Source organism: Vicugna pacos, chromosome 4 (assembly GCF_048564905.1).
Source record: "Vicugna pacos chromosome 4, VicPac4, whole genome shotgun sequence".
Lineage (NCBI taxonomy): Eukaryota > Metazoa > Chordata > Mammalia > Artiodactyla > Camelidae > Vicugna > Vicugna pacos.
Genome location: NC_132990.1, coordinates 30,310,008 through 30,382,096, shown reverse-complemented (window position 1 = coordinate 30,382,096; position 72,089 = coordinate 30,310,008). Strand labels below are relative to the sequence as shown.

The window sequence follows — 72,089 nt, the reverse complement described above, 5'->3', positions numbered from 1 at the left end:
CAGCAGAGAGTTTTAGAAAGATAACCACTTGCGTCAGTCTATATTTAGCAACAAGGAGGCTATTGGCAGCCTTCAAAAACTCAGCTTCAGTGGAGTGATGGGAAGAAAAGCTAGACTGCTATGGGTTGAAGAGTGAGTGGGAAGAAAGGAAATGGTGACTATGACAGTCCTTCAACAAAAACCCTGGCCGAGAAAGAAAAGAGGAAGACTCAGTTTAAAGGGAAGATTATAATTTTTAGTGTTGGGGAGACTTGAGCATGTTTATAGGCTGTGTGAAAAGAGCCACACTGATGGACAGGTAAGTGTTGTAGGATGGAGAGGAGATCACTGCTGTAGCATGGCAGGTTCCAGAGGAGACAGGAATGAACCAGTTCAAGGGTTTGACCCTGAGTAGACATCTCATTATCTGTGGCTAGAGCAAAGGGAGAGCTTGATTATAAAAATAAGTGTGCATGTGGATGGGGAAGCCCAAAACTGAAAAACTGTATGTTGATAGCCTCAGCTTTTCAAAATAATAAGAGCTGAGGTTATTATCAGAATACAAGTCAGTTGGAAGTTAGTGTGGTTTGAGGCAACTGCTGAAGCTTTGAGATTGCAAGTAAAGGGAATAAGAGAAGAAACTGCCAAGGAGCTCAACTCAAGTTAGAGACTATGAATTCACAAGGCATCCATAGTTAACTATTTTGTGATAACTGAGGTTGTTAGAGCCAAAGGGGAAGGCCCAAAAGAGGTAAGAGTAATGATATATTGATCAAGAAGTGCTTTCAATGAACAATACTTTAATTCTTCGGACTTCTTTTCTTTTGCTTTAGAATTGTATTATAGACAAATCTCTAAAAACATTACTATGTTGTATCTCCTAAAAATCTGCTATCCGATCCTCTTAGTTTTATAACATCCTTGACTATCTCAGCTTAATGTGAAAAGGAGGAATAATTAAAGTTTTCTAATGATAGAAAATTATCCTTTCCAAATCCACAGTTCCTAAACTACTAGATAAGTAACAATAGTCTCTTAGTGCATTTAAATAGAGCATTTTTTCCAGCAAACCCCCAGAAATCTGAATAGAGAGTTTTAAAGATATACATATGCATACAGGTGCATATATTTGACACAGTGCAGCCCTTTCATTGGAAAACTATAAATACTATTCATGTTGTGTAGTTTTCATAATTATTTCCTTTTTGTATTATTGAAAGAGAAGCAAATTTATTTCCTCTGTATTCACAGGAGTGGAAATTAGTATAGGAAATAAGCAACTAAAATCCCTAAGAAAACTACATTAAAGATGAAATACAATACATTAAAAATACCATATGGAGAGGGAAAAATCTGGTATTGAGCCAGGAAGAAAATGGTCATAAAGGTCCAGGATTCAAGGACAAGCTTTCCCTGCTCCTTCACTCTCTGCAAGGTGCAGGATTTCCACACATATGGTGTTAGAATCTTTCACTCTTCTACAACCCCTGGTGCAAGACCATATGTGCTGCAGTCCACAAGCACAACAGGATGGGATGGGAATTATCTGCCAATTTTTCCTTGGATTTCCCTTGTGTTAAGGAGTTTTATACCTTGCCCCTATTGTTATAATTCATTGAATTAATTACAGGAGCTTTTAAATATTTGAAATCTCCCCACTGCCCCAGCCTCATATTTGACTGATGGTTGTTCAAACTATGCTCAAGATCACCACTGTAATCCATTTGAGCTTTAAACCAAATCTCATGGAAAATTCAATCAGCTAGTTGATTAGGCACTAAATTATACTTTTTTTCTGGCTGTCTATGCTCTTGTTTCTAATTCAGAAATGCTGTAATTACTGTATCCTTCCACCACCACCCTTCTCCCATTTTGATTAGTTTTAAAAACTCGAGTAGTATCTTCATTTGCCAGATTTCCAGTTCTAGGTTTTTCTTCTTTTTTTGTTCATCTATTTTTTAAAAATACAGCAATAACATAAAAGATTAGAGGTAGCTTTTACAGTATTGCTGTAATTTAGCCAACTTTATAAAGAGTGGATATGTAGGGCAATATTTCTCAGCCTTGGCACTACTGACATTTTGGACCAGATAGTTTGTTGTGGGAGCCTGTCCTGTGTAGTGTATAATGCTTACCAATATCCCTAGCCTCTATTGACTAGATGCCAGTGATCACCCATCTCTAATTGTGATAATCATAAATGTCCCCAGATACTGCCAAATATCCCTTGGGTAGCACGATTGTTTCTAGCTTAAAACCACTGGTCTAGGAATGGAGTAGCTTTGGGAACCTCAAAGTATGCACCCACACTGATCAAATTCTCTTTGAAGAGCAGATAGCATTAGAAGGAGCAAAGTATTAATCCTTATCACAATATTATACAAGTGAATATGAAATACTATTAAATCCTGAGAAAATGTTTGTGTATGTGTGTGTATTTGAGAAAGCTGAAGATTTCTTGAAGTTAGAAACTAAAGGAAACTATAGGAATAATTACCACTGAGTAGGAACAAAGAGCAGAAAGGAGTGACCACAAACATTGAAAATAAAATTCTCAGAATTTTCTCAGTTCTGTCTTAATTGAACTAGTCAGTAAAAAGTGATCACCACTTATCCTCTCCTCCCCAACACCTGTCCATTACCAAATTCTATTGATTTATCTCTTAGATCTCTCTTAATCTCACCCACCGATTTCCATTTTTATTACTACCTCCCTAGTCCAAATTATCACCATCCCTTATCTAATAAACCACTCCAATATTGCCTAATTGTCCTCTGAACTCAATCTAGCCCTACTTAAATTCCTTCTGTATAGTGCAGTCAACATGATATTTTCGAAACCCCAAATCCAGTCATGGACCCCCACTGCTTTACACCCTTCATTGTGTTCCATTACCCTTAAGATAAAAACAAAACTCCTTACTGTGGCCACAAGTCGCTGTATGGTCTCTCATCTTCATTCTTCTGTAACTTGTGTCCTAACATATTCCTAGTTACCTTATTAAGTTCTCTCTTTTCCTGGATATCTGCACATTCTATTCCTTCTGTCCTGAATGCACTTCCCTCTCCTTGTCTTACTCATTCTTCAAATCTCAGTTATAACTGAGCATCAACTTTATTACTATTGATCTCTTCTCATTAGAATGCTTTCTCCATGCTATGGCGATGTAATGTACAGCATAGCAACTGTAGGTAACAGTACTGTAGTGTGTATGTGATAGTTGCTGAGAATAAATCTTAAAAGATTTACTCAAGAGTTTCACAAGAAAAGAAATCTATAGCTAGGTATGATGACAGATGTTAACTAGACCTATTGTGATGATCATTTTGCAATATATGTAAATACCTGAAACTAATATAATGTTATAAGTCAATTATATCTCAATAAAATACAAACATATATATAAAGAATGTTTGCTTCATGTTGGCAGGGAGGGATCTGGTCTGTTTGGGTCAACCTTGTATCTCCAAAGACCAGCAGCACAATGCCAGCATATAGTAGGTTTCCAATAAATAGTCATTTCATCATTGAATGAAGAAATAGATAAATAAATTATGTTGCAAGGAAATCTACGTAGCTTTAATGGGGCCACATCTTCTTAAGGTATCATGCTGTTCCATTAAGTAAACAAATGTTACTCATTCAATTTGATTGCATCATGATCAGTTCATATGTCAACTATGCTATGAGCTTAGTGGGCAAACACTCTGTACTAAATATTTTTGTTTTTCCTCAGAAGCCTCACTAAGTGCTAAGAGCTGACTAAATGCATATGAAAATGAACAAATGAATGAATAAATAAAAATTTTATGAGTTAACTCCAGGAAGGCAAGGTCCAAGTCTAAATTTTTATTTGTATCTTAGCATTAGAGAGTTACAGCGTCTTTCAACATTAATTTATTAAGCTTCTCTGTTCCTTATGTTCTCCCTTATTGTACATGTCTTAGAATTGTTCCTGAACAAAAGTTGGATTCAAGGTAAGGGGAATGGATTCAAGGTAGCTGGGACTTGAATAAGCTGATAAATTGGAGAATTTACCGAAAGCTGCTTCCCACAGACAGAATTTCAAAGTACTTGTTTGGCAGGTCTTAACATGATGAAGACAATGTGAATTTCATCTTTGTTAGCCTGCCTATAGGCTCAGATTCCCAAATAAAAATAAAAAAGGAAAAAGGAAATCTCAGGATGCCCTGAAGATGTGAGTGGCCCATGGCAAAAGATTTACAAATACAGTGGAATTTGGGCTCCAGTCCAGGAAACTTTTATTCTTTTATCTTTGCATCGTCATGATACAAATGATGATGATAGTGATGAAAATTGACATTTTAGTGGACACTTAACTAAATTCTAAACTAGGCAGCTGGCCACTTTTATATACATTATCTTACTTACTATTCATGACTACTCTAGAAGGTATCATTAGTAGGGGTCAGGAAATGAGGCTCAGAGAGATTAATTCCTAGTCAAGGTACATATTCTGTTTCTGTCTCTCTACACTGGAGCATGAGAGGAAAGAGAGAGTGATCACAGAGGAAAAGTTTCCAAGTTTATGCAGTATGTTTTTAAGATTACACTAAAAACTATAATTCACCTTGATTAGGTATACCCATGGCTAATATCTGTTGGCAGAGTGTGTGTGAGTTAATGCTAATGCTGCCCAAACATGAAAAGTGTTTCACTTTTACACATCTGTTTCAAGTGCATTTTCTCATTTGATCGTTAAACAATCTAGAAGTGTATCCTCATTTTAAAGGTGAGGATGCAAATACTTAATCCAGGGCATGTAGCCAGCCAGTAGTTTTGCCAGACATTCAACAGAAGTCTTGAGACTATGTGTTAAATGCTCTGTTTACAATAGTGTTCAAGAATTTTCTTTACCAAGATGAGGAAAGAAGAAAGCAAATGCTGCCTGGCCAGGAGACGGATCTGTCATGAAGCAAGCCTTTAGTAGTATGTGGGATTTTTAGGGTTGTGGGATGGGTTATGTTGAGTGAAGAGGATGTTGGCTTTGAGATGGGAACTCGTGCAGAGCTGAAGACAAGCTAGAGGAAAAGTAGCTTGTTAGCACGATTAGTTTCCTGAAAAAGCTTTAGACTCAGGGAAGGTATTTTCAAATTAGTTGTGGCTTAAAGACTTGAGCCAAATGGTTTAAGATTGAGGTAGAAAAATCAGACAAGAATGTATCAACGTATATTAGGAAGGGAAATAAATTCCAAATGATCTAACACTAAATTTCTCTTACAAAGTGTATCAATTCAACAGAATTTTGAAAGTAGAATACTAACTCATAATAGATAACATTTAAATGTTTAGAATTTTTCAGGCAAAATTCCAAACATAACACAAATATCAGGTTATTTAGTCCTTGCAACGACTACATAATATTTGCTGTGGTGGTTTTGAAGCAGTATTTCTTGGGTGTGAGCCCTGGTTCTGCCTCTTATTTGCTGTGTGATCTTGGACAAGTTAGTAAATCAAGTCAGTTCCTTGATTTCCATATCTGTAAAGTAAGAATAATAAGAAAAACCATGTTTGAAGGTTGTTTTGATCAATAAAGAATAAATGTAGATAAAACGATCTAGAACAATGCCTCATATATGGTTAATACTATGTAAGTGTTTGCTCTTATTACTCTCACTTTCCTCATTTACAGATGGGGAAATAGAGGCATACAGAAGTAATTGGTTCCAGGTCACACTGCTAGAAAGTACTAGAGCTGGAATTTGAACCCAGCTGTAGGAACCACACTCTTAATCAGAATGTTTTTCTGCAGTGTCCCATACTTTTGCAGTGCATGGTGATGTGTGATGTGATCAACTTCTAGAGTTGATCAGTGGTATCTAAGATACAGCCTTTTCCCATGGAGAGCTATGTAAGCAGAATAATGCCCCACCAAATATGTTTACCTCCTAATCCCTGGAATCTGTGAATATGTCATATTACATGACAAAGGGGAATTAAGGTTGTTATCAGTTGACTTTAAAATAGGGATATTATCCTGAATTATTTGGATGGGGCTAATGTAATCATCCAAGTTCTTAAGTTTGGAAGAGGAGGCAGAAGCGTCAGTATCAGAATGATAAGATGTGAACAAGGCTCCACCAGACATTGGTGGCTTTTAAGATGGAAAAAGGGGCCATGAGCCAAAAAATGTGAGCAACTTCTAAAAGCTGGAAAGACAAGAAAATAGGTTCTCCCCTCCAGGAAGGAACACAGCCCTGCCAACTCCTTGAGTCTATCTCAGAAAGACCCATCTTGGACTTCTAAACTCTAGAATTGTAAGGTAAGAAATTTGTGTTATCTTAAGCTACTGTCTTGTAGGAATTTGTTACAACAGCAATAGGAAACCAAGATAGGAGCCTGAAGTGTGATTAGGAAGAAAAGGACACAGGGACTTGATTGCGTGCTGAAGGCTAACCATGGCTTCCTTATAGTAGGGAAACAAATACAACTGAGAGATAAACGAACAAATCTATTGATTGTCAAACTTGAGTCATAATAATAAACATAGCCATCTATAAAGTATTCTTTTACTACTGCATATCATCCTTGTGGCTCTAGGTCATCAAGGTAGGTAGTATCCAATACACTGTGAAAGAGTGAGAGATAATGGAATTGGGGGATAATAGACTCCGGTTCAAATCCTGTCTCCACCCCATGGTAGATGCTATCTGGGATGCAACGGAACCTCTGTGAGCTGCAGTTTCTTCATCAGTAACATACTAATGCCTCTCCTTTGAGATGACTAAAGGAGGTACCACCTGTGAGGGTGCCTGCCATTCACTAAGATATCCTGTAAGTGACAGTTTTATTTTCTATCTACATTTCACAGATGGGGAGACTAAGGACAAAAAGAGTAATGACTTGGGTGAGTTAGTCTTCTAATTGATTACAAAGAGATGACTTGATCTATATTCTTATTATATAGCCCTTTTCCATTAAATCCAGTTGTTTTCCTTAGTTACTTTTAAAAATGCATTGCTATAATCACTAACTTGCCAAACTAATAGGATTGTGTTAATCAGTTTATTTGTAATTTATACCCTGCCTGCTTCTGACAAGGATTAGAAGTGACTTGATCCAATTTAATGCCTGCGGAAGGTACCTTTGTCAGTATCTTTAGCAATACTGCCAATAGGCTTCCCATCCTGGGAAGGGATAGAGCAGTCTTGTTGTCTGATAGGCCATTCCAGCCCAACAGGTGCTGCTGGTTATGTGAGGTCACTCAATCCAGGGGTGGATTCATGGAGTCTCTGACTTCACCATTTAGCATTTGTGATGTTTGCTAATGGAACATATTCTGGAGAAATATGCTAGCAGAAATCCACTAAGAAAAGCTACCTATTTTGACAGTTCAAGATAATGGCAAAACAGGGACACTGTGAATAAGACCACAGTTGGAAGAGTGAAAATGGCTAGTAAATAGTAAGGCTACCTCCCTGCCTCAGGAAATGTATTTTGAAAAATATCTTACAGACCACTCTTAACATTCTGTTGAGTTTAATAATACCCAAGTATTCACAAGGCTTAGAAAAATAAATTTTTAAGTCAGTAACTTGCCAAGTTATTCCTCACAGTGAGTTCAGATGGAGTAGGGCCTCCTGTTGGCCAAATAAGCAATTAGGGGTTGGGGAACAAGAAGTTCAATTTGGATATTATAACTTTAAACCTGTTTAATTCAGATCTTGGCCTGAAGTAGTCTGAAGTGTAAATATAAGCACACTCCTTTGTTTAGTTTTTTAACAATTACATTTTGAGTGATAGAGATGGTATAAGATACTAATTAGTGCTTAACCTCATAGGCACATATGGGCTATATGCCATTTCCATGTGTAATTGTAATAAATGTGGAAAAAAAGTAAGTATAGTAAGAATGGCACAGAAAAGGCTACAGGAATTGAAGGCTATAACACATTTAGTTAGAGAAATGAGGAAAGGCATTTTGGAAGAGTTGTTTTTGAGTTAAGCTTTGAGGAATAAATAAGAATTCTATTTGAGGTGATAGGATAAAGGGAGAGCCAAACTGTGTGTGTGTGTGAGTGAGAGAGAGAGAGAGAGAGAAAGAGAATGAGAGAGAGAGAGTGAATAAATAGAGTGGGACTTTTAAAGTGGGAAGAGCATGGAATAAATTTTAATTTGTTTATTTAGTCAAAAATATTTATGAAGTAACTCCTGTGTGTTATGCTCATTGTGGGGGGGGGGGGGGAGCAGAGAGATGAATAAGACAGCTGGGATCTCTACCTTCACAGAAAGTAGTAAAAGTTGTCCATGGATACAGTTGATTAAAAGAAAAGAGCCATGGAAGATATCAGTATCAGGAAAAGCATAAATAGCCTCTAGGAATGAAATAATCATTCTTTTAAATTTACCTCACTATATGAACAGGCTATATTTATGGCTGACTGTTCCAAGTAAACATTTCACCTCCAGGTAGATTCCACTATTACAGACTATCGTTTATCTTATATTCTTGGCAAGAAGCAGAAGACACTTTCATCCTTCTCTTTTTTTTTTTTTAAGTAAAAAGAGACATTAGAAAGTTCTCAGTAATTGCAAGGATAAATGCCTTCATTTCTATAAAGAAAATAAGAGTATTTAGTATTCATATTGGGTTTATTTTGTGGGGTTTTTTTTGTATCTTTAGTTATTTAATATTTGCAAAATATACAGTTATCATTGTTATCATGCCCATTTTGCAGATAAAGGAATTAAGGCATTGAAGGATTAGGCAATTCACCCAAGGCCAGTGGTTTTATATCTAGTCAGCAGCAGAGTCAAAAGATGGATACAGATGGACTAGCTCCAGAGTTTATATTTTCAACTAGTTTATGCTGCTTCTAGTGCCATGTTGCTCATTCCTAGAAATTTCCTGTTTAAGCTTAAGATTGATATGGTGTTAGAAGCAACTTGTGCTCCTCTCTGTCTAACGTTTCTACTGAAATCCTCTTAAACAGTAGCATTTATTTTTGGATACATTCCAGGGACCTGCACAGATGTGTGTGAGAATGTGGCACCCACATCTGAAGACAGAGCAACGTTGGTCCTTACAGTATCACAAGGCTTCCAAACTTAGTGAGTGTTGCTTGACCATCTAGGGCTTTCTGATTCCTTTAGTGGGGGTTCAGCAGGTCAAACCTCCAGTACCAAGTAAGACCCATACACTCACAAAGTGTACACTCAGCCGTCCCATGGCAGGCAAATAGAAATTCCCTGCTGGGTTTAACATTCTTGCTTTGTTCTCTAATCAGCAAAAATCCTGTTTTTCCCCAAGTCAGTATTTGTTCATGCATTTCCAGAGGCCTGGAAGGAAGGATATTATGCAGAGAACACGCCCAAGCATATAACTGGATAGATTAAAAGATCCAGATGGACACCCAGTGTACTCACATAAATACATAAAAAGCCGAACCAGAGCACTTGGTAGCACTTGTAAAATGACACTGAATACTACTGTTTCTTCTATTTCTAAACCAATTTAGATTTCAGGGCTCATTTGCAGCACTGCCTTTGTTGCCATCCGTAACCCATGGGACTTTCACAATCTCTTCTTCACATGTATTAGTCTTTTCCTGGTCTTTTTAAAGGCATAAACCTTTTAAAGTAACTAATTCTCAAATCTTTCCTACACTAAGCCATTTCCTGAGCCTCTCAATGCAAAGCCAGGGGAATGCAAGAAGCCCCAAACTGAATCCAATCTATCCTGAAAAATGACCTTGGGGCATGTATTCATGAACACCTGGAAGTGTCTAGGCATTGTGAGCCTCACTAATCGAAGCTGCCCCACATCTCAAGACAAACACCAAAAATAACGAGGGAAAAGAGAGAAGCTTAAGAGTTCAATGACCACCAGCTTGGAGCCAGATATCTTTACCAGGGTGATGACAATCGTGGGTTTGTCACAATCTTGATATCAGTTCTTTCCACAAAATTAGGGCATTTGAAAAATGTCAAAAATAATTATTTCAGCAACGAACAGAAGATTGTATCTAAGTGCCAGTTCTCATTATGAGCTGAGACAAAAGATTTTGAGATTCATTCTAAACCGTCAGACCCCTGATCTCTGTGCTTGTACAGAGGTCTGTGTGGAACAATTTCTCAAATACATAACCCAGAAGATTTAGAGGAGATTTTATAGAGAAATATATTTTAAAATATTTTCTATACTGTTAAATATCTTTAAATGAGAAAATCAAGTGCACTTTTATAGGAAATCACTAAATATGTGCTAAATTATTCCACATTATGTTTTAAGATTGGATGGTGAGGAGGTAGGATAGGGAGGGAGGGAACACCATTGTTTTCATCATTTAATAGAAAAACAAGAATCCTCAGTGCCCCAAGATGAATTGGAATGTAATGCTATAATTGGAATATTATTCATAAGAGGCTGACATGATTAAATCTGAAACTAACACATAGCGAAATTCCAATAGTCCAGTTTGTATTCACAGATGCTTTGATATCTTTGTGGAGTATCTTGTATATAGTAGCCACTGAATAAATGCTCTTTGAAAGTTTATTGAATTAAAATCGAACAACAAAACAAAGACTGACAAATTTACACATTGCCAAGCACATGAGGAACCATTTGGATGTGCAAACAGGCTGCAAATATGATGTGACAGAGAAGAGGTAACTGTACTCAAACAAGGAAGCCTTGCATTTGCTATGTTACCTGAGATGAGACATTTAGCTATGCCATTGTCCTCATCTGTAAACGGGGTCACTTCTTTCAGGCAATAACTGCTGAAAGAGTTGTTGAGATTTTGAAATAATCTGCATCATAATTCTTGATAAAGTTTTTGGTCCTAAACAAATATAATAGATGTATTACTGGTTAAATAAGTGTTTTTTATAATTTCCCAATGGAGCTATATTCTGTTGAGTGGTGCTTTAAAAGATACCAGCTTGGGGGTGAGAAAAGGGTAGGGAAGAAGCTGATCTAGAAGTCTGTCCCGAGACACAAAAAGATTAAGTAACTTTCTTAGAATTATGCTACAGATAAAAGTGAGGGAGCTGGAATAGGGACACAGGCAGCCTGGCTCCCACTTCTTAGTAACAGAGTGGGTCAAGACAAGTTCCCTAATTAAGCAGACAGAATGCATCCACTTTTAGGTCTAAGTTCTCTTTGAGAACCCTAGCCTACAGCTAGATACCCTTACTGTTGTGTCTTTTCTGACATATTTTGCAGATTTTTTTAAACTTATCATCTCAATTGGATAGATTTTCCCCAGTGATACTATCAGATATTAATTGGTCATGACTATGTAATGAAGCTTCCCTAAAAACTCAGAAGGACTAGGCTCAAAGAACCCAGGGAACACATGAAATTTAGGGAGAGTGGCATACTCAGAGGGAACATGAAAGTTCCTCACTCTCTCCACATACCTTTCCCTATGTATCTCTTCCATCTGACTGTTCCTGAGTTATATCTTTTGTATAATAAATAAGTTATATCTTTTTATAATGACCTAGTAAGTAAAATGTTTCTCTGAGTTCTATAAGCCACTCTAGCAAATTAATTGAACCCAAGGAGAAGGTTGTGGGAACCTCTGATTTATAGCCAGTTAGACAGAAGCACAGGTAACAAACTGGGCATATGACTGGAATCTGAAGTGTGTGTGGAGGAGGGGTGGCAGTCTTGTAAGGCTGAATCCTCAATCCTCAACCTGTAAATTCTGACATCATCTCTGGGTAAAAGAGTGTCAGAATTGAGTTGAATTGTAGGAACACCTTGCTAGTGTTGAAGAATTGCTTGTTGGTCTGGCAAACCACTCCAACTCCTGATATTGAAATTTGGTCCAGAACCTCCTTTTTAGAGCCATCTCCCACAAACCCAATCTTCTCACGGGTACACTGTTGGTATCACTGCTTCATTTCTTTCCTGAGTAGATTAATCATCTCTGAGAAAAGACTTTAAAGATGAATCCACTCTCTTCACTCTGACACTAAGTTCACTTTTCTCTCAAAACTCCAGGCTACACATGATCTTTGAGATAAATTTTGCATCAGTTTATCTTTACAAATGAACATTCCACTGCACAATATTTAATGTCACTGGGCTGCCTCCTACCCACACAGTTGCCAGCAAATTCTAACCAAGCTGGTGTCAGAATGTGAAAGTAGTGACTAATAAAATGAAACAGACAAAAGGAGAATGCTGAGTTATAGAAGGGATGAGCATGATATATGAATATCATTAACTGTTCCTTAAAGAACATTTATGTGATTACATGAATTTGAAAACGCAATGCAGTATTTTAGAATTTCACTAGTCACTGGAATGCTCTGAAGCAGATGGACTGTGTGACTGATGATTCAATAATTGCACTCATTAAAATTGTTCACGCTTTTAATTTCTTCAGACTCCACTCCCCCATATCATTCTGTGAAGAGCTGAAGAATGAAATGTTTTTTTCATTGTCAGCAGATAGATAATCATTGGTTTGCTTTGATTTCCTGGGGTGTCCCCATCCCACCTCTGGCCTCCTGATCGACAGCTCATAAGCCTGGTAAAATGTTGGAACCAGCCCCACCTATCTCAAAGGCTGATATCACAGGATGATCTTCCTTCTAACCTTCATCATCTCACACAAGAACTTACTTCACACATAGACAGAATGTGTGCTTGTGTCTCCCAAAATTGCTGTACCACATATCCCAGGCATGGGAAATTAAGCTGACCAACTCTGAATTCAAGTTTTGAAAGTCTGTCTATACCTAGTTATAGCCAAGAACAGATTAGAATGAATGGGAGGTAGGTGGGGCAGGTGAGAGGAGTCTACAGCTGTAGTAGTGATGGTAAGAAGGGCATCAGAGTTCAAATTCAATAGCAAGGTTATTATGTGTGTGTCTGTAGAAACCACAGCATCTGCACATCAATAGGATGGCATCTGACTAGAAAAGGTTTAGCACTAGATGGACCAACTCAAAAAGAGTAGAACTTTTTTTTTTCCTATTTATATTCATTTATTTATTGCATTTATTCATCAGTAAAAATAACATTATCCACTAGCAGGAGATCTAGGTTCTGCTCTGAATCATGCCTCTAACTAGCTGTGTATCTGTGGGTGGCCACTTTACCTATGTGGGCTCATTATACTCAGGCCCCAGCTCTACAGCTCTGTGATAATATGAACTACTGACTATCTACAAAGAAACACTGACTGTAGCACTAGACCTTCTAAAGAAGTCCATGGTCTCTTTGGGAGAGATAAGGCATAGATGTGTGCACAGAAAAATAATATAACAGAATCCAGCGGGATGCCCTCATCTAGAGGCTGGGTATGACAATGAGTGCCTTGAGTTCATGGAAAGAAGAGAAAGCCCTCGGGGTCAGGGAGGGTTCTGAGTGGTGTTCTTTGAGAAATAGAGCAGAGGAAAAACGCATGCTGTGGGGACAAATAGAACAAATGTTCAAGGGGTGGAATGAGTGAGGTATCTTAGGACAGATAATTCATAGGCAAGTTGGCTTTTGCAAAAGTTTCATGAGGCTAAGAGGGCTTATTATAGAGCATTGCCAAACTCCCAACATTGGGAGGACCCTAAACCTCTTCCCCAGCTTCCCCAGGATCTCTGTCCAGTATTGGATGGGGCTGGGTTCACAAGAAGGAAAGTCCGTATTGCCACATGAAAAAGCAGAGTCTGTAAGCATCAGAATGCTACTGAGAACTCATGAGAGGAGAGTAACAGGATAAGCAGAGATAGAGGCGTTTAACCAGGCAGTAGCCTGCAGAATGGATCAGAGGAAGTCAGACTGAAGGCAGAGAGGCTCTCTCATGAAGGTGGTAGGATGAGAACCAGTCAGAGCAGACCAGAGACGGTGAACACATCGGGATGGATTTGATTCTCCAGTAGCACATTCCTCTTTGAAACCTTTGCTTTCTCTTTTATGTGGAGTCACATTTGTAATTCTGTGCTCAGTGTCTGTTTTTCCTACCAGACTATAATATAAGCTCCTCAAAAGAACATAATTGTATCTGCCTTTTTAGAACTATGTATCTCTAGTACCCAGCATGGTGGATAGCCAGGAGAATAAATGAATGCAGGTAAGACCCACAGTGAAGAAAAGAGCAACAAAATTTAGTGAGCCAGAAATTCTTAGCTTGGTAAATGGAAGCATGATGACAGGAACTGGAAAAAGTAGAAATAGCAATGTTGAAAGAAAAAGGATACTGGAGATGAATTTAAAATGATGCTAAGATATCCACATAGAAATGTTCAGAAGGTCATTGGATATTGGTTTATATGCTAAGAAAATGGCCAGAGTGTCCTTTTTAATACAGAAAATTGAGCTGGTTGGCTGAAGTTCTTTGATTTCCAAATTCCATTTGGCAGAATACATTTGAGGTCATGGATCCACTTTTTTTTTTTAACGTATAAAAACTAAGAAGCATAGTTACCTTTTTCATCCCCATCCTAGCCCTGTATTAGAAATGTAATATCTACTTTCATGCCAGTTTTATTTTTAAAAGACTTTTTGTAAATAAAAAACCTGGCTTTTCCTTTTAATATACTAAACTGCATTGAAAAGATCTGTGGTAGCAGAAGTTTAAAAGAAAATGTATTAGATTAGAGAGTGATTTTTATTAGAGATATTAGTAACATCTTTTGTTGAAAGGTATTCATATCTTGTGACACCTCTAGATGTCACAAGGAAGCTTCATAGTGAAAGACCTAAGCTTTGATGTCATACTGACCTAAACTTGAATTTTGGGTCCATCACTTTTTACTGAGCTTCTTAACTATTCTGGACCTCAGTTTTCTCATTTGTAAATTGGATTTTCTGTTACCTACCCGAGAGGTTTGTGAATGTTAAATACACACTGCTTAGGTTAACAGTGGTCCCCAAAACATTTGTCCATGTCTCAGAACCTTTGAATATGACCTTATTTGGAAGAAGATCTTGCAGATATAAGAATCTCAAGATGAGTTCATCCTGAATTTTCTGGGTGAGCCCTAAATCCAACAGCAATTGTCCTTGTAACAGACACACAGTCACAGAGAGAAGAGGAGAAGCCTCTGTAAAGATGGAGGCAGAGACTGCAGTGATGCAGTTACCAAGAATGATGTCAGCCATCAGAAGCTGGAAGAGACAAGAAAGGATTCTTCCCTAGAGCCTCCAAGGGGGAATGTGGCACTGCCTATACCTTGATTTCAGACTTGCCTCCATCACTGTGAGAGATTAAATTTCAGCTGTTTTAAGCCACCACTTTGTGGTAATTTTTTATAGTAATCCTGAGAAACTAATAGACAGACTTACTAGTCACTCCATAAATGCTAGCTCTGTTCCCTCTTTCTCATTTAAACCACCACATTCCAAGCCCTCTTGTATAAAAATAAAATAAAATGACTTCTGGGAGCATTCCACTGGAGGAAGAAGGAGAGGCACTATAAGAATATCTGTGTGTGATACTGGTAATTAAATATGAGGGAGTGGTGATGAGACACACAAGTAGAACAAAGAAAAAGATGATAGCAGAGGGAGGAAGGCAATCAAAAAGTAAAGAAGAAATGAGAATATGAAAGAAGGAAAAGCAATACTTTCCCCTACCCTGCCACCCCCCAGCTTGTGTTCTGTGTTGGTCGCGCAATGGGAACTAGGAGGAAATAGGAGGAGATATATTAAGGTCAGGAGAGCCTCAGATGTTTCAAACTTGCCCTCATGACATTTCAGAGCTGCTGTGTCATTAATCTTCCCAGGTTGGACAGACTGAGATATGGAGCTATCATCAAGTGAAACTGTCACCAGAACCAAGGCCTGCTGGCTCCTAATTTTCAATCCACAAGATTGTACAGTTTCTGCTTGAGAACCAACATTTATCACTCATTCTTCCCTCTTTTGCTCAGCTATCAAGTGGAAAGTTTAAAGAAATATTAAGTATAATGTAAGATACTGCAGTAATCACAACAGTCATAATTCTTGCTGTAACATATTTTTCTAAGTACATTAGTGACTTGTCATTTCTAAAGAGCATTTATTTAACAGTAAAGTTATTTTCTCTACATCAGTGGCCCACATTAAAACCTAAAAATGAAAAACTCATGCTTCCATGTATAAGCCACTTAAGAATATTATAAATAATCATATGGCATGGGCACACATTGGGAATGGAAGGAATAATCTCTTCTTGCAGTCCAAACAAATATATTAATACAACTGAAATAATGAAATCTACCAAATACCAAGTAATTATAGATACTCCTGTAACTTCTCCAGAAAACGAAATTTTCTGGAGCCCTTGATAATCACATCACAGACTCTCTCAGATCCTCATCTCCTCAGTCCCAGCTGTGGTCCAAATAGTTCCAGGACAATTATATAAAATCCTGAGAGAAAGGAAATGGTCACTTGCTACTTGGCCAATGGCCATCCAGATAAGGTGACATGAAAAGCTGCTACATATGTGTGATTTATTGAAATAATTGAGTCAAAGTCTTGTTTTATTTGTTTGTTTGAATCCAGAAAATATCTTTTTCCCCCTACTTCCCCTTAATGCCTCTACTGCAGAAAAAAGAGACTAGCATTGTTTCTAAAGACATTGGAAAGTGATTACGCACTAAGTTCCAGGACCTCAGAAGTCCTTAGTACAGAACGGATGACCATCCTACCTTTGAAGGAACATTGGATTTTTGCATTGGCCCCAACAGCCTTAGGCCAGGACTGTCTCCAATATCTTGGGACATACAAGCCTCTGGGACTTTTCTAAATGTAATTGTGAGGGAGACATCTTTGAAAACAAGATGCAATTCATGGCAAATGGAAAGTTTAAATGGAATTCACTGGAATTTGGAAAATAAAGAACTGTGAAATGTCCCAGGCTGTTGTGAACAAAATGTGTAGCTTTAATACTAGCCTCAGTGATGGAAGTGAATGAGTGAAAACTAATTTCAGTGTTGTTCCATATACTGCTATGCAGTTATACCAGATTCTGTTCGTGAGAAATTTCCAATTAAGTCAACACATTGTTCCCCGATGGAATAGATCACCTAGATAGTCATACTGTCCCACAATACCTCAAGGAAAGTCCTGCCAGCTCCACCCTCTTCCTGCCATTCCGGTGTCTAGGATTAATCACTGCTCATGTGGCATGCATGGAATAACAGAGGTTAAAGGGTTATCGAGGCATGCCGTGCATCTGAGCTGACTGCCAGTGCTTTGTGGGGAGAGTGACGGTGTGCTGGCCACTCCTGGGCAGCTGGTAAGGGAGCCTCCTGCATTGGACAGGGAACAGCGGATGCCCCTCTGGAAGTGTTTTTCTGGGAAGAGAAAACGTTATGATGCAAAGAAGAAAAGGTAGTACATTTCCATCCCAGAAGAGTAGGCATTTGCCACGAATGCCTCTCCCATGCAGGAGTCCTTAAGCTCCCTTTGAAACACCATGGAGGGTTTCTGGGAGTCCAAGGACTCCCTAACATTGTGGGCAAAAAAATGTACATTCTTCTCAGGAAAGTATTTATAAATTTATGATGCAAAGAGTTTAAGAACCACTTTGCAGCTTCCAAAACCTGCGTTAGTTCTAGTACTAGTCCACATTTCTTTGAGCTCTTGGGTAGTAGTTGCACAGGCTCCCCCATTCCTGCTCAGGTAGTTTTCAGATTCCTCCCATGGAGGGGTTCATGGGCATATATTGAATATTTCTGTATTTTTCAATATGTCCTGCTGATTTAGAATTCAGAAAGGAAAGATATTCTGGTTAGTGGCAGAAGGAGTGATTGTAACTATTCATTCTCACTTCAGCTCAGCTTCAAAGAGGGTATAACTGTGTCTAAAGGGTGCACAGGGTGGGGGTTCCTTTGACAGCTCAGGTGCTTGAATGCCAGCTCTAGCTCAGTCACTGTCTGGTGCTATGTTTTTGGCATGGCATCTTTCCTGTTACCATGCCATCATCTGTCAAATAGGGGCAGTGATGTACCTCCCAAGGCAATGGTGAGGATCAAATGGGATTATTAGGTTGAGAAGTAATCTGGCTATAGCACTGAAGATAAAATATGTGAACATTTTACACAAGGCACCTAACAGGGTATTTCTGTTATTTAATTTCAAACCAGTCAGCTCCTTAAAGTCAAAATCCCTGGCTGAATTAATGTTTGTCTTCATTATGCCTTGAATCTCATAAGAGTTTAGTAAGTATGAACTGAGGAAACAATGTACTCATATCTTTCATGAGGTTATAATGCCATCAAATATGCAATATGTGTATATGTATAGGGGTCAAAATGTAATATTTATGCTGTAGAAGAATAATTAGAAAATCACATGAATAAATAAATGATGTTTCTGTATAACTATTGTTAAAACGTGCAGTTTAATTAAGGGCTATGTCTTGATCAGGAATATTAGCATGAAAAGTATTTGTTGTTACTTGTGAGATTCAAGGCTTGTTGCAAAGCAAACAATTTAATAGTAGTCATAATCAAAGTAGAAGTTTTTACTTAAAAGGAGTTTCTCTTAAAATGTGTTCAGCAGAATTCTAATCCCAAGAGGTGTGCAGGCAGATAATTTTGGAACACATATACTATGCTCTTTTTATAGAGATTTAGCACATTAAGACTTTGATAAGTCTTTAAAGAAAGAACACTATTTAACTGTGTTTAAACCAAGATTATTTGGCCCTAGAGTTCTACTTTTCTTCCCCTACATCTCCCCTTTTAAAATTCATATATACTACATTTTGAGAAATGGTGATTTGGTGTTACATAAATTAGCAAAAATAAGCCATGTTTTAGTTAATTACTGTTATATAACTATGGACATTGAAACTTAGGTAGTAGAATTTCATTATAACCTAGTACTTTGTGAGGAAACAAAAATGCTTATCAATATTAAGTATTGTAAAGCTGAAGATACTCTGTACAAAAATGTACTTGTAGTACACATGACATTGGGCTCATTTAATTAGTATGTAAAGAGCCCCAATAAATAAATAGGAGAATGATGAAAAAAATCATAAACCATGAATTAATTCAAGAAAATAAACATAAATATTATTTAAATCTATATAAATTAAGACTACAGTGAGATAACAGTGAGATATCATGACTTATTGGATTGTCAAAGTGAAAAACTATGATGATACATGTATTGGTAGGAATGCAGGGAAAATGATACCGCCATTTGTTGTTTAGGGGAATATAAATTAATACAATTCCTATAGAGGACAATGGGGCAATAATTATGAAAATGAAAAATGTGTTATCTCTCTTGACACAGCAATTCCCCTTTTGGGAGTTTAGTCTACATTTATACATGAACATATGTACAAAGAAATCTGTACAAGGAAATTTACTGTGGTATTGCTCATGAAAACAAAGCATTAGTAAAAAAAAAAAACCCTAAATATCCTAAATTTAGTTAAATAAATAATGTTATAGCCATTTAATGGAATGCCATACAGAGATGAAATAAGGCACCTTCATGTACATGACTATGAAATAGTATGCTGTTAAGTGACAAGATGCAGAATGCAGAATATATGTGTACCATTTTTTTGTTTAATGTATGCTTATTTAAAGATAGAATGTCTTTAGAAAGTTACATGGGATTCTGATAAAAATTATTGCCTGAGGAGACAAGGAACTGGAGGACAGGGGTGGGAAGGAGACTTGTTTTTTTATTATTTACCCATTTGAACTTTTAATTAATTAATTTATTTATATTAAGGTATAGTTGATTTACAATATTATATGTTTAGGTGTACAATCTAGTGACTCATAGTTTTTAAAGATGATATTCCATTTACAGTTATAACATACTGGCTATATTCCCAGTACTGCACAATATATCCTTGTAGCTTATTTTATACATAATAGTTTGTACCTCTTAATCCCCTATCCCCTATTTTGTCCCTCCCCTTTTCCCTCTCACCAGTGGTAACCACTAGTTTGTTCTGTATATCTGTGAGTCTGTCTGTTTTGTTTTATTCAATAGTTTTATTTTTCAGATTTCACATGTAAGTGACAACACCATATTTGTCTTTCTCTGTCTGACTTATTTCACTAAGCATAATACCGTGCAAGTTCATCCATGTTGTTGCAAATGGCAAAATTTCATTCTTTTTTATGACTAAGTAGTATTTCATTATTTCATTTTTTTAAATATATATATATATACACACACACATACACACCACATCTCCTTTATCTATTAATCTGTTGATGGACACTTAGGTTGCTTCTATTTGAACTTTTAAGTTGACTTTTGGTCATATATGTTTATTATCTACAAATAAAAAGCATTAATTCAACTTAGAAAATAAAATAAACACAGATACACACGTATGTGCTATTCATGGACATATAATTGACTTTAAAGCCAACAGAAGGATAGTTTTTTAATGAGGTTCCATTTTGTATAATATATATAGGAGGATACTTATAGTATAGGAACAAAAAAACTCCCCTTTAGTATTTGTAAAATAAGAAAGTTGGCTACAAAAGTTGTGCACTTTTGTTTCCGTGGAATGATGATCTCAAATAGGATGTTTTCCTTTGTCAGATTCAGGCGCATACAAGTCAGTGACATCACTATCACTCTTAGCCTCTTAATTGGATGTTAGTAATGAATCATTTGGGAGGTCTGACAATAATGGTGAACCATCTTCACTCTAATGTGGGGTTAAAAATTTTTCAGCAGAGGAAGTACCAAAATAACCAGACCAAAAAGAAAAGAAAAGAAACCATTGCATTGAAGCCTTTCTTTTCCTGGGGTTTAAAAGGGTAAAGGGAATTTTTGTTGAATTTTTATCAAATGCCTTTTCTACATCTGTTGAGATGATCATGTGGTTTTTGTCCTTTCTCTTGTTGATGTGATGTATGTCATTGATTGATTTGCATATGTTGAACCACCCTTTTGTCCCTGGGATGAACCCCTCTTGATCATGATGTATAACCTTTTTTATGTGCTGTTGGATTCTATTTGCTAATATTTTGGTAAGGATTTTTGCATCTGTGTTCTTCAGTGATATTGGTCTATAATTCTCTTTTTTGGTGGTATCTTTACCTGGTTTTGGTATAGGGATTTTTGTTGTTGTTGTTGTTGTTACATCTTTCCACTTGTTTAGTATGAGTAAACAAACATTAGTTTTTTAAAACTGTCTGAACTGAAAATCACAGTCACCAAGTATGGGAGAGATTATGATATCATTAGCCCTGGATACCTGAGGGGAGAATGCTCTCTCTTTCTCTATAGAACTGTTGACTGCAGAAGGGAATCCAATGTAACTTCCTAGTAGCCAAATAATATAATTTAAGGCAGAAGTGTTTTCTTTAGGAAGTCTTACTTTTTTGAAAACAGAGACAGAGACAAAGAAATTCAATAAGGAACAGATACCCAGTGGGCTTTGGGGTGTGTAATCTTTCAAGGCTGGCAGATTTGCTTGTGTTCGAAAACCAACCTAATGGGCATAAATAAGTGTCAATTTGGTCAGATAGCTATAATTAATGAAGAGTAGTGATTGTGTTTGATCACATGGAAATAGTTGGGCTTTGCAAGATTTCCTTTTATTCTGTCTGTGTAATTCCCTCTCTCAAGGCAAAAGACAATAATGAGTATATGGACAATATGTGTGCAGCAGTGTTTCTATCCCTAACATTGATCTCATTTAGAGACAAACTAAACCTTATTGGAAATGAGTTAATTCAGTCTAGTCCAGGTAAATTCCAGCCATATCTTGAATGAAATAGTACAGCATTCAGTAGCTCTGCCTGTGAGCTCTTCTCTCTGATGGACAGTTGTGTGTTTATTGTTATTTGAAGTGATTGGGTGAAGCTTATACAGACAGAGAGGGTGAATTTATAATTTAGCATTATAAATTCATTACTAGGCTAAAGCAGATACTAATGTAACTCATTTATAAGCCCAATGATATGACTTAATGAATAATGAGTTAAAAAGTTAAATACTCTTTTTCCCCTCTATCTGAAATACTTGGAGTTTGGTAAAGCCAAGATAATGTGGTTTAGTGGAAATAGTGTTGGATTGGAGCCCATGAGACTGGATTATCATCCCAATTCTGACATTTGGTAGCTGAATGACCCTGGGCAATAATTGGGTTTTGCTGGCTTCCATTTGTTCATGACCTGAAAGAGTTGGACCGGATGATCCTTAAAGTTTGTTCCAGCTATAAAATTCTAAGATTCTAATTAAAATTAGCCAGTGAGGATTGCATGCCAGCAAATCATGGCAAGAAAATGGACATCCTGTTAAAGACTCTTATTTGAAGTTGCAGCATCAGAGAAGTTGTACAGCAGCTACTGGTATATTAATCCTTTGATTCCAAAGTTCTTAGCATTAAGAGAGCTAAACCAAAAGTTTAGCAAAATCATATTTATAATATTTGTAGTTTAAAGTGTTAGGAAACACCAAAATGTATGTGTTGAATTATTTTTTTAAACCTGGTCCTTTAGTGAGAAGAAATTCAATTATTCGTTCATTCTGCATCATTCTCCTCTTATGAATTACCTCAGAGCCTTGTAGTCTCACCTGTCTCTAAGCCTGTCTTAGGTCAGTCTTGCAGAAGCAGAGCCTGAGGCAGAGATTCTTGCCAAATGATTTATGGAGGGAATATTTTGGGGTTAAACCTATAATGTAGTGAAGGAAGCAGAGTCAGGAAAGCAGAAAAAGCAGGTCTGATTCTTGAAGAACCCAAGCTAACATTATTCCTCATCAAGATTTTTTAAAAATATTATTAAAATATATTTATATATTAAAGTCAGTGCTTTCTATCAGGTTCTGAATTATCCATTCCAGGAAGAATTCTCAACCTTTTGATTTCACAGTATAACCCAGAGCACTTCCTAGTAGCTACAAGAGTTAGATATAGGCCTGGAAGAAACAGAGAAGTTTCATGCTTTCTCTGCTACTAATCAAACTCTACTAAGAAATGTGAGCCCTCAAGCTGAATCCAAGACCCCACTTTATAGACAGAAGGGACTAGATAATAACAAGTTACTTTTAATTAAGCTAAGACTGTTCTGAGGTTTAACGTTAAAGCCTTTACATGATAATTCACAGAAAAATGGGCATTTGCGGAGGAGCATTGGAACTCATTTTGCCTCTCTGGAAAATGAAGGTTGTAAAAATTCAAAATAGAGGAAGAGTGACTCACAACCACTGAAATATTATTACAAGGTTATAGGAATGTGAGAAGGAGGCTAGGTACCTCTCAATAGGTGTTAGACGGTACTATTCTATGTAATAGCATCTTGGCACAGTCTGGAGGCCTGTCCCAGTCTTGCTGGCCCAGAAACATAAGTTGTCAACATTCTGGAAGTGAATATATATCTCAGGAACAGATATGTTGACTAAGCTCCCACAGCCAGTATAAAAGACGAATATCTGTTGATTTCTATCCACTGAAAGCCATCAGTGACAGGGCTAGAGGCCTCAGAACAGCACTACTCTCTGCAACATTAAGAAGCAGTGTGATAATCACAAGGTGGCTTTGTGAGCATAGAAGCAAAGCAAAAGACCTAGTAAAGAGAAACTCTAGTTGACTCTTTTGATGCCCTGTCCCATGTCGCTAAAGCTCACTTAGGAATGTCCCCTGTACCCATGGTGGACAGTTTTAGGTTTACCATGGATAGCTTCCCATTTTAAATGCCTGCTTCTCTGCTTGAGTTCTTCCTCCATGCTTAGGAGTTTGCTCAGCCACAAGCCAGAGCAACACAAAAGTGCCAAGGAGTTAATGCTGCCCTCAGGGCAATCTTCAACAGAGGCTGAATGGGAGTCCAGGGATAATGCCCCAGGCTTCCTGTTTGCTGTAGCTCTGTTCTGAGGGGTATTTTATATGGTTTCTCAGAAGACCCCCAGCAAGATTTGGAACCTGTTATCCACACTGATTACTTGCTTATTATTGTACCCTTTGTTGACTTTTCTCCTCTCTAAGATTGCCAGGTAAAATCCAGGTGACCCAGTTCAATTTGAATTTCATATAAACAGTGAATGAAATGTGTATATATATATATATATATATATATATATATATATATATATATATGTATGTATATACACACACACGTATATATGTATATGTACCTTGACATATATGTATATATAGAGATTGATATAGCTAGATACCTCTATATCTCTATATTTTTTTCTCTATATATGCACATAGATAAATAACTCTCTCTCTGTCTCTCTATACAGAGAGAGAGAGGGAGAGAGCAGCAATGACAAAGCAGATAGGACAAAATGTTAACTATGGGTGAAACTATGTGAAGGATAATGAGTGTTCTTTATATCTGTCTTGCAGTTTTTCTTTAAATTTGAAATTGCTTCCAAATACAAAGTTAAGCTAATAATTTAAGAACCACTGATCTATCTAGTTCGGCCCCTCATTTACAAATGAGGAATCTGATGCCCAGAGGACCAGCAGCCATATTTGAATGGTTCTTATCCAATATTCAGCCTTAACCCTGTTAAAAAACAAAATTCAGCTGAGTAAATTTAAAGATCTAATTGACTTTATTCAGTGATTTATAAATCAGGCAGCATCCCACCAAGCAAGTAGAAAGGGACTCTATGGAGTGGTGCAAAAAAGATGGTTTTTTATAGGCAAAAAGAGGATGGAACAAGCAAGTTAAAGTAGATTATTTGAGGCAACTGTTGCCTTCCTTTAGGGGGAAGGCAGAGGGTCTTAGGCAGACTACCTTATCAGTTTTGATCAGGAAGTTCCACACCGATTGGTTTAAAATTCCACTCCTTGGAGAAGCCGAAACTGTGGTCAGTTTTAGGCCTGTTGTTTCTTTTTAACAATTCCATTTTGATCAAATCAAACTCTAAGCCTGAGAGATGGATGAAAATTTAAGGCATTTACCCTACTCTCAGCTACCACTCTATAGTTCTTGCAGCTTTCACTGATTCTTTTTTTTTTCTTTTTTTCTTTTTCCTGAATCTGTGTGATATTCACAGATCACAATTTCAGGCTCAAAATAGTTTAGTTGGTCAATCTCTTCATTTCTTTTCTGATGTTCCAGCTTTAGGGAGGTCTTTTGCTGCAATCGAGCATTTAAAGCTTTTGAGAGAATGCAACTCGCCAGGGAGATTATTATGATAGCTATATGCAGGATAATTCCCAGTGCTTGGAGTAGACTTTATAGCCATGATCCCCAAGAACCAAACCAACCAAAGAAAGACCCTTTTGAAGGAGTCACTCTTTTACGCCAAGTGGCTTGCTTAGTGATCTTATGTAACTGAGTTTCAACTTCCCCAGAAGTGTTAATCCAGGTACAGCAGATAGTGTTGGCCACAGCATAGACACCTCTTTGCCAGCTAAACAATAATCCTGTCATCAAGAACAACTTTGGACAGAGTGTCCAGAATTTTTTGTTGGGCAGCTATTGCTTTAGCTGCAGATTCTGCAGTACTTTCCAGGTTTAAAAAGAGGTTTCTCATCATAGTCTCATTTGTAGTCACTTTGAACCATGAAAGTAAAGCCCTGCTAAGAGAAGTAAATCCTGAATCCTGAATGCCTCCTGGTAGGTTCTTCTAACTCGATCACTTAAATTCAGGAGAGTTGACCGATGAGGTGTCTCAGTGTTTTTGTGGACATTTAGGGGCACAGTTAGAAAACCTAAGGCACATTGCCCAGTTATATGCCAGCCATCTAGGCATTCATAGGCTCAAAGAGAATGATAACTACCACAAACAGAGACAAGTCCTGTCAGGGCACAAACCACTTTCACTAAGGTGGCACTGTTACTGAATTCATTTACAGGGGTTGTTGCATTTGCCTGTTCAAGCTGGAAGTCAGTTACATCTTTTCCTAGCCTAAAATAGGGAGTTGTTCTAAATTCCATAAGTTATCCCCACTTAGAGGTGGCCTGGGATATATGGGTGATAGTATTATCTTTCTCAGCGAACGCTGGTGTAAAGAAAAGAAAAAGAAGAAGGGTTTTATGTTTAGTTAAAGGAAGAAGTCTTGATCCGGTATCTTGAGTGGAAGCAGTCTGCATCTATGTCAGCTACTTCTCTTCCTAGTCTATTTGATCTTGAGGTCTTCAGCATGTGTGCAGGTCCTAGAGTCTGAAGAAGAACTTTTTTTTTGGAAAATGTGGGCCCAAGGTTCAAGTCCCTGAAGTTTGAGTGCCATCTCAGTAGTGAGGAGTACCTAGTATAGTCCCTTCCACAGAGATTCTCTGTTCTCAGTCATTCCAAATAAGAAGAGTGGGAGAAAACTGGAAACGTTTGAGGAACTAGAATTCAGGATCTAGTCCAGTTTACAGGTTTATAACAAAACCTCAAGAACAATTAACAGGACTAGAATCCAGCATCTGTGAAGGTGAAAACATAATTTCTCTCTCTATAATTACCCCTACCCTTTTCCGAAGATAACCACAGTAAAACTAATTTATTTGCATTAATTGGCCTGATTATTTACTTATGTGTGGCAAGAATAGTAATTAACCATATAAGATATTTTTAAGATTGCTTTGCTGAAACCTTGTAAGCAAGGTACCAGGTTGATTTTTTTTTCCCCAAGAAGCTTTTTTGGCTTCATAAAGTCAATCTTAGTTCCTCAAACCTGTCCGTTCACATTTGAGTCTATGCATCTCTCTCTCCAGTATGACATTCCAGTCAAAGCTTTGGTAATACAAGCACTGTTTCCAATTGTGTCATATTACAAGGAGAACATATTTTTACTGAATTTATACAAATAAGTAACTATATTTCCACAAAAAAAAGATACTCAAGAGGTTCCAAATTTTGTAGGGATTAGATGGGGGAAAAAGCGCACATTTTCATCTTTGTTTACAAAGATGTACTTTACTAAATTGATTTAAATCATACATAGCTTAAGAGAAAAGGTTTCTTTAAATCTGGAAAAACATTAAGGAACCAGCAATGTTTCAGACAAAAAGTCATAAAAATTATAATCATCCTCCTCACTTTATTCAGTCCCATGTTATTACTTCTTGTTCTGTTTGAATCCAGCTTTTCCATTAGTTCTGGAAATTCTTACCCAGTTCAGTTTTATGATCAGAAACTTGTACTTGTTAAAGCTCTTCCCATGAATCTCCTTGAAGATGAAACAGTTTTCCTGGAACATTCTTGAAAAAGCATCTGAGTAAAACAATAGTTGTCTGTAAATGACAAAAGATTTTATAAAACGCCAATTGTTAAAGATCTGATGAAAATTCACTATAAAGAAATTGAGAAGAAAATTAGGTTATTTCTGTGACACATGACATTTTAAAATGATAATTTGAATTATGATGTTAACATTATACCAGGACATATCAGACTTTAGGAATTTCAGGAACACTTATAACATATACTTATACAAATACAGCATCGAGAAGGCTTAGTATTACTTTTTATTTGGCAATACTTACCATGTAATTTAATATATCAAATAAGCCTAGTTAGTTGAACATTTCTCTCTTTTTATAAAGACAGAGAACAAATCTTTTGAGATACTCCAGTGACCCTTTGGAAAAATCCCAAAGTTGGTTCCAGGTCAAAAAGACTTCATTTAGACTTTGATTTTTGAGAAGTTTATCACTATTAGCAAAATGTTTTAAAAACATGTTGACAAATACAATCACAAATAACTATAGAACAATTCTTACCTGTTTGACCAAAGTGATAGTAAAAATTTTCAAAGGCAAATACAAAAGGTTACATATTTGTTAGCAAAACCAAAGACCTGATAAAGCACAAAAAGTTATTTTATAAAACACAAGATCTTTGCTCCTAGGAAGATATTCCTTAAAAGGAAAAGAAAAATCTTTCATAATAGCTTATTCTTACTAGCAGACTGATAGTACAATAAAACTTTCTCCTTTAAGCAGGTGAAAAAACAATTTTAGTTTTACACAAGTACATTACTGATATTAGACATTATTTTAAATACTCTTGTACTATTAACTCAATTTTAGCCAACCTGATTACACAAGAAAAAATTTTCTCTTTTTCTCTCTTCCCAATCTCCTATGTAGTTTGTCTTCTCTCTCTTTCAACTTTGAAATAACCAGTTTTTACTTTGGGACAAGTTTACTTTCCTTTCTCCCCCCAAAAAATGCATTTTTGTATCTCATACCTTTTCTTAGCCAAAAACCCACATCCTCCTTTTCTAGCATATGGAGCTGTTTTTTCCCTTATCATTTTTTATTAATTTTAATTACATATATTAATTTGAATTACTAACCCTTAAAACTTTACTTTCTAATGAAACCTAAGTAAGCAATTGTGAATTGTATCTGTTACACAAGCATTCTTTAGATTGGCAAATTTATTAATACATTTCATAATTTCTAGAAATTATGTGCTTCTTCATAGTACAATCTTTCAGTAAGTCACAAGACAAGTTTATTAAGAGATCTCAAATATCATTTGTTTCCCTGTAATAAGAAGCCCAAAGTAGATAAAACTATATTTAGTAATTAATGTTTTACTACTTCATCCTATGTTGAAATGGCCTAGATATTCAATGAATTTCTATCATTTAGCTTAACTTAGCAAAAGTCTAAAGTTTCCAGTTACCAAAAAGATTTTGAAAGCTATTTTTAAGTACATATAACATAAAATATAATTATTGCTAAAAAGTTTATATATAAACTCTGTAACATTTACATCTATCTGAATCACTCGCTCCCAACAATTACATTTAGATTACCCATGAAAAGTTTGTGAGGCATTAGACAAAATCAACCATCCTTCTAAGTTACTTTTTTGCTGACAGATTTTGCAACAGAGATCACATGAATTTGACTAGCAAACCCAGGTAGAATAAAAGTTGTTTATCTGCATTATATTGAATGTTGATAACTCTAAAGACATACCTGTTTTAATCAAACCAATGAATGTAAACTAGCTCTAATACTAAATATTTTTTCCAGATCACGTGAACTTGAAAAAAGCATTTAGATTAGTTTAAATTATATTTCTGAGAGTTTTTAGAATATCCAACCCTTAATTTATATAAGTGCTTGTTTCTTTCTAAACCAATTGAGTAGAGCTCTTTTACAAATTAATTTTAGCAGTACCATCAAGGGTAGAAATTAATCACACATCTACAACACACACGTATAGACATACATGAACATACAGATGCAAATGGAGACCTCATAGCTTTGTTTTAAAACTTTAGCTACAAGACAGGTATCATAATGTAAAATTCACTAGTTATAAAATAACAGTTGAAATAAGATAACTGTATTGCTCAGATGGCTAAAGATTTATTAAAGAGACATGATTTTTTTCATTAATCTAAATTCAAATGACCTTTTTCCCCTTTTCATTCTCCTGATAAAAGTTAACTCCCTGAAGTTTGTACTTTAATGAGACAGATGGCATAAATGAGAATTGACAGTTATGTCTCAAAGACACAGAGTAAAAATGCAAGCTCTTCTAAGGACTTTGGTTTCCAATATTTACAAGCCTTTTGCAATGAATAGGGGAAGTTTGTGGATTGGTAAAAAAGATTAGTGGATTTTTTTTTTTGGGGGGAGTCACACCTCTGGTTCTGTATTAAGACTAGAATTGTAAAATAAGGACAGCTGTTTTTAATTCCTCAAAGAATTCTGTTGCTGTCTAAATGATCTCAAAGGACTGACGCACCCAGCCACCTATGTTGCAATGTTTTTCTTTCACCTTCTGGGTACATTTTATAAGGCTTTTGAGGACAATCCTTTCTGCAGTGTGTCAGTTGATTACAATTGAGACATTTACCCCTGGGCCAGCGTTTTGATGACGGACCTTTAGGAGGGTATAATAGGGGAGTCCTAGGTGTTGTTTTAGGTGCCTTTTTCCTTTAAATTTTCAGTAGCCTTTTGCAACAAATCTTGCAATGAAGCTATTTTCGAATCTTGAAGCCTTTTTAAAAGTGTCTGCATACCAAATAAAATAGGTATCCCCTTTGATCTGTTTGATGTGAGAACTCTTACTTTCCAGTGCAGTTCTTAAATAAACAATCTTATCTAATTGGAACATTCTCTATAATGGCCATTGTCATTCTGTGTTGTCTTTGGTAAGATTTTGCTATTTTTGTAGGCATCTACAGCTGCCCGGACTTAAGTTCTTAGACATAAAATAAGCAGGTATGCCAAAGGGTTGTGCGCTCCACTCTTTGGATGTAAAGAATCCCATTTCTTTTAGCTAAGCCTCTGGGTTTCTTGGAGCCAAACTAATATCTAAGAGGGATATGCTGTGGGTTGGGAACTACAATGTACCTTGTTGAGTGGAAATTTCCTTGCGGCTGGTGAGCTACCTATTGTCAATCTGACCCATTCCATAACCAATTTATCCTATTGTGGGAGTCTTCTTGAGATGGCAAGAACTCTAACAACTTTTAAATGCCCTACCTGTGCCCACTAATTTTTGTGGCTTTCTGGTTTTCAAGCTTCCTGTTGGTAATAGCTTTTACTGGACCCAGTCCAACTCAAGTTAAACCCCGTCCAACCCCAAACCCAGTCTGGTTTTTAAATTGGATCAGTCTAATCCCAGCTGGTAACCACCAAAAATTCCTGTGGAACTTCAAGCTGGGGAAAAGGACTGAATCAGCAGACTTCAACAAATGGGAACTGTGGACCGATTCCAAACAAATGGAGAACTACAGCCACCACTAGTGGTTTCCAGTGTGGAATTGGAAGACAGAATCAAGGGCTGGAGTTTTACACTTAAAAACCTGAAATTCCTGTCTGAAAAGCTAGGGGCTTGGCTCTGGGCAGAACCATCAAGCAGAACTTTCTACCAGCTCAAGCTGCCCTGCCCTGTAAAGAAAAGTTAAGTAATGGGAAGCTCCATGCAAACAGAGTGGTGCTCTTAACCAAGAGGAACTTACTCATGGCCTTTGAAAACTGGAAAGACTGAATTGAAGGTTCATGGGGTGCCACCCCTGTGTTTCTCATTGTCCTCTAAGCCCTAAGAAGTTGACTTTAGATCTTATAACTGCCACCAAATCTGTAAAATAGAAACTTTTGTGTAAATTTGAAAGTCTAATTTATTTTACTCAGTAATTCATGAATTGGGCAGCATCCTGTATAGTAAATAGAAAGGTGCTCTAAGGAGTTGTACAAAATGGAAGTTTTTTATAGACAGAAAGAGGGTGGGACAAGAAAGTTGCAAGAGTGGACTGCTTCAGGTTATCTTCCCTTCGGGGAAGACAGGATGTCTTAAGGAGATTACCTCACTAGTGTTGAAAGGAAACTTTGGACTGATTGGTTTAAAATTCCACTCCTGGGAGAGGCTGGAACTGCAATTAGGTTAAGTATTAAATCTTGGTGGGGCTTAGATTAGGTGACTCCACTTTGGGCCTGTTTTTTTCTTTTTAATAGCACAATTATATTTTGCATTTCAAAATAAAATATGTTAAGTTTATGTCAAAGATAAACCATAATGTCTGCAATGCTGTTCTATTTATGCAAATAACTAGCATTAATTCTAGATTTTATAAAATATCAAATATTATTTTGTTCAGAACCTTTAGACTTATTTGGATCTTCCCTATATTTTTCACCTCAAAAAAAGTTTCCCTTTTTCTGTTCTGTACCAGTTATTTATTTTAGATAAATTAGAATTGTAATATCATCTTGACTTAGGATATGTTTGTGTTCCCTTGAGGAGGATGAGGGAGGGCAGGAATTCTCTGTCTCCTGCAGCTGTTTGAAGGAGTAGGTGGAGAGAGAGTGGAAACGGGTAGGGTGGGAGCCAGCCTTCCACTCTTTTGCAGGGTTTCTGTCTATGCTAAAGAGATTTTCTTTCTCTCTTTTCTGTTTTCTGTTTGCTTTTTTAAAAATAGCTTTGAAGGAATGGAAAATTTCTGTGGTAGCTGATAGCAAATACAGAAAGACTCATTTGCATATAGATGTTTCAGCCTGCAAATGCATAATCCCCTGAGAGAGGCCTTGTTTAAATGGGCGGGCAGGCTGGCACAGGGCTGCCAGGCTCCTAATGAAAACTAAATTGAAACTTGGGAAACATTTGCCTTGGAGGTGGCCAGGCTTTTTAGAGTATCAATTTAAATCTGCGAGTTGCAGGCAGGCACCTGCCAAATTGCCCTTCACTCTTTAAAAGCCCTAAGACAGAGAGTAGAGGGGCAATGGAGAGAAAACAATAAATGATTGGGTAAAACCTAGGTTAACCAATGTGCGTCTTTTACTTAGAATTTTGCCCTGAAGATTTCAAAACAGGAAGCTAGTGGGATAGTGGGGAAGAGCAGAGAAGAAGAGTGTGGAGGTGCCATCTATTCTAGAAAGGCCTTAGAAAAAAGAAGAGCCCTTTTCCAGGTTACCTGGGTGAGCCAAGCCTTTTGAGACAACTGGTAATCCATTTATAGGCTAAAGACTTCAGATTGAATGTTCCCGCTGAACTTGACCATGGGCTAAGCAGATAAGGACAACTCTGAAAACAAGATAATGTGGAAAGAAAAGAGATTACAAAAAGGTCAAAAGATTAGCTGGCGGATAAGTGGAAGTCAGAGGAAAATAAGGGAAAAGGTTAGAAACTGATACCAGGCAAGGAAGATAAATCAAGTTAGCAAGTGGAGGAAGTGAACATAGGAGGAAAATAAGAAATGAAATCAGAGGAACTGGCCACAGGATAGGAGAGGAATGCAAAAATGATTAAAAGTAGAAATGCAAAAAAAAAAATGAACTAACAGTGTGGATGAAGAAAATAAAATAAAAACATCAAACTTAATACCTCTAAGGCTTCAGTGTCTGAATCTCATGAGAACTGGTATGTCAAAATTTTTCTATATTCCTTTCCCAGAACTAGTATTTCTTTGTTGTTGCTACCCAAAACATTGTTTTATACACTTTAATTTGTAATCTTTTCAATTCAACAACTAGCATTGAATATGTTATCTTCACTTATTAGTTATAGCATCATAGGATTGGATCAAGCTTTTGATAATCAAATATCAGTGTATGAGAAATATAATAGAACATCTTCCCCATCACATGTGCATGTACACAAACATATGTGTACGCACACATGGGAGCCCACTAGATACAGCACATATTTGTTATAAAGTACATCTTGCCCACAACAGAAAATGCATGCTATGTAATGTAAATCTCTGTTTGCTGCCCCTCAGCTGAATCTCAAGGAAAACATTCATTATTTTAGCAAGGTCCAGTGAAGCAGATTTTCTGTTGGGAATGGAGAGAATTGCTGAGTTCTACCTAAAGTTCCCTATGGAGACTCACACTTACCTATAAGGCTGTATCTGTTATGCAAAAAGAGAAATAAAAGTGAGGAGGAAATGAGAATGCCAGCACTTATTTATTTAGCCCCTCCTCTGACCCAGGCCATGAAGGGGCACAGCAATTAAGATGGTAACTGAGCTCATCCCTGTAGTCAAAAGGCACATGACCTATGGGACTTGAGTAGAAAAATGTTTGATCTATCTTTTAGTCCATCATTCATGAATCCAAGACTTAAAAGAACAAAATAAAACAAATAAGTAAAAACTCAATTCAAACAAGTATAGAATCTAAATATCTAAAGCTAACTACATGATATGCTAACTATATGTCAGATATTATGCCAGTACTTTATAGGCAATATCTATTTAATTCCCACAGCCAAGGTTTTTAGCTAATTTTTTTATTGAAGTATAGTTTATTTATAATTTTTAGGTGTACAGCAAAGTGATTCAGTTATATATATATATATATATATATATATATATATATATAAAATACACACACTTATGTATTCTATATATATATATTCTTTTTCATTTTTTTTTATAGGTTACTACAAGATATTGAATATAGTTCCTTGTGCTATAGCATAGGTCCTTGCTGTTTATCAATTTATATATAGTGTGTAACTGTTAATCCTAAATTCCCAATGTGTCCCTCCTTCCCTTTCCCCTTTAGTAACCATAAGTTTGTTTCCTATGTCTGAGTCTATTTCTGCTTTGTAAATAAGTTCATTTGTATCATTTTTTTAGATTCCAAATGTAAATGATATCATATGAGATTTTCTTTCTCTGTCTGACATATCACTTAGTAGGATAATTTCTAGGTCCATCCATGTTGCTGCAAATGACATTGTTTTATTCTTTTTTATGGATGAGTAGTATTCCATTGTATATATATATCATATCTTCTTTATCCATTTATCTGTTGACATTTAAGGTTGCTTTCATGTCTTGGCTATTGTAAATAGTGCTTCTGGGAACATTGGGGTACATGTATCTTTTCAAATTAGAGTCTTCATCTTCTCCAGGTATATATCCAGATATGGGATTGCTGGATTATATGGTAAGTCTATTTTTATTTTTTTAAGGAACCTCCATACTGTTCTACATAGTGGCTGCAGCAACTTATATTCCCACCAACAGTGTAGGAGGGTTACCTTCTCTTCACACCCTCCCCAGCATTTGTTACTTGTAGACTTTTTGATGATAGGTATTCTGACTGATGTGAGGTGATACCTCATTATAGTTTTGATTTGCATTTCTCTAATAATTAGTGATGTTGAGCAACTTCTCATGTGCCTGTTGGCCATCTGGATTTCTTCTTTGGAGAAATGCCTGTTTAGATCTTCTGCCCATTTTTGAGTGGGTTTTTTTTTTTTATATTGAGCCCCACAGCCAATTTTTGAGGATGGTATTTTTGTTATACTCATTGTATAGATGAAGGAATTGGAACTTAAAAATATTAAGTAACTTTCCAAAGTTGTGGTTTTTAAGTGACAAATCTGAGGCTAAACCTACATCTGTTTGCTACCAAAACCCACATGCTTTAAAAGGTCATAGATATTCTTCAGAATTCAGGGTAGGTATCTTAAAAATGGAAACTGCTTTAGTTAGTTATTTATTATTCACCAAGGTTCTCCTCTTAGGGAGAAGTACTCAATTTTAGTTATACTGACAAATTACTTGAAATCAATATGAGCAACCTCTGTATCACATCCATGAAGTATTTTTAAAAATGCATTTAATTATGCAAGTGTGTGACCATTGTTTGTGATACTATCCAGAGAATCAGTTAGATTTTCACTTAGGTGTTTTGGTGCAGAATTGAAACAAAAAAATCATTGCAATCAATAATGCAAATTCAGTCCCTACCATCAAGGATTGTGTAATTGTATGGCACATGACTTCAGGATATCATTAAATTAGGCTTTTTTGTTTGTAAAGATATTATTTGAATATTTGTGACAAAATATTCACATATTGCTCACGCTTAAGAAATAAAAGGAAGGAAGGAAGCAAGGAAGTAAGGAAGAAAAGTAAATGAATCTTTTTATTCATTTAAAGGCTCCTTACCTTCTGTTTTACTAGTTTGCTTAATGTACCTTCATCCTTGTCACTGACCCCAAGTAACTCCAAGTTGAGACCAGATTTCTTCTCTGGCAAAAATTTTTTTTTAGGTGTATATAGCTAACCTAGGCAATTAAAGGCAAGATTAAATTTATACATAAAATGATATCCTCCAATAAAGAATTGATGCCAGCAGAAGAGAAATCCTTTCTCTTAGGCAATTTAATGACTATTGGACTAAAATCACTCATTATTTTCAGGCACACTGCATTTTGGTTGACCTTGTGGAATGTCTGTATGATGGTTTCCAAAATCACTTATCCATGCAGTTTTGGCATCTCTGCTGTGTTAGCAATCCCAGTTTTGTATTAGATTTTACTTCATTCTTTTATGTATGTTCTGAATTTCCCCCTTCTTTCCCAACAAAATATGTAAACAGGTACAAAGGAGTAATTGCAAGCGATGAAATAATCTTAACATTTCACGCTATTTATTCTGAATCATTCATATACTTGTAATAAGAGTGCAGAAGCCAAATGGTAGTTATACCCCTCTGGAGTCCCGGGACCACTGAGAGATTTTTTAATGTAGTGATGAGACTCCTTACCAAAAGTTTGGGAAACATCTTAGTAAACCCATGGAATGTTTACCACCAGTGGATGAGTTTAGTTTCAATTTTGCTTCTATCTTCTTATCAATAATTGAAAATGGCATCAGTGTCTTTTTAGGGATAAAATTCACATGCCTTTAGATTTTCAATCCTTTTAGGTTATATCACCTTTAAATATTTATCAAGTGGTTGTTTACTAATTTGCCTGGTAGTAGGCTTTGTATCCATATGTAATCTCATGTAATTCTCATAGAAAATCTATGAACTAAGTATAATTAATATTCCTATTTTATAGATACACATACAAAGAGATTAAGCAACTTGCCTGAGGCTCCATGTCTAGAGAATGGCAGAGCTGGGCTATCGCTATAGATTCGTCTGTCTCTAAAGCCACACTGCCTACTCAGCATTACACTAGAAACCAGGCGTGGACACCTGACATCCTCAAATCTATCCCCTACTACTTTTAATAAAAATGCTTGTCTTTGCTTAAGAACAAGACCCTACCCTTAGGACATGAGGTCTGGGTGGGCTGGTCTCACTTCCTGGTTCCTGGAGTAGGCACATGATGCAAGCCTGGTCAGTCAGAACATTTGTGCCCCTCGCCATCACGGTTGGATGGGGTGCTGCTTGGGGTTACTGTGTTGGCAGAGACTACCCAAGAAGAAGCTAAGATCCAGATAGCCAAGAAATAGAAAGAGCCTCAGGCCTTGGAATAATATTTGATTCCATACATCTAGTAAGACCTTGGATCTTTTAACTTGTCAGAATAAAAGCCAATAGATATCATACCTGCTTTTGTTTATTCTTAAGCTAACTTGAATTGGGGTTCATTTACATTTGAAAAAGGCCTGATGAAGGGAGCACAGATAAACCTCACTTGATCATGAGACAATGCTGGTAAGAAACACCAAGAACACTCTGGAATCTCTTCATCTGGTCTCTCACAACTGCACTCTCTCAAACCACTGGTGATTCCACCCTTTTCAGCTTGGTGTTATAATAAACGGTGGCATTCTAAAATTTACACCTTGCTTTCTCTCTTTTTTTTTTTTTCCTGTTAAGGTCCTTGAATAAATGATATCTTCCTGCCTTTGACCCTTTTATTTATTCTCATTACTGACATTTGGATCAGCAATACAGATGGAGTCCAGGTCAGGGAGGTTTGTAATGATCATATCAAGAAGTTTGATAATGAGTAGCTAAGGAAGATTTTTTTTTTAACTATTTTGTTAGAATTTCTTGAAGCAACCAATAAATTTCTGAAAGTATGAATCATTGTATAATTAGCAAATTATAGTAAGTGTTAACCTCAAAATGGTTTGATTCAAATGACAAAAAAATTCTGGTTATATTCTTGAAAGGCAAAGATTTGCATTAGAGATCCAAGTATAGATGCCTCTGTCTTCTAATTTAGGAATGTGCTCTATAAATGACTACTGAATTGGACAGTGAAAACTAAGTCTTATCCCCGGATCTGTAACTAAGTTAAGGTACCAGAATCCCCAAACTGACTTAACTATGGCATTTGTCAAAGCAGAGATTTTCTTCTGCACCTAAGCTTCTGTTTATCTGTCTATCTATCTGTCTATCTATCTATCTATAGCTATAGGGATGAGTTGAGTTTAAAATTTGCCACTTTGCTCGGCTGTGTAATGACATACGTGGTGATGGGTTCATAATCCGTGAAAGCTTTATAAGGTACATTTTCAACAAAAGATGTTGCTAGTAACATTGAACAGGACCTTTCAGATTTTAATAAGAAGTCTCCAAGCTAATGTTCAAATTGGATCTACTCTTCCCTGTCAGATACCTTGAGATGAAAGCCATCGCTGTCAGACGTAATTTACATTTCCAGAATCTGATCAAATTCAATAAGGAGTAGGGAAGATTGTAAAGTCAAAAATGCTACATAAACACAAAGTATTTATGAGCACTGTGGTCTGGAAATCATTACCAAGAATTTTGGAATAAAAAAGATATGTACCAAGGCATTCCATGGATTCTGGGAAGCACATGGTGATAAGAAGGGAAGAAATTCCTTTTTTGGGAAAGGTTATGCCTCTCTATCAAATATTGTTAATCACAACCATCCTAAAGACAGGTTTGAGGAACTTGTCCAAGTAAGACTGTTAGGGCCAGAAGTAGGACTTGAACTAAAGTCTCTCTTATTCCAGAGCCTAAGTACTCATTGCTGTACTGGAGAAGTGAGACCTTAGGTTTCAAAAATCTAGCATCCTAACTCTTGGTTCCCATCTTGACACCAGCACATCTCATTATAATACTGTCATTAAGATCAAAGCCTGATGATGTGACTCAACAAGGATTTGTTAGACACCCACAGAATACCTTCTAGGTAGAAAAATGAAAATGAAGGATATTATACATGCCCTTTTATATCTAATTCATGATATTAACAGGTAAATATTTTTTAAAAAGCACCCTGCAATTAAAAAAAAAAGGCAAAAGCCCAATTTGTTACACTTTTCAATTTATTTTTCCCAGTTTTATTGAAGTATAATTGACAAATATATAATATATTTAAAGTTTCCAACATGATGACTTGATACATGTATGCATTGTGAAAGAATTCCCACAGTTGAGTTAATTAATACATCCATAACCTCACATATTGACCCTTTTTTTGGGTGAAAGCACTTAAGTTCTACTTCTTAGCAAATTTCCATTATACAATACAGTATTATCAACTACAGTCACCATGTTATACATTAAATCTACAAACCTTATTCATCTAATAACAGAAAGTTTGTACCCTTTGACCAACCTCTCCCTATTTCCCCTATACCCCATTCCCTGGCAATACTATGTTTGCTTTGTTTCTATGAGATTTGGAGGCGGCAGGAGGGTTGTTTGTTTGCATTTGTTTGTTTTAGATTCCATGCATAAGTGATATCATGCTCTATTTGTCTTTCTCTGTTTGGTTTGTTTCACTTACCATAGTGCTCTCCAGGTTCATTTATGTTGTTGCAAAAGGCAAAATTTCTTTCTTTTTAAAGGCTGAGTAATATTCCATTGTATACATACATACCACATTCTTTATCCATTTATTCATTTACTGACATTGGATTGTTTCCATATCTTGTCTATTGTAAATAACGCTACAATAAACATGAGAATACAGCTATCTATTCAAGATAGTAATTTTATTTCTTTTACATATATATCCAGAAGTAGGATTGCTGGATTATATGGTAGTTCTTTTAAAAAATTTTTGAGGAACCTCTAAACTGTTTTCCGTGGTGGCTGCAGAACTGTGCATTCCCATCAATAGTGCACAGGGGTTACAGTTTCTACACATCCTCACCAGCATTTGTTATCTCTTGTAATTTTGATAATAGACATCATAAAAAGTGTGAAATGACATCTCATTATGGTTTTGATTTGCCTTCCTCTTATGGTGAGTGATGTTGAGCTCCTTTCCATGTACCTGTTGGCCATATGTATATATTCTTTGGAAAAATGTCAATTCAGGTCTATTGCCATTTTTAAATTTGGTTACTTAGTTTTTGCTGTTGAATTGTGTGTGTTCCTTGTATATTTTGTATGTTAACCCCTTATTGGATATGTTTTTCATAGGTTGTCTTTTCATTTTGCTGATGATTTCCTCTACTGTGCAGAACCTTTTTATTTTGATATGGTCTCTCTAGTTTATTTGTGCTTTTATTGCCTTTGCTTTTGGTATCAAAGTGAAAACATCATTGCCAAGACCAATGTCATGGAACTTACTCCCTACATTTTATTTTCTAGGAGTTTCATGATTTCAAGTATTATGTTCAAGTCTATAACCCGTTTTGAGTTGATTTTTGTATATGAGAGAGTAGTCAAGGTTCATTCTGTTGCATGTGGATATCTAGTTTTCACAAAATTATGGAACAGACTAGCCTTTTCCTATTGTATGATTTTGGCTTCTTTATTTAAAATTAGTTGACCTTTTGTATGTTTATTTCTGGTCTGTCTATTCTGCTCTCTACACACATTGAAATATGTGTCTGTTTTTATGCCAATACTGTACTGTTTTCATTATTGTAGCTTTGTAAAATAGTTTGAAATGAAGCCATATGATGCCTCCAACTTCATTCTTTTTTCTGAAAATATCTTTGGTATTTGGGGTATTTGGTATTTGGTATTTGTGGTTCCATATAAATCTTAGGATTGTTTGTTCTATTTCTGTAAAAACAAAAATGCCATTGGAATTTTGATAGGAATTGCATTGAATTTGTAGATCACTTTGGGTAGTATGGACATTTTAACAATATTAACTTTTCCAACTGTGAACACAGAATATCTTTTCGTTTATCTGTGTCTTCAATTTCTTTCATCAGTGTTTTATAGTTTTCAGTGTACAGATTTTTCACCTCCCGGTTAAATTTGTTCCTCTGTATTTTCTTCTTTTTGATGCTATTTTAAGTGGGATTGTTTTCTTAATTTTTCTTTCATTGTTAGTGTATAAACATGCAGCTGACTTTTGTGTATTGATTTTGTATCCTGCAACTTTACTGAATTCTTTTATTAGTTCTAAAACTCTAACAGCTTTTTGGTGGCATCTTAAGGGTTTTCTATATATAACAGCATGTCATCTGCAAACAGACAATTTTACTTTTCATTCTGATTTGGATACCTTCTATTTCTTTTTCCTGCCAAATTGCACTAGCTAGGGGTTTCAGTACTGTGTTGAATAGAAGTGGTGACAGTAGGCATTACTGTCTTATTTCTCATCTTAAAGGAAAAGCTTTCAGCTTTTCACTGTTGAGCATGTTAGCTGTGGGCTTGTCATATATGGTCTTCATTATTTTGAGGTACATTTCATAATGTGCTGAAAGGTTTATCATGAAAGGGTGTTGAACTTTGTCAAATTCTTTTTCTGAATCTGTTGATTATAATCATATGATATTTATCCTTCATTTTGTTCATGTGGTGTATATTGGTTTAGCACTTTTCCAGTCTCTGTAGTTAAAATACTCCCACCATAGTGGATTTCAAGCTATTTGCAATTTATTGATTGGATTGCAAAATTTCCTGAAAATTTTGCAGCCAGCTCTTATGAATCAGTGAAACTTCTAATCAACTCCAACACATCCTGGAACAGGGCTTCCCTTAAAAAAAAATTCATGGGGAAGGGATCTGACTTAATTTGTGTGATTGCTGTCATTTTAGACCAATCACCATTGGGAGATGAGTAAGTAACTGCAACTACTCATCTTGGGTCTTATGAACTCCCTCTTTCCTACTGGCTAATTATGTGTCTTAGTCTGCTTGGGCTGTTGTAACAATAACAAAAACAACCAACCAACTAACCAACCAAACAAACAAAAAGCTGGGTTTCTTGAACAACAGAAATTTATTTGTATAGTATGAGGCCTGGAAGTTCAAGATTAAGCTTCCAGCATCATTGGGTTCCAGTGAGGGCCTTCCTCTGGTTTGCAGATAGCTGTCTTCTCACTGTGTCCTTACAGGGTGGAGAGGGAGATCATTGCTCTCCTGTTGCTTCTTATAGGACCGCTAATCCCACTCATGAGGGCTCAACCTTCATGACCTAATTACTTCATCCAGGCCTCACTTCTAAATACCATCACAGTGAGGATTAGGCTTTATCATATGAATTTTATTAGGACACAAACATTCAGCCCACAGAAGTAGACATTGAGAGTGGCAACTGCACCAGACTCACACACCTGATATCAGTGAGAAACAGTCTCCCGAAAGTCCAGAAGAGAAATGTGGATTGGATAGACAAAATCCATGATGTGCTATATATACAGTCACAGAGAGAAAGACGAGATATACACATACACAAATATCAAAAATATATGAGTACAACCATGATAATTGCAAAGAAGAATTGAAGAGGCTGGGGTATTTCAAAAATCCATTTTTTTCAGTATAGAAAGGAGGGACATATTGGAGGAATTACCTACCTGCATGAGTTAAATTTTTAAAAATCTCAAACATGCCTTGTTCTTTAAGATAAAGTATAGAAATAGACCCAGTGTTCTTTTTCCCACTAAAATATTAGGAGACCATTTAGAACAGAAACATTAAGTATATTTCTTATTTAAAGATTGCTAAGGTTGTGAATATGAGTTTTTCAGTTAGTACAAACACAGGTGTTATTTTAAATGCTTCAGTCTCCAGCAATTCTGTCACTATAGCCTTTACCTTTGATGCTTTGTTTTGATCATTTTTTGGCTCCAAAAAGGGTTTTCTTTTTTGTCCTATTATTCTTTATTTTGCTTCTTTATGCAGGACTTGTATGCCTTTTTTGCAAAAGCACATTTCCCAAACCTAAAAAAAAAAAAAAAACCCCAACAACAATGCTCAACACCTACACATTTAGCCTCATTGAACAATTTCTTTCCTATAATTAATCCAAAGAGAGTTGAAATAAATGTTGTTTCCTCTATTCATCAAGGCAATTGTCAATTTAAATAGGGGGAAAAATAACAAATGAAACTAGCACTCTTTAGAAGCTCTTAGCAATAAAAAAAAATCAGGAAGAGAGGAAACTCTTTAGAAAGCATTTAGAATTTAGAATGCATTTTTAATTATCCTGGTAGAATGTCCAATGTTTTTGTGCATATTATAGATCAAAGAATGAAAAGAACATTATTGAGCATTTTCTTTAAATTTTTTGTCTGTCAGCTTGAGCTTGGACTGCTCTGAAAAACTTTGCTGGCACCCAAAGTAGAGAAAAAGCAAAGATGTTCCTGGCTTTATTATTTATAAAGAAAACAATCAGAAGCAATTTAAATATATAAATATAGAGGATGTTTATGTAAATTATGGTGTTTCCACTAAATGAAAATAGGCAGACATTTAAAATAATATTTCTGAAAAAATTAAAATATAGTACTCCCATTTTATATTAAGTGAAAAAAAGCATTTGATAATTTGATAATTTTTGACAAATATATGCTCCTGTGTAACATCTCTATATATACAATAGGTATATTTATGTACAATATATGAATGTTCATAATAGCTTTATGCTTAATACCAAAAAACTGGAAACAATCCAGATGTTCCTCTGAATATGAATGGATAAACAAAATTGTGGTAGATTTAGAAAATGGAATACTCCTCAACAATGAAAAGAACAAACTGCTGATACACGCATTAAATCTCAAAAATACTGTGTTGAGTGAATAAAAGCCAGACACAAAAAATTTTCTACTATGTGTCTACATATATGAATTTCTAGAATAGATAAAACTAATCTTTGGTAACAAAAGGCAGATCAGTGGTAGCCTGGGGCATGGGTTAAGAGATAGTCACTGCAAAGGAGCACAAGAGACCGTTTTGGAGTATTATAAATGCTCTACATCTTGATAGGGAAGTTGTTACATGGGAATACATATCTGTCAAAAATTATCAAATTGTATACTTAAAATTTATACATTTTTATTATATAGTAATATCCTAACAAAGTCAATTTAAAAACTAATCTGAGTATAATTTCAATTATGTAAAATAAACAAAAAGCTATGCATAGGAAAATACTGTGAAGAATATAAGTATGTGTTTAAACATTTACATTCATTATCACTAGGTATGGAATTAAGAGTAATTTTTCTTTCTCCCACTTGACTGCATTGTTAAATCTCTGCTGGAAGCAAGTATTATATTTTTAGTTTTATATATCTGTATACAATATCTATCTATTCATCTATCTGTCCCCTGTTGTTCTGTCTGTCCATCTGTCCATCCATCCGTCCATCTACTTTCTTTTACCTTCCTAAATTATTACCATTATATAGAACTACAGTAACAGATAGTTAGATATATAATCTTTTTAAGTATGCTTGAATCTCCTAGCATTATAACAATTTTCTTTGAATGATTTAACCTGAAAATGCCTTATTGGTTAGATTTGTTGACATGCCTGCCCTTGCCCCTCCTTGACTTGTGCAGACACTCAGAGAAAAGTAATAAAATAGTTGATATCTTTAAAAAAGGGTCATATTCATTGACTGTTTAGAATGCTTTGGTCATTCATTTTGTTAGGATCAAAGAATATGGACTATTGATTACCTATTATTTTATGCTGACCTGCTTGTATCTTACAAAGATTACTTGAATAGCACTAACTGTTGTTTTTGGGGTCCCAGTGAAAATGGAGATGATTCTCCTGGGAGGCTGTCTTTAGAAATAACAACAATATTAAGTACACTCTCCAACAAAAATAATCTAAAAAGAGTGATGATATCAATAATAAAATAGGTTAGTACTTAAATATTTACAAAACAAAGTCTCCCAAAATTACTCCTGCAATGTAACAATCCAGTGAGATATCATAGGAGAAGCATTATAGACCTACTTTTCAAATAAAGACACTGAAGCTTGGGAGAATGATCATACATTTAAACGACAAGCTCCACTACAAGTCTAGGACTCCTGAAGTGTTACTTTCATTATTTGCCTCAGTGAATTTTCAAATGCCCCCTTTCTTTTTATCTCCAGGTTGTCATTCCTGGAATTTTCCTTTTCTTCTGGATTGAGTGAAGACAAAAAGGTTGTTGGTTTTTTTTTTATTTTAGGAGATTTGGTTGTCAAATATTTTTGGACCAGGCCTGGCAAATTCACTAAAATCTGAAGACTCAGTTACATAAAGACAATGAAATTGATTTGACCATGCTTTCCTTCTTCTGGTTAAAATGTCAGTGTTCTAGATCCAGTAGAAACCTGACTGATTTGTGAGTGTTCATTACTGACAAAGGAGTCAATAATTAGTGGTAATGTAACTACACACACAAAGACAACTTCAATGAGGGAATTTAAGTCTATATATCTTCTGATTTAGATAGAGAAATAAACTCTCATTCTTGGCTTTACAATTTACTCAGTTTCTATAATCAGTCGGTTTTAGGATACAGATAGTTCCTAGCACAAAACCTTTTTGTTCCTCAGGAAAGCACTTTTGATTGCCAAATAAGTTAGTGCCAAAAAGACATATTTTATCAGAACATTTGTTTTGTAGATTTCACGTTTACATGTCCAGAAACATGATTACTTTTCTTATTGGCATGAACGCTTCTTTCTCATTTAGAAAATAAAAAACAAAAATTTTTATTTGAGCTCCCCATAAGAAAGCAATTGAGAATATTTCGAAGAGGGTAGAATAGTTACTTTTGCACTATTATATAGTCTAAAATGCATATAGTATTAGTGCTGTTAGCAGAGTGGAAACCTAACCCATCTCATCTAGGTTTATGATTTTAGTTAACGAACTTTGCTCTTTCCAAAAGTAATGCAAATCAGAGGTGCCAGAATCACTTGATGAGAATAAGAAAACACTTTCTAAATCCTTATTAAAAAAAAAAAAAAGCCAAGAGAAACCGCCTGTGGACAATTGGCTTAATCCAAGAGTTCATCTTTTTCTGCCTGAAGTTTGCCTGAGCAGATGTTCCATTTTTCTCATTTTTTCTTATCTTTGTGAAATATAGTTTAGAAAACATCCAGAGGAAAATTTAAAATTTCATGAAGGGTGATAGTTTAGGATCCTTTTTATATCTTCCAGAATTTTCTTCTTCAGGCAGATTATTCAGTAAGACTTCATGTCTGAAAATAATTATAAAGCCTGAGAATTCGTGTGCCTAAAAATAAAGAACTTGTTTGAGCAAAGTGTAGAACATGTTAGACTCTACGGAGGAAGGTTGTTTGCAATGTAGCTGCTCTAAGTTGCTTGGTTTTTTATTATATGTAAGGGAGAGTTCTGTCAATCATATTAACTCCTTCCTTTATTTTTAATTCCAAATTTTGTTAATTATTCAAGTATATTTTACTTGCTTAGGGTACAGCGAGAGTGAAGATCATCTACTGTATGCTTTCTTCTACCTCCCTGCATTTTTACTGTTATGTAAAACTGGAGTAAAAGGAAAAAATGCTGACTCTGGGAACAGACAAGAACCTGGCTATCAGAATGGTGACTGAGGCTGTATATAGAAAGTCAAGTAGAAAGTCTGATAATGCAGAATTTGCTCATTTATTCATTTTCTTTCATTCATTCATTCAACTGTACCTGGCACTTAAAATTATTAAAGTTAGAGTACTGCTGTTTTGCAAATGACAAGATCTGGCTTGGTTTAATTCTTAAAATTATTAGTTAGAAATCTTTTTAGAGGTTGACAAGGTCTAGGTCTCTCTATTGCTATTTTCAGGCCATTCTCCGGTACATATTGAATGAACATCTGATTGGCCCGGACATAGATCCTTTTGTATCATTCCAACAAGATCATCGTCACAGTCACCTTTTATCTTATTATGTATGGTACTTTTCAAAACAAGCAGAGAACTTCCCCATGCAACAACCCCTTCTCCAAGCTAAAAAAAGCACCAACTCACTGTAAGAATGGGCTACTTTCATACAAGTGAGCTGGATAGGTCCCTCAAATCCAAAGGCCATTTGTTGGTGGGGATTGAAGAAAAGGAGGTCCTGTTCAACAAGGATAAGTTCTGATTGCTTTCTAATATACCCTCAGAGAACAAATCTGCTCTTCTCTTCCTACCCACATCTCCATCCAAGAAAGAAAGTGTAGCTCAATGATTAAGAACCTGGGCTCTGGAATTAGAAAGGCCTGAGTTTCATTAATTCTTGGGCCCTGACACTTACTAATTGCATTAGCTCAGATATGTTATTTTAATTTTCTTAGCTTTAATGTCCTAATATTTAAAATGGGAATAATAAAATAACCTGCCTTAGAGTGTTATTGCGATTAAGCAATTAACAAGGTATCTAGCATCAATATGCTCAAAATATTTATTATTATTAAAATTTTCATAGTCTAAACTTAATACAAAAGTGAATGGAAATATTTATTTACCTTTTAAATCCTCAAAGGTAAATAAATATACATATATACCTGTGTCTATATATTTCTACATATGCACATATACACATATATATACTTATATATTGTATGTATGTATATGTATATTTATGATTTTTTTAATGGAAGTAACTTTATTGTTACTTCTAATAAGTGGTCATTGTAGTGAAGTTTAAATAATACAGAAAAAGTAATATATATAATGCCTGCGTAGAGACTAGAAATAGGTGAGAAAATAGTTATAATCATCACAGAGGAGGCTGAGTGAGGCCTCTGGACTCTCTGCCTCCATTTTGTAGTAATCACTTCACAAATAAAAGGGGCCTCTGAGGACCTGCAGTGTGAGAACTGGACAAATATACACCAAAGAGTAAAGAGGCTATTTTATTATAATAAAGTATAAGTGCTGTCTGAGTAAATTACATTCTGCCAGACCCCATTTTCTCATGATGACATAATATTTCACAACATCATTTGAGGATTATTGTCTTAAGGCTCTATGGAATAATCTGCCAAGTCTATGACATGTGGATTAACAAGAAAATTCTAGATTAAAGAACTGCCAGAGGGTCCCTTCTTAGGATCCTGGACACTATCAGAACTTTTAAAATATTGTCATCAAAGATTTCACTATCTAAAATTCAAGGGATTTTCCCCCCCAAATTTTCATGATATAGCGTAGTTTTTTCTCAGGGACTTTTTCTGTCTTTTGTTATGTGTTTGCCCCCCATCCCTTGCCTATTGAGAAATCCACAAACTGTGGAGTGTAGAAACTATCCAAAAGAAGTCTGGGAAAAGGGCTCACCTCTTTAATCATGTACCAGAAGTGGCTCCTGTAGATGGAAGAAGAAAGGGGTAGTCTCCCTGTTCCTCCTCTGCTGTCTACATGTAGAGCCTGTGGTTTAATAGAGGGAGAACTCAGTGTCATGACCATTTCATTTTTCAATATGCAAAGATTTGTTATAGAGGAGTAGCTGGACTTATGGTAAAGTAGGAAAATCCCTCAGATGAGAGAGCAACCATAGCAGTATGTATTTTGCACATTCTAGATATGCAATTAATATTTATTGAATAGACTAATGAATAATAATGAATGATCTATAGAGTCTCGCCTCAGCTTTTCTCTTGAGCCTTAGGTTCCCTATCTGTGTAAAGTTTAGACCAGATTAGAATTATACAGAGTTTTTTTGGGGTAAGAATGTTCTCTACTCCTTTCCCACATGTTGTCAGATGAAAAGAGGCTGATTGGCCAAGCCACCATTTCCTCACCAGGATATATTCAAATCTGGCACCAAATACTGAATCTTTATAATACAGTGGTATTCCTCTGGGTATCTGTATTCAGACACGAGCTGGGCCAGTTGTTGCGAAGACAGTGATTGTCAGTAGTGAGGAAGGAGAAAGAAAGGAGAGAGAGCATGTTTTTTCTCCCCAGGGGAAACGTCTTTGAGGAGCCAGGCAATGTGTAGGGCCTTAGTCCAGAGTGTTGTGACTGGGCAAAGGGCTTAAGTCCCAGCAGGAAGCTGAGGCAGAAGGCCAGGCCATGTGGACCAGGCCCAGAATACAGAGGGAAGGAGAGGATTACCATTTGGTCAGGCCCCAGGTACCCAGCACTCACACCAGGCATACCAGATTCTGAATTTATGGCTAAACAGCTATTTTCGGACCCCTCCTGCTAGTAAAGCCAGGACTCTTTGCATACTGCCTGCTTTGGTTCAGAAAGTAGGTGGGGTTTTCTGCAGGTGGAAAAGCACAGCTGAAAAGGGAAAGGGAAAAAGGCTCTGACAGACACAGAAAGGCATCCTTTCTGTGCTGCTGATTTGAAGTGCTCTTTTAGTAAAGTCCATTTGAGGGCAGTTGCATGGCCAGAGAGTTGGCAGTGAAATGGAACGATGTTTTCTTCAGTCTGGATAACAATACAGGCTACACGAAACTTGCAAAATCACCTGCTGGGGATTTATATCGTGTTCCCCTCCTTAAAAAAAAAAAAAAACAGGAAAAGACAAATATAGAATGCAGAGGGTTTTTTTAAGATATTATTTTATTTCTGACCCAAGACGTGCCCACAGTGTCTGGAAGGATGACCAAGTGGCAGGCAGTTACAGCAGACTAAACGTATTAGTTTAGTAAAGTCTGAAGTATAGTTGGATACAGCTGTACAAGGTGCAACAAATTAATAAATATGTAGAAATCAAATGAGATTTAAACCTTAACTTTGACTTCTATCATTATACATTAGTGTGACTTTAAATCTCAACCGCAATGAAGAGCTCACAGTCCAGATGCAGCTGGGGAAATATTTTCCATCATGTAAGGACAACTGAGGTACAAGACTAGTTACCTTGCAGTTTAGCTCAAATATTATGTAACTATATTCCAGGGCCCTGGGTTGCATGTGGCAGGTCAGGACACCCCAGCAAGGCCCTTGGGGACCTTTCTCAACTGGGAAGCTACTTTATGGAGCCAGTGAATACAGATACAAGGATGTTCTTGAGGTTTCTATTTTATTTGATTCCCAACTGTGGCTGGACGGTGTGCCTACAGGTGAAAACTTCAGATACTAAGGTGGCCTTTGGGAGGGAGAGGGTTAAGGCAAGAGGGAGTTATGGATCTATATAGTCTTTTTTAAGTGCTCTCTAAGGTATCAGGGCATGGATGGCCTGAGGCTAGCATTGTGGCATCCTGAGACCTGAGTGGGGCTAAACAGTATTCTTCTTTTCTGGTGCCACCGACTGGGTGGCTTCAACAATGTGCATCTATTTTCTCACAGTTCTGGAGGCTCGAAGTCCAAGATCAAGGTGCTGGCAGATACAGTTCCTAGGGAGAGCTCTCTTCTTGGCATGCAGACAGCTGTCTTCTTGCTGTGTCCTTATGTGGCCTTTCCTCTCTGTACATACGGAGAAGGAGCTTTGGCTTCTCTTCTTCTCGTAAGGACACCAGTCCTATCAGATTAGGGCGTTACTCTTACTACCTTTTAACCTTAATTACTTCCTTAAAGGCCCTGTCTTTAAATACAGTCATGTTGGGCGTTAGGCGTCAACATACAAATTTGGGGCAATGTGGGTGCACAGTTCAGTCTATAACAATCTCTAAATGGTTTTGTTTTTGCAGAGGTAGGTGGTAGATGACAGCTGTGGAAAACTGTAACTTAATTCCAATGTAGTAAGTGCCCAAATGGAACTTGAAGACAGAAAAAAAAATGGCAATGTTTTATGTGTACAATTATATTTTTCTCAAAGCATCATCATATAGATTTTTTAAATTTTATTTTTATGACAACCATGGGAGATAAATTGGAAAAATATTTATTATCCCTGCTTGCCAGACAAGAAACCGTGGGGGGGTGATAGGAAGGGTGTAAAGTGACATGCCTAAGTAAGTCTGAGAGCTCAGAAGAGCTGGGATCTCCATACAGACTCTGCCATATATATTTCATGGCTTTGTCTTTATCACTTGTCTTTCCTTTACAAGCTGCCAGTAAAATATTTGTCAGATGTCCCACAATGATGCAACAGAACAAGTATCTATAGCAACCCCATACACCAGCAGTTATTAAAATAAGTACTATGAAGTCATGCCTCAAAAAATTTAGGCTCTGTAAGTTATTTCATTCTTGGTATAATTTCATTCTCAAAATATTTTCTGGGCACGATTCCTCAAGTAAATGGAAGAAAATTACTCTGGAGGAAGATAAACACTTTAGTGTGAGATCTGTTGTATTTTTTTAAGTAAAAATGAGCAAGGTTTGACAGAAACAAGAAAATTGAGTACCTGGAGTGAGGTGGGAAGGTTTCTTACATGGAGTCTTTAGATGATCAGCATCCTATCAGAAAAGATGCCAATAGGATATGGTTTGGAATATTCCCAAGGGCAAAGTGAAGTCTCTCTGAGATTTTATGGGAGATGCATCTATGAAAACAGCTGGTTTCAGAGTTTTTCCCTAAGTTCAAGTTGACAGCATTGGTCCAGCCTTCTTCCTCACCTCACCTTTACTCCCTTGACCATTGAGCAGTACTTATAGATAACAATATGGACTCTAGAAAAAAGAAGGTGAGGGAGATAAACCAGTGGTTCTCTAGATGTTTGTGGCAGGGGCAATAGGAGTTTTCTTCTGTTGCCAGTCCCGTATTCCAGTGATCCTGTGTCACAGTCCTACAGATTCTGCTTTGTAACAATGGACTGGACTTTGCAACAAATTTTGCTTTCCTTTCCTTCCCTTCCCTTTTCTTTTGTTTTTGTTTTGCTTTCATTTTATTCTTTTACTGTTAATAATAATGTTTGGCAAACTGCCAGTTTAGGAATGATTTACCAACCCCAGCATGTGGGTTCTGAAGCACTGTTACTCACAAGGTAGTGTTGGATCTGCCGGCTGAGAAATGTGTATTCAGCTCTATGTAATGTGGGCACATATCTATGGATTTGTCCTGGGTGGAGAGATCCCTGGAAAGAAGAGTTGGACTGTGCTATAAATCCATAGGTGTGATTACTGTTCAAATCATAGCATTCTCCGGACCCACAACATCCTTGGCAATTACAGTTCACATAAATTGCTTACTCACCTATATAGTCTTGCTCAGAATTGGTCCACCTGTATTACTTAGTTAAGTGCCACATATAATAGAGCTCAGGGAAAATGAGCTGAGTGAAAAATAAAGCAGCTGTTTACTGAGCATCTGCTATGGACCAGGTCCCTTGCTAGCTGTTGTATATCCACTACCTCAATTCATGCTCACATCCATTCTGTCAGGTGAACATTATCATCCCTGTTTCCCCAAAGAGGAAACTGAAACTTACATGAGCCAGACATGGTGTTCAAGACTACCCAGTAGCAGAGCTACCACTGGAACCAAGGACTCCTGACCACCAAAGCCTATCATTCTGACCAAATGTTGTACTCCTGCCACTTCCTAGTGTGGCATTTACTGACCTATAGTCATTCCACCAAGTGGGATCTTAAATTTAAATAGCTGTGTTCATGCAGTTTGTTCACATCAACTCCACCAACTGCTTTTGAAATATTTGTAATCTTTGGTCCCCATTTCTACTGTGCAAATAAAGTAATTAATCTGTAAAAGTCTTTGAAAAGCAAATTGTAATTAAAATTTCAGACAGCCGTATAATACAGTGATGCCTTGTCAGTCTTATCCCAGAGCATGTGATCAGTGGAAAATGGCTGTCCTGGAATTGTAGATAAACTGTGCTTCTGAGAACAGAATTGAAGCCCATTATCAACTCTGAGAAAACTCGCTGTTCATTACCAGAAAGATTACAGATTGATTCTCTCTGTCCTACAACCTATGCTTTTTAACAACTTGTTACAAAAACATATAACAATATTGATGGAATGCAAAAGAAAGGGAAGAAAATTACCCACAATCCTGACTTTTTAAAAAAAAATCTATTTTCATTTCTCTATTCTCTTCCAGTCCTGGCCTATATGTATAATTTTTACAATGTTAAAACCTAGCAGAGGTATAATTTTGTATTCTACTTATGTTTTTTCAATAAACGTTAGAGCAGAAGCTTTTTCCATGTTTTAGAATCTTGAACTGCTGCAGCCACGCAATGGCAGTGCTCACTTCCAGCTGACACCAGGCTGTGAGCAGACTCCAAGCCCCAGGAGGGCAAAATTAATGACTCTTGTGAGGAGCACTTGCTTCTTTTGCTTCCCATTATGTCTTTATATATCCATGTTGAGAAATGTGGCAGTAGTTCATTTATTTTAACTGCTGTGACATAGTTCATAGTATGATTATACCACAGTATATGCATATTCAAGGAAGAGTCTAAGCAGGTGGGTAAGGATCACTCTGTCAAGGGAATGATTCAGTACACAACATCTGAATTAAGAATCAGCTCCTGGGGTCTGAAAGCTTTGTACCAGGGTGTGGCTGTAGAGTTGAGGAGGGAAACAAAAGGAACACCCAGTAAGCGATCCAGGTTGGAAGACAAAGATGGATGCTGGGAGAAAAGAAGGAGGTGTTTTGTCCCAGTTAGAGCTGGGACAAAGTTAATGCAGTGATTCCTTAGCCTGGAGATCCAGATAAATCATTACAAGTTAGGATAGTCGTATGCTATTGTTTTTAGTTATATTGAAGTTCCCTAAGCTCACTGCACCGTTGTTTCTTACTAAACTATTTCAAAATATTAAAAACATTAAAAAATTATAAAGGACAGCATAACACACACCCAGGTACTACTCACTGCTCAGCCCCATCACATTTTTATTTTATTTTTTTCCCCATCACATTTTTAAATGTTGCTATATTTGCTTGACATATTTTTAAGCAGTAAAACATTACAGATATAGTTGAATCCACCTGTGTACTCCTCCCCAGTCCCATTTACCTCCCTGCTATCCAGAAGTTATTTCTATTTGGAAGTTTCTATCTTTCCCATCCATGCTTTTAGAACATAGCATGTATGTATCTAAACAATATACTGCTTAAAAGTTTCATAAAGTATGCAAAGAATATCATACTGTTTTTGTCCTTCTGCAGCTTGCTTCTGTTGCTGTGCATTATATTTTGATATTTAATCTCACAGCTGTGATTCTTTCATTTTAACTGTTGTGTATAATATTCTACTGTATGAATATACCCTAGTTTATTCATTTTTCCTTTGAATGGGCAGTTAGGTTGTTCTTTTTTCTTTTACTGAATTACAGTCAATTATAATGTATCAGTTTCTGGTGTACATTACAATATCCCAGTCTTGCATATACATACATATATTCATTTTTATATTTCAGTTAGGTTGTTCTTGAGGTTTTCTATTTAACACAACACTACAGTTAATATTGTTGTGTATATCTCCTTGTGAACATGTATGATCCAGCATTGCTGGGTTGTAACAATCTAAAGAAAAATTGTTCTTCAGACTGTTTGTATTCTTTTATATCCTCATCAATTCTTGACATTAGCAGACTTTTTAATTTTTGCTAACATGATATATGTAAGATGGTATCTTCTTTTGATTTTTCAACATTTGACTGTTTACTAGGTTAAGCATCTTTTCTTAAGTTTATTATTAATTCTGATTTCTTCTTCTGTGAAGTAGCTGTTTATATCCTTTTTCTTCCTTTCCATTAGTGTTTGATGTTTTTATAATTATTAATAGGAGCTGTTAAATCTGAATTTTAATCTATATCAATTATCTCCTGTAGGTCTGTTTTTTGTCTTTTAAACTGATAGAGACTTTGAACAGAAATTCTGATGTCATAAACTTTAGCAGCTTTTTATTTTTTATTATGATTCTGTTTTAATGACTTCAAGAATTTTTTTTCCCTAACCTGTGATCAGAAAAAAAAGTTATCTTCTCATTTTTTTAAAAGTTTAAAGTGTTCATTTTTACATTTAGATGTTTAATGCACCTGAAACTCGATTTTATTGAGAAATAGCCATCTGATCATATTTTATATTTTCATGAAGATAGTCAATTTCACATTATATATTACTTTCTGATCTGTGATACCATCTCTGTCTTATGTTAGGTTTTCCTATAGTTTTGTGTCAGAGCTCTTTACTCAGTTCTATTGGTCCACTATTCATGTTCCAAAACCACACTATCTTCATTACTAGAGCCTTCATAAACCGTAATACATGGCACAAAAAGTCTCCCCAACCTTGTTTCTCAGAATTATCTTAGCCTTGTCTGTTTGTTTTTGTTCCTTTGTTCTTCCATTGTAGTTTAGGATCATGTGGATATAAAGTTAATTCTAATTCTCATACATTCTACTTCCTTGCTTTATCTTACTGAATTGCCCAGGACCTACTATGAAATATTGAATAAAATATTCAATAGTCAACACCCACATTTTGGACATCTAGAGTTTCAACATTAAGTGTAGTGTTTGATGTAAGTTTTTTGTAAATATTATTTATTAAGTTAAATTCTTTTCTATTTTAAGTTTTCTTAGAGTTTTTTTAATCAAGCATGAATGCTGAATTGTATTGAATGTCATTTATTCATTTATTATGATAAATATATGAAAATTTTCTTTTAATATATATTAATATATTTTTAAGTTATGTTTTCATAACTAAGAAAAAAACTATGGTTGGTAATGTAGGTATTTAATACACTGCTAAATTCTGTTTGTTAATATTTTAATTAAATTTTTTGTTTATAATTGAGATCAGTCTCTAGGAATTTGTTTGTTTAATATTGTTTTAAATTTTACTTTATTTTTGGTATATTGATTTGTCTTTTTTTTTAATACAGTTCTATTGGCCTCATGGAACAGGACAGATAGATAGCTTTCTCTAATTTTCTATGTCTAATACATTTTTATAAGATTGAGATTTTCTGTTGAAGGAAGATTTAGACAGGCATTACTAAAAACTTTTAGAACAAATTTTTAGGAGAGGAATGTATAATCAATTGGTACAGAAATGGTTTGGTGTAAAATTTCTGATTACTGATTTCAGTCTCAATAATGATAATTGATTTTTTTCATGAGTGATTTCTTGATAGTATTTCTATAAAGCAATTTCAGAAAATTTTAGAAAATTCATCTCGGCTTTTAAGTTTGAAATAAAATCATTTATAGTGTTCTCTTTTGATCATCTATATTGTAACTATAGCTATTTCTCTTTTTTAAATTCTGGGATTATTTATTTGTGAGTTTTCTTTGTTTCTTGATCATTTGCTAGAATTTACCTCTGCCATATCAAAAATGTTTCAATGTCACTTATCACATTGAGTCCATTTGCTGTTTTACCATGAGTGCTATAAGTTGCTACTAGATAATACATTTTAAAAATGGAATTATGGGGTCAAATTAATGAGCTTTTAGTATGTCAATGTTGAATATGAATCCCCAGAAGGAGAGTTTCATGTATAATATTTCTCAAATGTATTTGATTATGGAAAGCATTGCATTTAGGTCCATGGAATGATAACTACATTCCATGGAAAGTCTGGGACAATCTTGACTTTGCTAAATTGCCTTATAAATGAAGAAATTCACCACAGACTCTAAGAAATTACTATGGTTTGATTAAGGCTATCATAATAAATTGTTCCTTCACTGAGGTACTGGTCTCACAAAAGCGGAGGTAAATCAATGCAGCAGTCACAATTTAAGAAACTGATCATGAACTGATATAGTTCTTATTTCTCCTGTATCATTTTTTTAAATGTTGGGAAAAACCATTGTAGAAACTTAGATTTTTCAAAATATTTGTGTTAATTTGAATGAGAGGAAATTTATCATTTAAAATGATCTAAGAATGACAACATTAACGCCACTTGTTACTTATAAGAAGAGATTCTTAATAATTGGTGTGGTAACGGCAGCCTGTCAGTTGTATTTGTCTTATCACTTATCACACAGCCCCCAGTCATCACCACAATGAGTCACTATTTCTAATAGTAAGGTATCATATCACTTTAGTGTATTAAGACCAAGAAATATTGCAGGTTGTAGTTTTGGATGAAACAAGGATAATAGCAAAAACAGAATGTGCAGTAATAGTAATGAAAGACACCCAATGCTGAGTCACAAAACTATTACCTGTACATAATTGTATGCATTAAATTAAAATTGAAAAACTCAAAATCTGCATGTTTGTTAATAATCCTTTAATATAAGGATCTCCCCAAATAAATGACTTATCTAAAAGACTAGTGTACCGTCTACTTAGAGACATAGTATAGAAAAAATGTCCAATGAAAAAATCTATTCTAATGAACAAATATATGGGAGTAATTTACATAAATATTCCTCTGCTGTTTCTGTAGAGAATTTGTATAGCAATGATGTCTGGTCACACAGGTTTCTTTGATCCTGCTTCAGGATCTATCAGGCCTGATATTTACTTCAAAATTTTTTATATCGAAAAAGAGTATCATTACCCATCAACATCCATGCTAGCCTTTGTATATTGCTATATGAGAACTTCAAAAGAAGATTAAAATTATTATTCTCTTTGAAACACAATTGTAGCACTTCCAGTGTGGCCTTCATAATATGGGTGACATAGCAAATGCCGGCAAAACAGGAGATAGGCAGAAAAAGTTATTACCACAGGTAACATGTTTCAGCTGAGACTTTGAGATGTTCTTGGAAAAAAGCCTTTACTCTTCTCACCTTTGGATCTAGTCCAATATCCAGACGGCAACAGCCACAGAAACCAAACCACTCAGAAAAGAGTAGATGTGCTCTGTTTGATATTTAGATATCAAAAATCGTTTCCAAACCAAAAGTAGCATGCATCATCTGATAAATATGACTTAACTCAAGAGCCCATAAAGAAAATATTTGAAGCTGAAACCAACCTGAAAAAGCAAGTGCCTTTAAATACTCTGGTTAGAATACAGCTTTGTTACTGAGTTCTAGTCCTTTTGTTCTTAGTTCTGAACTTTTAACCTACTCTCTATCCTTGATTTAAATGGTATGCACTTTAGCGATGTCTTACTTTTAACAGCCTATAAAGTACTGTCCAAACTTACATAAGGATATGTATGCATGCACAGTTGAGGGTTAAACTGAGGGCAATTTTGCAGTATGTTCTAAGTGCCTCTTCCCATCTTGTGGCTATTTAATGAAAACAGTCTTGTTCAGGAACATTTCCAGATAAATACTAAATGAACTTGAAAAAAGTTAAACATAAATAGTTACAGGACAGCATTAACTGCATAACAGCATAACATAGATACTATAGAGATCCATCTGTTCCAGAATGATAATAGTTGAAAATACCAACATGAAAAGGAGGAGCAATATACTGCTGGAATTAATGGTTTTTTCATCATTGCTTTTCTTTTTGCTTTTAATTTTTTTAAATTGAATTTTGGAAAGTAAGAAGAATAAGAATAATGTCCATCATCTGGAAATAAGTTAAAATTTTGTTTACATTTACTTCTAGCTTTTTTTTTTTTAGAGAAATAGCATTTATAAATACAATGAAAACTCATTCTAAATCTCTCTTTTCAACCCCCCACCTCCTAGTCAACATTGTTTTTTGGGGTTTTTTTTACCCTTCTTTTTGGCTTCTTCCACTAAAAGCTGGGGGTTGGGGAATGCGGTATGGGCAAGGGCTTTCTCTGGTGGGTGAATAATGAAAAACATTCTGTAAGAGTTGAGTTAGAGAAGGATTTAAGAGAAAAGGTGCAGGTGTAGAATTTGGAGGTACTGAAAGGGGAACAAGCCTTTTGACAAATGAAGCAGGTTTTCTTTTGCTTCCTTTTATGCTTTCCTTTTTTTATGTGTTATCATTCCCTAAGGCTCTAAGCCATGCATATGCTTCTTTAAATAAATCTCACAAGATAAAAGCCAAGTGCATCAAAATCACCAGGCATTGATGCCTGTCTGTAAAATATAAGCACATGCTAATCATGGAGTATAGATTTGCTTTCTTCCCCAAGGCAAGATGCTCTCTGGCACCTGTAGAGGTGAGCCCCAGTATGAATAAACTGTTTTTGACAGTCTTTTTATACATGAAAGCTCATTGACAAGTCACCTAGGCACACAATTCAAAAATCCCAATTGGCATTTGTGTTACCTATGAAACTGTACATCCAGGGGACTAAAATGTGCTTCCTCTACCACACCTAAGTTTGTTGCTGCCCTGAGAAGTCTTTCTGCTGTCCAGTATGAAATCATTGACCATATATGGGTATTTAAGTTAAAATGAAATAAATTAAAAATTAAAACTAAAACTTTAAATTCCATTCCTCAGTCCCATTAGTTATATTTCAAATGCTCAGTAGCTGTATATGACAAGTGTCTACCATATTGGGCAGCACAGATATGAAACATTTCCATCGTTGCAGAAAATTCCACTGGACAGCACTGGTCCAGGATGCCATAGATGGTTACATTATTCTGCACTTGATTGAGTAAGAGTCCTCTGCAGATACAGGTCTTTGGAGATTGGAGGATCAGGGGGATAATGATCCTTCTAGACCTTGAGGCCTTATGTGGGTGAGAACAAGGAAAAGACTAGTTTTTGCTGTGAAACAGATCTGATACTCTTACACATAATCTCTCACTTACCTGAGATAACAAATGTAGAGGACAGGCACAATACTTGAGACATAGTAGGTGCTCAACAAAGGTTAGCTCCTGTATCTACAGGGCCTAGTTAGAAGATTGAATCCACACCACGTAGAGAAATGTGGAGAATTAACATAAAGAATCATTAACAAGGTATAAATTTGTTAACCAAGTAACTAAGATGTCATGGAGATAGCAAATCCAGGAAGTAGTTCCTATTGCTACAACTGAAAGAACAATGGTAGAGATTGAAATTCTAAATCTTAGAAATTTAGAGGAAGGGAATTTGATGGGAGACAGGTGGAAAGCAGGTTAGAGAGGACTGAAATGGGGAAGAAGAAAAGAGAGCAAGGACTGAGAAACATGGAAGGAGGCTGAAGGCTAGCTTGGCCAAAACGACTAAAAGACTTAAAAATATGGATGTGTAATACTTAATTTTAAATGTTTACAATTTGAAGGTAAATCCTCATGCTGTTGATAAGTTTGCTGTTAATGATACCTTGTTTTGTGGGTAGGAATTTGTTTTGGTGAAGATTAAAGAGATGAGTCTTTTGCTTACATGGGTCAATAACAAGAATGTTTTGCCCCCTCAGTCTTTGACTTATACTTTATTCTTTGCATATATTTTGGCAACAGATGATATGAGACAAGAAATATGAGAAATACAGATGGGGTGGTGGAAACTCTATGTGGTTTATTTATAGGACAGAAGTAGGGGCCCTCTGAAAGGAAGTCAACCCAAGGATGGGAGTCACACTAATCCAAATAGCCTCTTGTTGTCAGGGCCACATGTGGTGTGCATGTTTGTGTTTGTGTGTGTGTTTGTGTATGTGTGTGTGTGTAAAGAAAATGCCATTTTGAATAAAATAATATAGCTATGATACATGAAGTACCTAATACTATATTTAATGTTCAGTATAACTTAGTGATACATATGTATGTATGATATATAAAATAAAATATATACCTCCAAGGTTACCCAGTTAGGAAATAGATTTGAACCGACCCAGTTATGTGTGATTCCAAAGAGACACATGTGTTACAGCACCTGCATCATGATATCTGTCTCTTGGATTTGCTCTCACAGGTGGGAGTCAGAACTAGTGAACTATGTGTTATAGACAATAACGTGTCCCATTTTCAAGCCCAGCTGGTGTGCCCTCCAATATGTAATCAACTTTACCAACCCTTTCCCCTACCCATTGCAGAACAAGATCTTGTTTAAAAATAATAATAATATCAATATTAATCACTTTGCTTAAAATAACAATAATGAAAAAAAATGGTAAGTAAATCTTTTGCATAGTGTATTGACTGCTGTAGTGTAGGCCTGACCCTCATCACTTTCCTGTCCTGAGCATCCCAGGTCATTTGATGCCATAGGCTTGCAAACTGTACTTCACTATGTCCTTGGAACAGCTCTGCCCTCCTACCTGGAGGTTTTTCCTCTTCCAGCTGACCATATGGTGGCTGTTTGGCTAGCTTGCTGCTGTCCATCCTCTACACATGGCCATTAAAGCAGTGCTCTTGCAAAGGGACAGCATGGAGGTCTTTTTATACTGCTTTTCCCATTTAGTGAGTATTTGATTATATACTACACCATTATAAACTAAACTAGTATAGTTTGAGCAATACTATATATTATGTGTGTGTGTGTTGGTGCACTCATTTAAGAGGATTTTTATATATAAGTGTTCTATTTATACTTCAGATAAATAAAACCCCTCCTCATCCCCTATTCTATAATTCTACTTGGGGAAAAGTAATTCTGAAATGGAGAGAGAAAAAAATGATGCACGTTTTTAAACAGGTACAGAGTTGTGAGGCTCACAGTAAGAATGATCATAATTCATAATCTCTCTTATTCAGCAAATATAAATTAGGCACCTACTATAACAATAACAAATTATTAAATTTCTACTTTGTGACAGATGCTTTGCATTTGCTACTTCTAATCTTCAAAACAAGTCTATAGAGAAGATAGCATTACTATTTTACAGATTAAAAACCTGAGGCTTACATAATTTAGTGAATATAGCACAATTAGCAGGAAGCTGGGACAAGATATAAACTGCTATCTGGACGATTTCAAATATGATTTTCTCACTACTCTGCCTGGCAGCTTTTCTCTGTGCCAGGCACTATACAAGATGGGTCACAAGATGTACGTGCACAACCTGGTGGGGACAGCAGACCACTGAAACTTCCACTGTTCTATTTCTTGTTTGTTGATTTAGTTTCTTTCTATGTAGTACTTCAGAAAATCAGCTGGAAAAGACATGCCATGTGCCTTTGCCACCCATACCTCTCTGGAGGGACCACCTAAACAAACCACCAGAAGTGATGTGTTAGAAGTAACAAATGAGACAAATTTCTTTTCCACTCTCAATCCTAAAATTTCTGTTTTTAAATATAATCCTGCCCTTCCTGGGGATTTGCCAAATGCAGTCTGTAGCATAGAGGATCAGCTAAAGAGGGTCTCAAAAGAACATAATACACAGACCCACTTGGGAGGGCATTTTAGAGCAAGGGCTATTTTCCTTTGGCCAGTGCCAGAAGTGAAGACTGAGAGATGCAGCGCAATCAGATCTAAGGCTGGAGGTAGAAAATCAAAAGCAAGCCCTTCCATGCACAGAGTATATGATTCTAATTTATGGTCAGAACTTTGCAAGCTAGATCCCATCCTTCGGTGGGTTGTAAGCGAGTGCACGGATTAACACTATGAAATATGCCCTTTGCTTCACCTGAGTGGTTGTGAATCATCCCTACCCTGATGATTTCACTTGAGAAGCTTTATTCTGAGTTAAGAGAAGCTCTGGGTGACCGATACCAGCCATCTTTGGACATGCCTTCTCTTGAGGATACTTCTGGTACTGACTTGCCAATGACATGCTCCTTTTTCCGTACCTCTCTGTATAATGGGAAATAATCATTCCTGCTCTATGAATATTACTTATACATATATTCTAGAATTTTTAAAATTAATTTAATTTTAAATTTAATTTAATTTTTAAAATTTAGTATGTATTTAGTGTTATGGGCACTGTGTAGGCTTATAGCTCATGTAATTTCGGTGATTTTCTACAAAGCCCCTATAAGGATATTATTACCACTGTCTTTATTTTGCAAAAACAGAAATTGAAGCTTAATTAGGTAATCTGCCATAACCTACCCTGGTTGTAAGTGACTAAGCCAGAACCACTTTACCTATATGCACAGCTCATGTTCACATTATAAATTATCAGGATTCTGTGAGTAACAATATAAGCCTCTCACTAGAAACAAACTATTCATGTTTGTATCTCCTGAAGCATCACACAGAATATTGTAACCTAGTAGGAACTCAGCAAGTTTTATAATTCATAAAATGAATGAAAGAATAGATAATAAAGTAAGTTATTGTTACTGTTATCATTATTAATATCTGTTTATTAATAATATAATAGGAAAGGCCACATTTCTGAGCAACTTTGGTGAATTGTATATCATGATATATAGACCTAGAGAATACTAATTAACTATGTTACATTACTTTTCCAAAAATAAAGAGAAAAAGCACAGTAGGAGTCTACATGAAAAGATAATAGCAGTGTCACACTCCAAGAAAATGTTACTGGATTTGCAACAGAGTGGTCCCAATATATCTTAATGTTTTAAAACTTGATCAGTCAGAATTAATTAAAACAGTGAACCCTGTATTCCCATGGAATAAGTGATAATTTTGCAGTACAGTGCTTCACTACATTTTATACAGTATGAATCAACGATATAAGAGGCTTACGTACTTGTTGTTATGCTTAAATTAGTTGTGAAACTTGTTCCATGACACTAAATTCTGGGAATTATTTCTAAACCAAATTTCAAATATATTTTAAAGAAAAAAATTACCCAGTGTTTAGGGCAGTTAGTAGAAGAACACACACACATTAGTAGAAGGGCACATATATGCACTTGTGTATATATGTGTATGTGTGTATTTGTATGTATATACAAAAATCTTGAACTCCAGTTTATCCCTTTCCACCCAATTCCCCACTGGCAACCACAAGTCTGTATTCTATGACTGTGAATCTGATTTATATATAAGTTCATTTGTCTTTTTTTTTTTTTTTTTAGATTCCACGTATGAGTGATATCATGTGGTGTTCTTCTTTCTCTTTCTGGCTTACTTCACTTAGAATGACATTCTCCAGGGCCATCCATGTTGCTGCAAATGGCATTAGTTTTATCATTTTTTATGGCTGAGTAGTATTCCATTGTATAAATATACCACATCTTCTTTATCCGGTCATCTACCAATGGACATTTAGGCTGTTTCCATGTCTTGGCTATTGTAAGTAGTGCTGCTATGAACACTGGGGTACAGGTGTCTTTGTGAAGTAGGGTTCCTTCTGGATATATGCCCAGGAGTGGGATTCCTGGGTCATATGGTAAATCTATTTCTAGTGTTTTGAGGAATCTCCGTACTGTTTTCCATAATGGCTGCACCAAACTACATTCCCACCAACTGTATAGGAGGGTTCCCTTTTCTCCACAGCCTCTGCAGCATTTGTCATTTGTGGACTTTTGAATGATGCCCATTCTGACTGGTATGAGGTGATACCTCATAGTAATTTTGATTTGCACTTCTCTGATAATTAGTGATATTGAGCATTTTTGTTCCTTTCTTTTTGTTTTTGTCATTTGATAATTTTCCTTTGTATTCTCTTGTTTTCTTTATAGTTTTTATGACTACTGTAAGCTTTTGGCTTGTGGTTACCTTGTTGTTTACATATATTAACTCATTGCCATATCTATTTGTTTTAACCTGATAGCAATATAAGCTCAAACCCTTTCTACTGAGAACAAAAAAAGAAAAAGAACAGAAAAAAATTCCATATATTCTTGGTTCCCTCTCCCACTCTTAATGATTTACATGTCCTCTTTTATAATTTCATGTTTATTCTGTTGTAATTTGTTGTAGTTATCACTTTTCCAATTATAGTTTTCTCCTTTCTGTAGCATTCTGCTTCTTTTCTATTTACAGTAGACCTTTCAATATATTCTTTTAGCATAGGTTTAGTTTTGCTAAATTCTTTTAGTTTTTACTTGTATGTGAAGGTCTTTATCTCTCCCTCTATTCTAAAGGATGGCCTTGCTGGATAAAGTATCTTAGGTTGCATCTTTTTCTCATTCAGGACTTTGACTATATCTTGCCACTCCCTTCTGGCCTGCAGTGTTTGTTTAGAGAAATCAGCTGAAAGCCTATGTGTGTTCCCTTGTAACTTACTCTTTGTTTTTCTCTTGCTGCCTTTAGAATCATTTCTTTATCCTTAACCCTCGCCATCCTGATTATAATATGTCTTGATATGGATTTGTTTGGGTTCTTCTTATTTGGGACCCTCTGTGCTTCCTGTATTTGGATATCTGATTCCCTTTTTAGGTTTGGGAAAGTTTCAGTCATGATTTCTTCAAATACCTTTTCAATCCCCTTTGCTCTTCTCCTTCTGGGACCCCTGTTATGTGTAGGTTGGCACTCTTTGTATTACCTAGTAGGTCCCTTATATTGTTTTCATTGATTTTTATTTGTTTCTCTCTCTGTTCTAATTGGATGACTTCTGTTGTTCTGTCTTCTAAGTCACTTATTCGTTCCTCTGCATTATCTAGCCTACTTTTTACAGCCTTTAGAGATGTATTCTCTGTCTCTATTCACAATCTCTTTTAGTTCCTTCAGTACTTTGATCACTCCCTTTTTGAAATCATGATCTAGTAGACTGTCAAGGTCTGTTTCTTTGCCTGTTCTTTCAGGGGATTTCTCTTGTTCTTTTAATTGAGAGTGGTTCCTCTACGTCTTCATTTTACTTATGTTTCTCTGGCACTATGGATGATGGAGTGTCAGTTATCTACTGTGGTCCTGAAGGGGTTGGTTGGTTGGTTGGTTGGTTGGTTTATCTAAAGTGGATGTGAAAATAAAATTTAAAAGATTAGAAGAAAAAAAGATTTGGGAAGAGTATAATCAATAACAGAAGCACAAAATGAAGAGAAATAAAAATCAAATTGAGACAAATTTTTAAAAATTAATGAAAACATTTTAAAGAAAATTTTAAAAGAGATTTAAAAGATTAAAAGATTTAAAAATTAAAAAAAAAAGGTGGATGTGTTCCCATGGACTCTGCGCTCTTAGTAATTTTGTTAAGGGGTCCTTTTTAAGGATAGATGGTTGCCACATCTTCCTTCTGTGCCTTTTGTCTGTTAACCCTTTGGTTGGGAGCATGGCTGGTGTTGTGGTGGCCAAAGCCTGCCTCGGCTATTGAGTGGGGCCTCCTTTTGGTTCTGTGGTTGTCACAGCTTCTGCCCTTACCCTACTGCACGAACTCCACTTGCTGGTTCCAGAGGTTCTTGGGTCGTGCCCCTGTCTGTGCTGCCCCGAGCACTGGTAGGCAGCCAGGTTGCGCCTCCTCCCAAAGCAGCGTTCCAGCACCACGCTTGTGCATGACAGACTGGTGGATTGTGCCCCCTCCCAATGCCGTCAGTGCCACTTTCGTGCACAGTAGGCAGGTGGGTCGCACCCCCTCCCAACACCTCGTCTCAGCGTCGTGCTCCTGCACGGTAGGTGGGTAGGTCGCTCCCCCATTCAGTGTCATTCCCCACATCACATAGGGTCTGTACTTTGTAGGCGATCTCAGAGAAAAATGCTGCACCAGTCCTACCCGCTGCTGTGTGTCAGGACTCTGCTCTAGTTGTTCATTTGTCTTAGAGGCATGGGTTCGCAGAGGTACCACAGTAGAACGGTCCCCTCTGCCTGGGGCTGTAAACAAATTTCAGTCCCACCTGTGAAGTTGCAGAGCCCCAGGTATGGATTCAGGTTTTGTCCCCACCTCCGCCTGAGAGCCACGGCACCAGAGAATATGGCGGCCATGGCTGAGCCCTGCCTCTCTTCTTAATGTGCCAGTAATGGTGCTGCGGGTCTGTGGAGACAAAGGCTATGGTGCCCCTCCCCCCAGGGCACACCAGCTGTGTTGCTTTGCTTTTTTTTTTTTGTTGGTATTTTATGGGGGACCCAGGGTATTCTGATCTGTATACCCTCCCAGCCACGGCACACATAGCACACTGCAGTCCCCCTAGGTTGCCTCTGTATGGTCGACCTGAGTTCTCCTCCCAGCTCCGGCAGCCTGTCCCGTCCCCCATGCATCCAGGGCTGGGGGTTGCGGGGACCCTTTGTGACCGTTTAACTTAGTTCTGTCAGTCAAGGGCTATTCCGTTAAGATCTGAGCCTCAGAGGTTCCCCCTCCATCCCGCTGACCTCTCCATTGGAGAGGGGAAGACCCAGGGAACGAGCACTATTACTTCTTTGCTGCTCCCTCTCTGTGGGACCAGTCCCGCACTATTTTCCTTTTTCTTTTTTCCTTTTCTCCTACCAGATTTGTGGTGTATTTTGTCTTTTGAAGAAGGTGACATTCTGTCAAAGTTCAGCAGGTGTTCTGATTGGATGGGTGGCTCTATGGAGATCACTCTTGGTGTATTCGTGAGAGAGTGTGAGCTACAGCATCCTGCTCTGCCATCTTGGCCCTTCCCCTCAACTTCTTGTTTCAAGTACTGTGGTGGGGATCTGCCTCTGCATTTGTTGACAATAAGTGACCTTCCTAATGAGGGATTGCAGAGTACAGCCCTGTTCTCTTACCCACCAAAAACAAAAGTTGCTTCAGTATTAAACTAATCCTAAAGCACTGTGTGCATCTTAATTTACTATATACTACTCTGTATTCCTTCTCTGTTTTCAAAAATGAGATGCCTGTACTACTGGTAGTTTGGGAGATCATTTTACTGATACACAAAAATCCTTAAACAATTTGTGTGTATGTATGTGTGCAGTCTTTAACATGTATTTGAAAAATGTAAAATTAGCATATAAAATTGGTTATTTCATGAATAGGATTACTTAAATTAAAGCTAATGTAAGATACAAATTTAAAAACCAAATGAAGTTAAAACTTGAATAAACAAAACAAAGAGGATTGATACAATAAAAATAGTAATATTAGTATATGTATGCTTGAAGTTTTGTAAATATTTCTCCACATATTGTAAGCCCTTTAAGGAAAGAGACTAGACCAGCCACTTTTGCCTAACACAATGTCTATGTTTAGCACATAGAATGTGCTCAGTAAATATTCGTCAACTGAATGGGTAGAAATGAAGAAAAGACTCAGAATAACAGCATAATCAAGAATAATAATGAACAATTGTAAGGTCAGACAGTGACAGCCACAGGAGGAAAGGATAAATCTATAGCTCAGGTTGATGTCCTTCAAGAAGTCTCTGTTGAGGATGCAGGCCTAGAATGACCTCATTCAGGCTTCTCTGAAAACACTTAGCATTTGTCTTCATTACTTATTTGACATCAAGCATATTCTCTTTTTTATTAAGAGAAAAAACTTACAGTTGTTTGGCATTTCAGTTCAAAAAACAATTTCATATGTATTATTGATTAGATTGTTTTAGCAGCTCGATGAGATAGGCAAGGCATGCCTTCCTATTCTATGAGAAAACTAGGGCTCATGGAGGTTAAATGGTTTGTTCACCTTGAACAAATATTTATTAAGCACTTTTCCTGTGCAAGGCTCAAATGGCTGGAAATTCCATAGGAAGCTCATTGAGCTTTTGGCCTTTCTTTTGCAGGGGGTGCTTAGGTGTTGGCTATGTCTAAATCCCATTGCAACAAATCTGTGTTCTAACTGGCATGGTTATAATTATTCTGATGAAATATAAAAATTACCGTTAAAATTGTAATTCCATAGAACTAATTCAAATGTAGGGAAAAGGCTCTGTGTTTTAGGAAAACAGTTTAAATAATAATAGGACCAATATCCTAACCTCTTTATGTAAATAACACTTTTCCTTCTATTCCTATTTTGTTTGAATTTTATTTTAGGAATTGCTGAATTTTATCAGATACTTTTTCAGATACCATTTATATACTTATACTGTTTCTTACTTTAATTTGTTGAAACAGTGAGTTATATTGATAGATTTCCTGATTTAAGGCCATGATGTAAATCCTGGAAATTTTAGTCACTCTATCTTTTGACAACTTCTACATTTGATTTAATTATATCATTTATAATTTTTGTACTTGTGTTCTTTAGTGAGATTGATCTGTGGGTCTGTTGTTTCATTCTATTTATTACATTTTATAATTTATGATATCATAAAATGAGTTGGGCAAACTACCATCTTTATCTAAGAGCAATAAAATAGAAGGTAAGCTCTTTAAGGACAGGGACCTTGCTTTATTTAATGTTGCATTTTGGAGCCTAAAGCAACGAGTGCCCTACTGAGCACTAGATAAATGTCTAATTTACTAAGGAAGACAGTAATAAAGAATGGGAAAGAAAATGCAAGGATATATGTATTTCAAAGTTTAGTGAAAAACAACTGTAATGTTATCAGTTGCTATTTTTGATAGAAAATATTTACGCTCTTTGAACCTGTTGTGTATTGCCTAGTCTACTCAAGTTTTCTCATACTTCTTTATTTAACTGAATTATTTATATTACCCATTTTCTCTTAGTTTTTAAATTTGTTGCCATGGAGTTCTATATAATATTTCTTATGTTCTTTGGGTTCATTCTATTTCTAGATGTGGTTATAACATCTTTCTTGTAGACAAGATTGTAGATAACCTTGTAGATTTTTGTCCTTTTTTTTCTTTCCTCCTTAATTTGGAATACAAGGTGTTTATCTCTTTTGGGCTTTTAAAAGAACTACCTTTTGTATTTATCTCTTCTACTATTTTCATTTTGTTTTAGATTGCATAAATTAATTTTCTTTTCCTACTCTGTTTTGGTAGATTTTGTTGTTTCACATTTTTTTAAAATGAATTTTAACTTCCCTTAATTTTATCCTTTCTTTTTTAACTTGAAAGCATTTAAAGTTATAACTTTTGTCATCAGTATTGCTTTTGCTGTTTCCCATACATTTTAGTATGAAGTATTTTTTATTTTTATTCTTTCCAGATAGAACATAAGTTTATTTTTCCTTCTCTTTAATCCAAATGTTATATAAGAAAGTGATTCATTATTTCAAAGACAATACCTTACCATTAAACATTTTTTCTTATTTTATTGTATTATTTTCAGTGTAGCCTTAATATAAAAAAAATTACTGAAGTCCAATTTGTATCCAAACATGTTTGGATTGATTTTTATAAATTTTTATTGAATGTAACAAAAATATTCTCTAGTCCCAAAATAGAAGATTCAACAGGCCTATTAAATAAAATTGATTGAATATATTATTAATTTTTCAATGTTACTGTTAATATTTTCTCTACTAGATCTGCTTCTGAAAAATGTAAATTGAAATAAGCTACAATAATTTATTTTCTAATCAATTCTGGAGTTACTAACAGTTTTTACCTTATTTCTTTAACTTTTGAGTTGTTTAGTATCTACAGGGTTATGATTGTTTCTCTTAACTCATAAATTATACCTTTTAATATTATGTAATTTCTCTTTTTTTCTATTTACAAATTTTAATTTTTAAGTTAATCTTAGTCTCATATTGCTCCTGCTTTGTTTTTATTTATATTAACTAGTCTTTTTTTTATTGAAGTATAGTCAGTTTACAATATTGTATCAATTTCTGGTGTACAGCACAACTTCAGTCATATAGGAACATACGTATATTTGTTTTCATATTATTTTTCACCATAAGTTACTACAAGATATTGAATAAAGTTCCCTGTGCTATACAGTATAAACTTGTTTATTTTATATATATATTAGTTAATATCTGCAAGTCTCAAACTTCTAATTGATCCCTTCCCATGCACTTTCCCCTGGTAACCATAAATTTGTTTTCCAGATCTGGGAGTCTGTTTCTTTTTTGTAAATAAGTTTGTTTGTCTTTTTTTTTTTTTTCAGATTCCACATATAAATGATATCATGTGACATTTTTCATTCTCTTTCTTGCTTAGTTCACTTAGAATGATAATCTCCAAGTCCATCCATGTTGCTGCAAATGGCATTATTTTATCATTTTTATGGCTGAGTAGTATTCCATTGTACAATTATACCACAGCTTCTTTATCCAGTCATCTATCAATGGACATTTAGGTTGCTTCCATGTCTTGGCTATTGTACATAGTGCTGCTATGAACATTGGGGTACATGTGTCTGTCTTTTTGCATTAAGGTTCCCTCTGGATATATGCCCAGGAGTGGGATTGTTGAATTATATGGTAAGTCTATTTTTAGGTTTTTGAGGAATCTCCTTACCGATTTCCATGTGGCTGCACCAAACTACATTCCACTAACGGTGTAGGAGGTTTCCCTTTTCTCCATACCCTCTCCAGCGTTTATCGTTTATGGACTTTTGAATTATGGCCATTCTGATTGGTGTGAGGTGATACCTCATGGTAGTTTTGATTTGCATTCCTCTAATAATTAGTGATTTTGAGCATTTTCTCATGTGCCTATTGGCCATTTGTATTGTATGTCTTCACTGGAGAATTGCTTGTTTAGGTCTTCTGCCTATTTCTGCCTATTTTTCGATTGGGTTGTTTTTTTTTTTTTTTATTTATTAAGTTGTATGAGTTGTTTATATATTCTGGAAATTAAGCCCTTGTCAGTCTCTTCTTTTGCAAATATTTTCTCCCATTCCGTAGGTTGTCTTTTTGTTTTGCTTACAGTTTACTTTGCTGTGCAAAAACTTGTAAGTTTAATTAGGTCCCATTTGTTTATTTTTGCTTTTATTTCTATTGCTTGGGTAGATTGCCCTAGAACATTGCCTGAGATTTATATTGGATAATGTTTTGCCAGTGTTTTCTTCCAAGAGTTTTATAGTGTCTTGTCATATGTTTAAGTCTTTAAGCCATTTTGAGTTTATTTTTGTGTATAGTGTGAGGGAGTATTCTAACTTCAATGAATTACATGCAGCTGTCCAGTTTTTCCAACACCATTTACTGAAGAGACTATCTTTACTCCATTGTATGTTCTTGCCTCCTTTGTCAAAGATTAATTGACCGAAAGTCTATTTATCCTTTTATTTTCAAACTTCATCATTTCATTTTTAACTGTACTTCTGGTAAATAGTATATAGTTTAGATTTGATTTTTACTCCAGTTTAATATTCTGTGGTCTTTATTTGAAGAATTGAGTCTTTTATGCTTGTATTATGATATACCTGATTTTATTCCATATGTCATATTTTATTATTTATTTTATTTTTTCTCCTTTTTTTCCCTTATGTTGTATGATTTTATTAACTTTATTAATTGTGTCCTTCCCCTTTTTACCTAAGGAGTTCTGCTATACTTTTATCTTTCATTAATGGTTACCTTCTTTTTCCTACTACTCATAAGTATATGCCTATTTATTTTAAATTATATTAAAGCAAGATCATAACTCTTTCCCAATTAAGGATTTTTATTCCTCTACTACTTCTATCCCTTCTCCCAATAAGGCAAGACCTCTAGAATATTTTCACTTGCTCACTAACTTCCCCCTATCTGTACACATAAGAGACTTCTGGAATGCTCTTATTTTACTCTTTTCTCCATCCAGACTGCTTCTCAAAGAATTTAATACTTTGTTTCATACAATTATTAGAATTTTCCATGCATTATACCTCTTTTATTTTAAGAATTCTTTTTATCCCTTAATGTACAAATTCCTAGATCACTTATCATTATTCAGTTATATTAAGTATCAATCTATTACTTTGCTCCCAGTTTTACTTCTTCTTGCATCCCAACTATCATGAGGTTCATATTTATTATTCCCTGATTTGAGTCTTTTTAGCTCAGACAGAGTATATAAAAAAAATCTCTTTGAGTAACATTCTTACAGACTATTGGGGAGTAATATTTTAGCACATATCTAGTCCTTTATTTGAAAGCATCTGTAGATATTATCTCACCATCTCAAAGGTTTTGGAAGTGCACAAATTCATTACCAATCTAATTCTTTTTATTTTGTGAATTACTTGTTTCTATCTGGATGCATTAAATATTCATTTTCATCACTGGAGTTCAGTAACTTGAGAAGGATACATTTAGGCATATGTACCATCTCAGCAATCTGACCTGGAACTTGATAAACTATTTAAATCTGCTGGCCCAGGTTTTCTTCAGTTCAGATAAATTTTCTTCAATCATTTGTTTAATTATTGTCTCCTCAATTTGTATGTTTTTATCATTCTAGAACTTTTGTTTTTCTCATGAATCTATTTTCCAAAATGTGTGTATTTTCCATCATTTTTATATAGTTTTTCTCTTTTTTTCCTTCTGTGATTTAACATATTCTTCCACCTGATCTTCCAAGACACCAACTTAAGCATCTATAGGGCTTTCTCTTTCACTTTATCTATTTAATTTTTCAAATTAAAAAAATAATGTGGTTTTAGTGCCAGAAACTGTGCTGGGTGCTATATTTGGGTTTCTTTACATA

General features: G+C 35.8%; 1 long non-coding RNA gene across 2 annotated transcripts; it reads right to left on the bottom strand.

Annotated features, from left to right (window-relative positions):
- Window positions 1-26,876: 26,876 nt before the first annotated feature.
- On the bottom strand, window positions 26,877-56,894 carry LOC140696029 (uncharacterized). 2 transcript variants are annotated; one of them, XR_012071956.1, is made up of 5 exons: window positions 56,753-56,894; window positions 47,465-47,554; window positions 41,993-42,118; window positions 32,218-32,327; window positions 26,877-27,067 (listed from the first exon to the last, which is right to left on the bottom strand). It is a non-coding gene; the product is annotated as an uncharacterized lncRNA (long non-coding RNA). The 2 variants fall into 2 exon arrangements; XR_012071957.1 differs by lacking the exon at window positions 32,218-32,327.
- Between the last annotated feature and the right edge of the window lie 15,195 nt (window positions 56,895-72,089).